Source organism: Schistocerca cancellata, chromosome 5 (genome assembly GCF_023864275.1).
Source record: "Schistocerca cancellata isolate TAMUIC-IGC-003103 chromosome 5, iqSchCanc2.1, whole genome shotgun sequence".
Taxonomy (NCBI): domain Eukaryota; kingdom Metazoa; phylum Arthropoda; class Insecta; order Orthoptera; family Acrididae; genus Schistocerca; species Schistocerca cancellata.
In genome coordinates, this window is record NC_064630.1 from 257129514 (window position 1) to 257201602 (window position 72089).

The 72089-nt window shown below is 40.7% G+C and overlaps 1 protein-coding gene across 2 annotated transcripts; it reads left to right on the forward strand.

The window, feature by feature from the left end:
* The first annotated feature begins 3959 nt into the window (after positions 1-3959).
* LOC126187544 (mitochondrial DNA helicase) lies at positions 3960-57080 on the forward strand. 2 transcript variants are annotated; one of them, XM_049928692.1, is made up of 6 exons: positions 3960-4027; positions 28105-28343; positions 28434-28716; positions 54700-55001; positions 55518-56177; positions 56282-57080. In XM_049928692.1, exons 2-6 carry the CDS (start codon positions 28152-28154, stop codon positions 56390-56392), a joined length of 1548 nt encoding a protein of 515 aa, XP_049784649.1. In that variant the 5' UTR covers positions 3960-4027; positions 28105-28151; the 3' UTR covers positions 56393-57080. The 2 variants fall into 2 exon arrangements, with proteins under 2 accessions (XP_049784649.1, XP_049784648.1); XM_049928691.1 differs by lacking the exon at positions 3960-4027 and adding an exon at positions 4034-4473 and having other exon boundaries at positions 56282-57066.
* The last annotated feature ends 15009 nt before the right edge of the window (positions 57081-72089 follow it).

Sequence of the window (72089 nt, forward strand, 5' to 3'; positions counted from 1 at the left end):
TTGGTGGGATAACGCAATACCAACATCAACATCACGGATAACTCCCCTTTTCTTTGGTAGGAGATTTAGAATGTAAGCTTCCATATTCTTCAGCCGAAAAACGCCAAGCAACTGCAACCTGTTTGTAGATTGCCCTGTTTTGGTTTCAGTTTTATACCTTTTTCTACCAATAGCTGAGATATTAACTATTTCATGACTTAAGTTATTAATTTCTGTAAACAACATTCTTCCAAGAGCCGTCAGATGTAGCTTTCCTACATTACCATTTTCTCCTTCTACAAAGACGACGTAGGGACCTATGTCTGTTGATTGATACGTATTATCTTTACTAGCATATTTTTTGTTACTAGGAAACGTGTTATTTCCTGTAGGAGGTACCGTTGTGCTCACTGAATTGTCCAGGTTTTTACGATTAACAGACTTTTGAGAAGCAGGCTGCTCATTGCAATTCCTGTCTCCTATTTTTACAAAGTTACTGTCTACTCCTGGAACTTCCACAGTGTGTGTAACATTGTCAATATCTACCATATCTACGTCCCCTTCAACATTACTACTGTGCTTTTTACTTGCCTTTGCTTTCTTCGGAACATTTGCGTCAGGAGCTGCTGCCTGTTGGGGTGATGGTGATCAGTGTCTTGCCTTTTGTCGCTGGGTGTTGTTTGTCCGATACTGCGACAAGGCAGCTGAACTTGATGAATGCTGATCCATCTCCATCTGATCATTCTGAGGACAGTGATCTGGAGAGCACATTTCTATGGTACCCAACTGATGCTTATTTGTAATTAACACTGTTTAATGTGGGTGCATCATGACTGCCTCGTTGTTGTGGCTCCTATACAAGCGACAGCCGACCCTTGGCCGCTATCGACTGGGATTTAGTCGTTAGTTTCCATTTTAAAAATAGCCTCTGAGAGAAATCTCCCAGCAACGATGCTTTGACACTTGTTACTAACTACGTGTAGTTAAAATATCCTATAGATTAAACTAAAAAAACTTGACAACAGTTCCACAAAACCCCTGATGTAATCGGTGCCGGCCGCCGCACGAAGCACAAACGACTGCTCAGCGCGGCTGCCGTAACTGGAAGCAACAATTTGCCCTTACCCGCTCGTCGGAAAGTTTTTCACTGCAGACAACACAGTTTAGAGTCGAACTGTTAATAATTAATCACCATTTCTCAATATTCTCGAGAGCGATCGGAAAAACAGCGTTGTTTATTTCATTGCTAACCAAAGATCCCCAGATATTAACCTGATTCCATCTGTGATACTCGTGTCTACAGGGAGACAAGCAATTGCGGCACCGGAACCGAGCGTTCGCGAAAAGAGCCGATGCTGAACGATGCACAACTGCGGCATCGGAGCCGAGCGACAGCGAAAAGAGGAACATGGATTGGAAATTAGTTTTATGAAAGTGAAATGCCCATTGTGCGATATTTCAGTTCTTTCGAAGAAAAACTGTTATGATCACTTGTCAATGAAACATGCTGTGTCGATAGCATCTGAAGAGACTGAATTTGCATCTTTCCAGGAATTCAGTGAGTGGAAGAAGCAGACTGAGAGAAACACGTTGTCACTTTACGTCAAAAAGTGTTTACGTCAAAAAGTGTGGGTCGTATCGTATTTCGGACAATATCACTTGGCATTCCTTTGTATGCTATCGTTCAAGACAATATGTATCTAAGAGTAAAGGTATTCGCCGCATGAAAATCCAAGGCACTAACAAAGCATTGAAGTTACCGAAGCTGGAGATTGGTAGCTGCAAAGTAAAATACGTGGTTACTCATGTGGGTGATCAAAATGGTGTTAGACATTTAGATTTGACAGAAGAAGAAAGAAACATGTTAGCCGTTGACATCGCAAACAAGGTACCATTGCAAGCGATGCTCGACAAAGTAAGAGACACTTTATCTGATTCCATGCTAGAGCGTATCCATCTATTGACAAAAAAAAAAAGATTTCTACAACACTGAGCAGCGTAATAATTTACGCTCCGAAGTCATGAGACATGAAGACGATGGCATCAGCGTAGAAGCGTGGGTAAACGAAATCAATGCTAGCGATAATCCCTGTGTTTTATTCTACAAATCACAATATACAAGCAGTCAAAGTCATCCTTTCCTGAGAAGTGAAGACTTTGTCCTCCTCATTATGAACAATGCTCCATGTGAAATTCTGAAGAAGTACGGCAGTGACTGTATTTGAGTCGATGGAACTCATGGAACTAACGGCTATGGTTTAGAGTTAATTACACTTCTTGTGCTTGACAACATGAGACAAGGTTTTCCTTGTGCTTTTCTGATTTCAAACAGGTCTGATCAAGATGTGCTGTCATTATTTTTTAATGAAATAAAGACTAAAGTAGGAAAAGTACGTCCTCAAGTGTTCATGTCAGATTTAGCTGAGGCTTTTTACGCTTTCACAGATGGAAGAACCTGTGAGAAGACTTTATTGCTCGTAGCATGCTGACAGGGCATGGAGGAAAAATATATGCACTAAAATCAAATCAAAGGAAAGACAGGTTGTAACTTATAAGCTAGTGAGGAGTTTCATGCAGGAAAGAGACGCCATAACATTCGAGCACGTATTTCCTTTAGCTCTGGAGTGCCTGGTTTCAGATCCTGTAACAGCTGAGTTTGGGTTCTATCTACTATCTCCAAGAACATTATGCTAAAAGCACCAGGTGCTGGGCATATTGTTACAGAGCCAACAGTGGTATCAATACAAACATGCATATTGAAAGGATGCATCGAACAATAAAATACATATATATGCGTGGAAAACATGTAAAACTGCTCGACAAATCCATTCATGCGTTAATGAGCTTCGTCAGGGACAAATTACATGACAGGCTCATTATTCTGACCAAGGGAAAACTGACAAGCAAGCTCCAGGATATTCGCTCAAAGCATGACTTAAGTTTTGAGGTGGTTCAGGAACGCATAGTTGAAGGCTGGCTTGTACCATCTATTTCTGAGGCGGGTGTCACTTATTTTGTACAGCAAAATGTGCAAGACTGCAGCTGCAGATTGATTTGTATTGACTGTCAGGCCTGCATACATCAGTATACATGCTCGTGCGTAGATTCGAGTATCAGATGGAACATGTGTAAACATATTCACTCTGTCTGCCTATACAAAACAAGACAGTCATTCGGTTCAGTGAACGTCAGTAATTTTCGTCATGTTAATGATGACGAGGATATATTACATATTTATGAAGAAGGGGAATCAGAAGCAACTGAAAAAGAAAGTATATTGGCCGAACTCAGCAGGGGAAATATTGAATCTTCTGATTTAACGCAAGAGACGGAGAAAATTTGCTGAAGTGATTGACACAATACCTTCTCCAGGGCAACTGGAAGTTTTAAAACGCCAGCTGTCAAGCTTGAAAGCTACATTAGCTGCTGTTGACTCCAATAAAGATCATAAAGGAATTGGTCCCTGCACTGTTTCATCAAGAAGGGAACAAAATATACAGCCTCAGAGAGGGTTGTTCTCTACAAAGAAGAGGAGGAAAATAGTGCACCATTTCGAGAAACCAAGTACAGCTGAGGCACAAGACATTACTGTTTCTCTATTACAAGACAGTCAATAGATATTGACGTTTATACAGTGATAATTTACCTTACCTAATTCCTTTGTTTGTGACGTTTCTCAGTATTTTGCAGTTCACATCTTAATTATGCTGTTGCTATTAAACTTCAGTCAGTGGCATAAGAATGACTATCATCCCTTATTAAATATGAAGAAATTATTTGAAACCAGTGCTTTATGTTTGGCTTTCTTATTTAAAAGTTTTATTTTCTGCCACATTCGTGATTAAAACAGTAAAAATTTATAATACAGTAAGTGAAGTGTCTCCTTTTCGCAAAGTGGCTCGCTTGTCAGCCGCAGTTGCGTGTCATCTGCTACCTCGTACATCTTCCGTTCTTTCCGTGAAAGGTCGCTCGGCTCCAGTGCCAGTGCCGTAGTTGCTTGTCTCTCTGAAGACTCAAGTATCTGTGATATGATGCAATAAAATCGATGGTTTGTTTATATTCCCATGTGGCGCGATAGTGGTGTAGTTAATGTAAACATTAGCTGGGTAATGTTTCGCAGTACGAAGTATAGGCTGTTATTAAAGAAAATTGTTCCAGAATGTCGGGAAATGTTCATAAGAAAGGGGAGGTCTGTAAGAATTACTGGAAGTGGACGTCCCATTTGTTGTTGTATGAATCTTCACTTCTATTCCCCAAAAATAAGGCCTATAACGAGTCAAAGAGTTGAGAACTGTGGCAACGCACGTCATTATAATGCTGTCAACGTCGAAGAAACGCGCGCCGTTACGGTTACAGATATTAAGAAGACCCTCAGGAATCATAATCTTACTTTTGAGGATGGGCATGCTTGTATTTCCGTGAAATGTCCGGTGTGTATGTACTTACAAGAGCCAGACAACAATGCTGGCAGAGCTTACATAAATAAAACTACAGGTAATTATGTTGGTACAGGCTTTTAAGAAAATTGTGCTTTTCGTGGTGTTTTTCGTAATCCCAATGTGGATATGTTTGATTAACTTTTCCGTACCAAAGGATTCAGTCAGTTTTTACCCATTGATTTTTTTCCATATTTTGAAACGTGTAGTAACGCTGTTCTGTCACAGATTGCATTACAGTGAAAGATTGAAGGCAATCAGTTACATGTGGTGGAAAAACTTTAAATTAATCAATGACCGGTCATGATGTATTTACATGTTAGTTCCATGTACTTTGAATTCACTGCAGATGCATAGTGTGCTATAGTCATTCCTTCAATGCCCCTATATCTCTTCTGTACTAATTAAATGGAATGTATTATAGTCAATATAGCCTGATTCGTGTATAACAATGGAGTCAAAAATTACGAACGCTGGAACCAGTTGTAGCAGCAGCGGCTCTGCCACTAGTACAAATAAAGCCCTGTAATTGTCAGGCAAGTGGAGAAACAAATGCGTGACTTGCATAATTTTCAGTTTTCTTTGAGAGATAAACGTGAAATTACATTGACAGTATTTACTAACATACATAAAACAGTTGTCCAAGATTGAAAAAATAAAGGTTTGTTATTTGTAAAGCGACAGTGGAATTAGTCATGAAGTGAGTCTTAAACGATTACAAGAGGCCTCATGTAGCCTATAACTGGTAGCTGACAACTATGAGTTCAAAAAAGTTATATATGTATCATAACAATAGCCAGAACAAGACCCAACTTGCAGTGTGTGTTTGTGTGTGTGTGTGTGGGGGGGGGGGGGGGGGGGATTAGCACACAAAATTTTTCGTATGCCGGTCTTAAAATTTAATGAATTTGTAGCTATATTTTTCTCTACTCATTTGTTTGGTAAAGAATAGTAGTGTTTAAAATTGCACCAAAGTGTATCAAAACTAAATGAAGACTGTTTACAGAAAAAGTGTTCTTTGTGAAATGCCCCAGGACAGTTTTATCTGCTTTACTATAGGAAAAATATCTCTTGTGAGAGAGAATTTCTGGTCAGTACTTCTCTTCAGAAGATGATTTTTTAAGCATCACCAGTACTGTCAATAACCACAAAAGTACACACCATTATCCAAGCTTTCAGAACTATTAGGTCCTAACTTTGAGAGGAATGATGGATAGGTTGGACAAGCTTCAAAAAGAAGGGCAGCGCCTTTGATGAGAGGGATAGACCTGTCATGAGGACCCCTGAAATCGCAGATGTGATGACACTAACTTGTAGCCCAGCTTGAGGTCTAGGTTTGGTTGAAAGGTGGTAATGTGTTTGTTAGTTGGCAAAGCAAACAAATGTGAAAGCCAAATAAACATTGTGGGAGCGAATTTACTGGTTAATGTTTACATCCTCACCATATTGAAACATGCATTGGGGTTGGGGGGTCTAATGTGAATTTTTACCAGACAAGGGATGATTACAAATAAACTGACACCTTGTTGTGACACACATCATTGTCAGTTCTTATTAATCTTCTAGGCATATGCTTTTTCTTGGGAAAGTGTACATCTGTGTGTCAAGTGGTAAGCAGAATACAGATGGCGGTTCAGCTGATTGGACCCTTGGAAATGCCGAATTCTGTTAAAGCCTTTACTGTGTAAAATGTGCCAGATTAGGCTACAAATTTCTGCTTAAAGGTGGAAGAAAGTTCCTCAATACGTTGCACTGTAAACAGGTTAAAATATGTTAGTTACTTATGGACCACAATATCAACAGGACCATCCCACACATTTACTGAGGAGGGAAAAAAATGAAAACTGATGTATGTATATGTGAAACGGACTTTAGGGAGTCCGGCAAGGAGAGCTTCCACTATGTTGGTGCCAAAGCATTTTACTTCATTTACATAGACGATTCATCTCACAATGAAAACAGAGCTATGTATGATGTGTGAAAGCATTATGTATTGTACAACTAAATGAGGAATTTGGTATTGTGAAAACAACTGTTTTTATTTGTGGACAGTGTGTGAGTTCATTGTTAGAAAACTAATAGTAGCCAAAAGGGTAATTGAAAGATAAGTGTTGAGCTACACAAAGATAGGTAAAAAGAAAGCAGTCAGTATCAGGTCAGTGACATAATAGAAAGAGTGAATACCTTGAAATGGCAGTAGGCTGGTTATATCACTCGAAGAAAATATGGCAGGTGGTCAAAACAGGTACTAGATTGGAGACCAACTAGCCCAAAAAGACGAGGGGAAAGACGATTGGACAGATGGGGCAGAGACTTGAGAAAGACAGCTGGATTGAACTGGCAATGGGAAGCTCAAGATCGGCAGAAATGGAAGAATCTGTAGGGCTCTGCTGACTCAAAGGAGTCACATCACCAAATGATTGAACTGTCTTATTTTTAATATAAGATCAGGTCTGCAGATTTTGAGATGTATTGCGGAAGAGCTTTAATTTTTAACAGTACAGATGTTGTATTCACACTTCAAAATTGCTCAGAAAAGTGTTAAAATAACATTTTAAGAACTCTAAATTTCAGTTGAAACGCACTCTCTTGATTGTATGTGCATGGAAAATGAAATATTTCCAGTTCTGAAACTGTTATCATACATGTGTTTAGTGACAATTTTATCATGTTCTCCACAACTTGTCTTTGCATAAGATATTATTTGCTTACATGTTGACCAACAGTATGTAATATTATACAAAGTAATTGCTCTTGTAGAAGCAAAGTATACTCTTCTCATCGTTATCGGGTCACTTGCTCCCTCTGTGTCTCCAGCTCGTGGTCTTGCTTCCCGAGCACGGGGTCCTGTGTTCGATTTCCGGTACGGTCAGGGATTTTGACCTCCCTCGAGATGACTGGGTATTTGTGTTGCCCTCATCATTTCATCATCATTCATGGAAGTGGCAAAATTGGACTGATCAAAGGTTGAGAATTTGTATTGGTGCTGATAACGACACAGTTGAGCACCCCACAAACCAATTATCATCATAATGCTCCCTCTGTAAACACTGCCAAGTTTTTTATACAAATAAAATCTTCATGCTGCATCAGCTCAAATAAAATTCTCTCACATTTAACAGGCGTCTCCCCCTTTGACACTGAGAGTAAAATTGTTAAGTGCCAGGGTTGGCAATCTGTTTGGCTTCTTGATACTTCTAGAGCAGGGCTGAAGTGATGCGTGTGAAGTGAGTTGAGCAGCTCCTGGCTTTGGATATCAAGCAGAAATAAAGATGGATGTTTGACACTTATAAGGAGTGGACTACTTCTTTGCAGTTACAGTTCTTTTTTGCTTATAACTTTGTTGTTTTCTATTATTAATCTGTCATGTAATGCAGGTTACTGTAATTTTTAAATGTTTTTAAACTGTTTGTGAAAGCGAGTGAAACTGAATATATTTGTAGAGATGTTGAAATTTATGAAAAATTATCTGTTCAGATACCATACAAGGAGACATTCGGAACCTAATTTATAAAGAAACTATGAATTTCTGACAAGTACAACATTTTATACAAAGTACAACCCCACTCGCTGTATGCTAGCAAGTTGAACAGAGAATGGATCTGCACCTGCTACAATATTCTTAAGTTGTGTAACCTTGTGGGATAAAATAAGATCAGCTCCAGAGTCCTTTGTACAAAATTGTTCTCGGTGTATGTAGACACAGTGTAGTTTGCTGTGAAGTGAATGACACAGAGTATTCTGCATTGTGCCAATAACATCATGTTAGTTTCATGTTCCATGGATCATTTTGCATGATAAATCTTAATGATATGGAACAAATCATTTTACGTTCATATTGCAGATAAGGCTACATGCTGAACAGTTATAAGTTTTTGTGTAAATTAAAAAAGCATGCAGATGTGAGTTAGTAATTCTTACCCATCTCATTCTACACGTTACAATAACAAAAATTCTTCTAAGAACATGAGTTGTCAAGGAGAAACTTTTTCAGTTTAGTTTCAAATTTTACTTTGCTGTCTGTTGGATATTTAATATCCTTGGGTAAGTGATCAAAAATTTTAGTTGCAGCATTGTGCACCGCTTTTTGTGCTTAAGACAACCTCGGTGTTAAGTAATGAACGTCATTTTTCCCTCTGATATTGTAATTATGTGCATCATTGTTCATTTTTACTATAGTGGATTATTTACTAGCCAGAATTCCCAACTCTTTAAACAGATGTTTACAAGTGATCATGGGTGAGCACCATGTATTATTTTTACAGTATATTTTTGTGCACTGAAGACTTTCTTTCTTAAAGGTTAGTTACCCCAGAAAATTATTCCTTATGGCATTATTGAATGAAAATATGCAAAAATGACAGCTTACTGATCTCTCTCCCCCCAAGATTTACGATGATTCTAAGTGCTGAACTAAGTTGTTTTAGAAGTTCTAAAATGTGGTTTTTTCCCAGTTTCAATTCTCATCAATATGGATCCCTAAGGATTTTGAAGTTTCTGTCCTATTTATTATTTCCTCACATGTGTTAAGCATATCATTGGTGTAGTACCTCTAGATGTGCAGAACTGAATATGTTGTGTTTTTTTAAAATTGAGGATTAGACAACTCACAGAAAACCCGTCAATGATACTTTTAATAACTTTGTGTACCATTTCTTCTGTTTCTGTACATATGCTTAGACTGATAATGATACCATTGTCATCTGCAAAAAGAACTAATTGTGATTGTTGTATACTAGACATAAGATTGTTTACATACATGAGGAACAATAGTGGACCTAAAATTGAGTGTTGGGAAACACATACATGATTTCTTTTCAGTCAGAATAATGTCCCTTGACTGTATTGGTCGGATCACTATGTACATCTTTGTGCATTCTTTTGGTAAAATGATTTATACGAGATACTATGATTCACATGGCAAAATGCCTTAGATAGTCCACAGAAAATACCAGCTGGCATTTTTTGTTACTTAATGCTTGTAAAATTTGGTGATGGAACATATGAATGGCATTCTCAGTAGAGCATCTCTTCTGAAACTCAAACTGTGATTTGCTGAGGATATTGGTGTAGCTCAGGTGAGACGTTATTCTACAGTGCATCACCATCTCAAAAATTTGGGAAAATTTCAGCAGTGTAACTGGTTGGTAGTTACTGACATCTCTCCTATCGTCTTTCTAAAATAGGGGTATGACTATGGCATAGGCCTATTTCAGCCTCTCTGAAAAAATGCATTCAGTTAATGGTGCATTACATATTTCAGATAAGACTGGGCTTATTGTATGGGAACAAATCTTTACTACTCTGTTTGAAACACCATCAAAACCAGATAACTTTTTATTCTTTAGTTCTCGAATGGTGCACGGGAAAAACAGGCACTTAAATTTTTATGTGCGACCCCTGAATTCTCGTATTTTATCATGATGATCATTTCTCCCTATGTAGGTGGGTGCCAACAGAATGTTTTCGCAATTAGAGGAGAAAGCTGGTGATTGAAATTTTATGAGAAGATCCTGTCACAAGGAAAAATGCCTTTGTTTTAATGATTGCCACTCCAATTCACTTATCATGTCTGTGGCACTGTCTCCCCTACTTTGTGATAATACAAAACCAGCTGCTGCCCTTCTTTGTACTTTTTCAATGTCATCCATTAGTCCCATCTCGTGCGGATCCCACACTGCACAGCAATACTCCAGAATAGGGTGGACAAGTGTGGTGTAAGCAGTCTCTTTAGTAGACCAGCTGCACTTTCTCAGTGTTCTGCCAATGAATTGCAGTCTTCGGTTGGCTCTACCCATAACATTATCCCTGTGATCATTCCAATTTAGGGTATTTGTAATTGTAATCCCTAAGTATTTACTTGAATTTAAAGCCTTCAGATTTGTGTGACTTTATGCATAATCAAAATTTAGTAGATTTCATTTAGTACTCATGTGAATAACTTCATACTTTTCTTTATTCAGGTTTAATTGCCACTTTTCGCACCATACAGATATCTTATCTAAATCATTTTGCAACTTGTTTTGGTCATCTGATGACTTTACAAGACACTAAATGACAGCATCATCTGCAACCAATCTAAGACGGCTACTGAGATTGTCTCCTGTGTCATTAATATAGATCAGGAACAATAGAAGGCCTATAACACTTCCTTGGGGAACACCAGATATTATTTCTGTTTTACTCGATGAATTTCCATCAGTTACTACGAACTGTGATATTTCTGACAGGAAATCACGAATAGAGTCACACAACTGAGGCAATATTCCATAGGCACGCAGTTTGGTTAGAAGACGCTTGTGAGGAACGGTGCGAAATCCTTGTGGAAATCTAAAAATATGGAATCAATTTGATATCCCCTGTTGACAGCACTCACCACCTCATGAGTATAAAGAGCTAGTTGTTCGCAAGAATGATACTTTCTGAATCTCTGCTGACTACGTATCAATAAATCATTTTCTTCAAGGTACTTCATAATATTCGAATACAGTATATGTTCCAAAACCCTAATGCAAATCGACATTGTCATATGGGCCTGTAATTCAATGGATTACTCATACTTCCCTTTTTGGGTATTGGTGTGACTTGAGCATTTTTCCAGTCTTTACATACGTATCTTTCTGTATATAAATGCTAAATATGGGGAACTATTGTGTCAGCATACTCGAAGAGAAACCTAACTGGTATACAATCTGGACTGAAGCCTTGCTTTTATTAAGTAATAAGCTGCTTTGTGACACTGAGGATATCTGTTTCTATGTTTCTCATCTTGGCAGTTGTTCCTTATTGGAATTCAGGAATATTTACTTCGTCTTCTTTGGTGAAGGAGTTTCGGAAAATCGTTGTCGCACAGTGAAGGTATTATTTGCGTCTTGCCACTGTGTGCTTTTGGAAATGACCAAAATCTCTTTTGTTTTTCTGCCAGATTTTGAGACTATGTTTTGTTGTGGAAATTATTGATCTCACATTGAAGTACACACTATATTTCGAACTTCTGCAAAACTTTGCCAATCTTGGGGATTTTGCATTCTTTTAAATTTGGCATGCTTTTTTTGCTGCTTCTGCAACAGCGATCTGACCCGTTACGTGTACCATGGGGGATCAGTACCATCTCTTATTAATTTATGTGGTATATACCACTCAATTGCTGTCAATACTATCCTTTTGAAATCATTCCACAACTTTTCTACACTTACATGATCAAATCGGAAGGAGTGCAGACTGTCTCTTAAAAAGGTGTTAAGAGCATTTTTATCAACTTTTTAAAATAGATATACTTTACGTTTCTTTTTGATGGTTGTAGGAGATGTGGTATTCGGCCTAGAAGCTGCTGCCTTGTGGTTGCTAATCCCTGTGTTCGTCTCGATATTCACTATTTGTCCAGGATTATTTGTTGCTAACAAGGGAACATCCCCATCGCACCCCCCTCAGATTTAGTTATAAGTTGGCACAATGGATAGGCCTTGAAAAACTGAACACAGATCAACCGAGAAAACAGGAAGAAGTTGTGTGGAACTATGAAAAAATAAGCAAAATATACAAACCGGGTCGTCCATGGGTAACATAGGCAATATTAAGGGCAATGTGAGGCGAGGAGCTCCGTGGTCCCGTGGTTAGCGTGAACAGCTGCGGAACGAGAGGTACTTGGTTCAAATCTGCCCTCCACTGAAAATTTTGCTTTCTTTATTTTCGCAAAGTTATGATCTGTCCGTTCGTTCATTGACGTCTCTGTTCACTGTAATAAGTTTAGTGTCTGTGTTTTGCGACCGCACCGCAAAACCGTGTGATTAGTTGACGAAAGGACGTGCCCCTCCAATGGGAACCGAAAACATTTGATCGCAAGGTCATAGGTCAACCGATTCCTCCACGGGAAAACACGTCTGATATTTTGTATACGACACTGGTGACAGCATGTGCGTCACATGACAGGAATATGTTGTCGACCCACCTAACTAGTACACTTGGCGAATGGGTGAAAAGTTTCTTCTACCTTGCCCGATTTAGGTTTTCTTGTGGATGTAATAATCACTCCAAAAAAAGTGATGAAAACATAAGAGTTTTTCACATAAACTGAAAATAAAAAGTTAAAATTTTCGGTCGAGGGAAGATTTGAACCAAGGACCTCTCGTTCCGCAGCTGTTCACGCTAACCACGGAACCACAGAGCTCCTCGCCTTACAGTGCTCTTAATATTGCCTATCTTATGCATGGACGACCCAGTTTGTATATTTTGCTTATTTTTTCATAGTTCCACACAACTTCTTCCTGTTTTCTCAATCGATCTGTGTTCAGTTTTTTAAGGCCTATCCACTGTGCCAACTTATAACTAAATCTGAGGGGGGTGCGATGGGGATGTTCCCTTGTAAGAGGTCAAGTATGCTTTCACAATCATTTATGCTTTGAGTGGGCCCATGAACTAATTGTTCAAAATAATTTTCTGAGAAAGCATTTAGTACAGTTTCGGAAGACGTTTTATGCCTGCCGCTGGCTTTAAACGTATAATTTTTCCAGCATATCTACGGTAGATTAAAGTCACCACTGACTATAACTGTATTAGTGGGGTACCTATTTGAAATGAGACTCAAGTTTACTTTGAACTGTTCAGCAACTATATCTTCTGAGTTGGGGGTTGGTAAAACAATCCAATTAATAGTTTAGTCAGATTGTCAGGTATAACCTCTACCCATACTATTTCGCAGGAACTATCTACTTCAGTTTTACTACAAGGCAAACTACTTCCGACAGCAATAAATACTCCACCACCAATTGTATTTAATCTAGCCTTTCTGAATACTGTTAGATTGTTAGAAAAAATTTCTGTGGAGCTTATTTCCGGCTTTAGCCAGCTTTCTGTACCTATAACTATTTGAGCTTCAGTGCTTTCTATTGGGGCTCAGAGCTCTGGTTCTTTCCCAACACAGCTATGACAATTTACAACAACAATACCGATCATTTCTACAACTAACTTACTGTGTTTTACCTGTCCCCTTTTAGATGGACGCCCTTTCTTTGGTTCCCTTAGGCCTTCTAACCTAAAAAACCGCCCAGTCCCTTCCATACAGCCCCCACTACCTGTGTAGCTGCTTCCTGTGTGTAGTGGACTCCTGATCTATTAAGCGGTACCCGGAAACCCACCAACTAATGGTGCAAGTCAAGGAATCTGCAGCCTACAATGTCACAAAACCGCCTGAGCCTCTGATTCAGACCCTCCACTCAGCTCTGCACCAAAGGACCACAGTTGGTTCTATCGACAATGCTGCAGATGGTGAGCTCCACCTTAACCTCGCAAGCAAGGCTGGCAGTCTTTACCATTTCCGCTAGCTGCCCAAAACCAGAGAGAATCTCCTCTGATCCAAAGTGACAAACGTCATTGGTTCTCACATGAGCCACCACCTGCAGTTGGCTGCACCCTGTACTTTTCATGGCATCCAGAAGCAGCCTTTCCACATGTGGAGTGACTCTCCCCGGTATGCACACAGAGTGCACATTGGCTTCCTTCCCCTCCTTGGCTGCCATGTTCCTAAGGGTCCCCATTATGCGCCTAATGTTGGAACTCCCAATTACCAGCAAACCCACCCTTTGTGAATGCCCAGACTTTGTGGGCCGAGAAGCTTCCTCTGGGACAGGGTGGATGACTGCATCCAGCTCAGAGACATCATCAGCCACAGATAACGCCCGAAACCTGTTCGTCAAATGAGCTGGGAAGGCCGTATGATCGGCCCCTTGGAAAGTTTTTCGCTGCCTGCCAGACTTTGGAATGATCTCCCACTTGACCACGGGTGAGGGGTCAACCTCAGTAACCTCAGTGCAGGCAGTACCCAGGACAGCCACAGCAGTGGACCGAATGGGGGACACGTGGGATGTGCTCGTAGTCTCACGCATCCTCGCATCTGGCCCCCAACAGTGATGCCGCTTGGCAGCAGCCTCAAGCTATGTGACGGAAGCCAATGCAGCCTGGAGCTGTGAGCGAAGGGTTGCCAACTCAGCTCACATCTGTACGCAGCAATCACAGTTCCTATCCATTACTGCAGTCACTCACGTTTGTAGCTCGTAAAAATATACAACAAACAAACGGTGTACTTGCCTTCTTAGCAGCAGGAATGTGAAGTGCTCTGTCACTGATGGTCTATCCGACACAGAGCTATACTAACCAAAACAAACAAAAGCCTGTACAATACGAAGGTCGATAGCAACAGCGGTAAGGTACGCTACACTGTTAAAAGCTTGTGCCTAGTAAGCACATGAACACGCAAGAAATTACAAAAATAATCTAGTAACTACATAGGTATCTGTAAGTAAATAAGTCGCTCCTGCTAGAAGCTCATAAAAATATACAACAAACTAACGGTGTACTCGCCTTCTTAGCAACAGGAACGCGAGATGCTCTGTCACTGACTGTCTGTCCGACACTGTTTGTCCATACTTTCTGCTATATTTGTACTGTACTATGAAATTATTATTAAATATATTTGCTACCTGTGACCCATCATTTATACCCCTTTCATTCAGTTCAATAGGGATGTTATCCTAGTCTGTTGCTGGTTGTCCTATCTCTTGTTTCACTATATTCCATGTAGCACTGTATCTGTCATTGAGATTACTGATTCCTGACAGTATGGGCATGTTTCTTTATTTTTTAGTAATGTTTCTGAGTAATTTTGAGTAGTTTTTGTATTGTGTAACTGCAGGAACTATACTTATTATTGCCAACAGATACAGTCCCCATTTGTTTCACAAGATACTTTATAATCCATCGAATGATCCATGGTTTTTTACATGGCTGTGTAATGTCATTTCTGTGTAGCTTATGTGGAAAGGTATTTGGGCCATTCCGTGCCAAGTGGTCTAATATCGAGAAATGTTCCCACATGACCATCATGGATTTTGATGAAATTTTGTATGAACATTCATTCACACATGTTCTCATCGCTGTGAAAGGGCCCAAAGCTATAGCATCTGAAATTGCCAGCTATTTCCTAGATCATGAGCCACAGGAAGTTATTGTGTGTAAGCAATGGATACATACCGATCAGACCACACTGGACACGGAGCAAATGGTAGTGGATGAATTTATTGAAGATGTAAAAAATAAAATATGGAGTCTGTCATGCCATCATTACATTGCCAAGCATCAAAGCTTGCATCTTAAAGGCCTTAAATGTCATCTGAAACACTAAGAGCTTATTGTCCTAATGGATTTTGCAGAAAATTATTCTTTTATCATTTAGGATGCTGTGCAAGGCTTCCACTGGGACAGTAGTCAAGCAACAATTCATCCATTTGTTATATACTTTCGTCAAAATGAGAAAGTAGAATCTTTAAGTTTTTGCATTATCAGTGATTGTTTGCGGCATGACACTATTACAGTTCACGTTTTTATCAAGGAGCTCATCAAATATATAAAAGCACAGTTTGCACAGATATCCCACATTCATTATTTCAGTGATGGCTCCAGTGCTCAATATAAAAATTTCAAGAATTTCCTAAATTTGTGCTATCATTGGGAATATCTGTGAGACCTCCACAGAGCAAAGGGATGCATTAATAAACTTTATGCACCCACATGGTCCAGCAAATTCATTTTATTGGCCACCAAGAAGTGACAAGTGCTGGGTTCCGGAACACCACATTATTGCAGTTATTCCCGCTCCATCATTAAATTCGTCTGGCCGGCAGTACACCATTTTTCTTGATATTCATCAGAAAATTAATGCAGCATATCAAAAATTGAAATAGGTTAGAGGAAACAATCTAAGGAACCCAAGAGTGCCTTCTACTTTTACACAGGGCACTTAAATAATTTTACTCTCAGGCTTGGGAACCTGTGTAAAGAAACCCTTATCAGGCTTGGGATCCTGTGGTAAAGAAACTGACCTGTGGCTGTTGTTGTTAAGCCATCTGGTGTGGTCCCTAAGGCAATGGGAATGTTGGTTTTTCTCAGGTGAAATGAAACCAGCAGTGGTTAAGCCACCATGGACCATAGCAACTCATTTATACACTTCTTCTCCATCAGTAAGCTGGTGTTGTTCATTAAACAGGCAACTAATAATTAGATGATTATGCAAATAAATTTTACGATTTACATTCATTCTTAATAATAATTTTGTGTGTGTGTGTGTGTGTGTGTGTTTGTGTGTGTGTGTGTGTGTGTTTGTGTGTGTGTGTGTGTGTGTGTGAGAGAGAGAGAGAGAGAGAGAGAGAGAGAGAGAGAGAGAGAGAGAGAGAGAGAGAGAGAGAGGGGGGGGGGGAGGAGGTGACAATTAAGAAATAACATTGTTTCTATTTTTATTCTTTTGCTATTCGGACTTGAGCTAGGTCCTATTCATCAGGACTTCTTATTTCACTTATCCCAGACATTAATAAACATGTATAAGGCAAAATAAAAGATTTCAGGTATAATTGGAGTGCCAGAAAGATGTGTTCAAACTTCCAGCATGCCTCTTTGATGATGCTACTTTTTGGGGCCTTATATGCTTGCATTGCAAAACCAAATCCACTTTTCTAGATAGCTTAGAATATGCTCTTTCTAATGACCATAGCTTAGAAGAGTATTGAGAAAACACTTTTTTGAAAAATTTGACTAAAAATACCCATTTTTAGCACTTTTTGAAAAATCGTCAACTTTACCCCAGATTTGTGAAATAGTGGAAAGCAATAGGAGAATGAAATTTTATATTCTAAGACCTTGTGTTGGTGAGCTATGGTGTGCAAAGTTTCATGTACATTCCACCATTACTTTTGGAGATACAAGAAACTAAAGTTCGCATTTTTTTAAACAGCTATTTTTTTGCCCAACTTTGCTTCAAATTATCTATATGAAAATTGCTCAGAAATCCTTTTCTTAATATCTTACTTTAAAGAGCTCTAAAAGTTGTATAAGATGGCCAAGTTTTGTTTCTTTCATGCAAACACTTACAGAGATACCTCATCTCCAAGTTGCTGAAAATTTAAGGACACACTATAGAAAGCTGTGCTATGGTCTTAAACAAGTGACTGTATCTCTGAAAGTATTGAATTTCTGAAACTGAAACTTTACCAGTGTTCATTGAGAACATGTGGGGATGTTCATGCAAAATTTCATCAAAATCCATGAGGGTCATGTGGGAGCCTCTAGACCACTTGCCATGGAATGACCCATTTTCATGTAATGATATGAGTTTATCATAGAATAGATTACATTTCATGTTAGCATTTGGTTTATTATAAGTTTCATCCTAGGTTGTATGTTGTAAAATATTCTTAAAAACTTTTGTGCTGGAGTCCTTAATTACTCTAACTGATTTCTACTGAGGACTATCCGTACCACTATGTTATTTAACCTTACTAACTGTGCATCATGATCATAGAGAGCATTTGTTGCTGGGTAAACAGGCGTTCTCTTGCTTTGAACTTCACCAAGGAAAACATTATTGATTAGAGTCCTATTGCCTCTAACCACCTGTGTAGGAAAGTTAATCACTGAGATCAAATTTTAGGAGCCAGGTAAGGTTTGCAGATCATTTTTCCTTTCAGAATCCTTTAGAAAATCTATGTTGAAGTCACCACAGATTATTAACTTCTTGCTGATGTCAGACAGATAGCATAGCAAGGACTCCAGATTCCTCATAAACATATCGAAATACACTAATGGGGATCTGTACATAGTTACAGCTAAAACTTAATAGTTTTTCAGTATTTATTCACAAGCATAAACTTCTGCATTCTGATCACTACAAAATCTACTTGTCTCAGTCTTTTGAACTTTCGTTCTGCCTAAATCTATGCAGTAACTTCTCCTTTTCCATATTAGTTCTGCATGAGTAAGTTGCTAGAGTGTAATCTTTTATATGCGACTCACTATATAACCGTGTGATTACTCGTTGCTCAGATAGGCACAGGATTCAATCTTTTCCAAACAGATAAGCTCTTCTACCTTATTAATCAGCCTTCTAATGTTTTAATGAAATAATCTAACTTTTATTTTTTTGTGTGTCCTAGGCATTTTTGGGCTCTTCAGTTATTTTGACTTAGTTCAAAACAGTGTTCCTGAATCCTGATTCTCACCTAGTAAAAAGGTATCTCTCTGACATCAGTAACCACAGGATTATGCTTTGTGCGAGGTAGTGCCCCCCCCCCCCCCCCCCCCAATAATTTTCTGCAAGAAGCTCAGCCAGCCTATCTTCCCCTTTCAGGTGTAGGTCTTGTTTAGTACATCCCCATCTCTCAATTGTAGCAACAAGCACTGCACCCGTATGGGATTTCATTTCATTTCAGTCACCATCAGCCTGCTCAACTCAGTGTTCGTCCACCTCACAAATTTTGAATGTTGTTCTCACTATAGAGTGCTAAAAGAAGAAAGGCCAAAAGTGCTATAAACAATCAATTATCTTCTGTGGTTATGCTTGAGTTATTTGTCTATGAATAGGAGGAAGTGTGCAGCAATCATAAAATGCCTTGTCACAATTTTTATGCTCAGACAATACTGCTATGATTTTCAAGAACACTTCTTATTTGTATTGTCCTTCTCTTGTTCAAAAATAAAATGATGACACAGCTATAAAAATATAGCAGCAGACATTGGAAATGAATATCAGTTTAATTTTGGTGGTAATGAATACTAAAAATGTCCCAAAAGAAATAGGATAACTGTGTGGCACACCAATTTGTTTATGAAATACAGCGAAAGAACAGTTTCGTTCATACCAAAAAGTATACTCATACAAATACCTGTGTGTAATACTTTGTAGGGATATGAAATGGAATGATCACTTAGGTTCAGTTAGGGGTAGACTTTCCTCAAGCGTTGGCCAGTTCAGTTCTCTCAATACCCCTGTGACACACTCCCACAGATTAAACAAACTGTGACCATTCGTGCTGCCCTTCTCTGCATACGGTCAGTATCCCCTGTTAGTCGTATCTGATACAGGGCCCACACGCTTCGGTTTATTTATTGGTAGAATACTGGGGCAGTGCAGTCAGTATACAGAAGACATTGGTTACATATCACTTGTGCGACCAGTTCTGGAATATTGCTCAAGTGTGTGGGACCTGTATCAGATATGACTAACAGGGGATATTGACCGTATGCAGAGAAGAGCAGCATGAGTAGTCGCAGTTTGTTTAATCTGTGGGAGTGTGTCACAGGGGTATTGAAAGAACTGAACTGGCCAACTCTTGAGCACAGACGTGAACTATCCTGAGAAAGACTATTGACAAAATTTCAAGAACTGGCTTTAGATCATTACTCTAGGGATATACAACATATCGCTACATATCGCTCACATAGTGATCATGAAGATAAGATTAAAATAATTACTGCACACACAGAGGTATTCAAACAATCATTCGTCCTGCAATTCATATGTGAACGGAAGAATCAAGAAATCCAAATAACTGGTACAATGGGACGTACCCTCTGCCATGCACCTTATGATTGTTTGCAGAGTGTAGATGTAGAAGTTCATTAAAAACTTCCACTCTTATTAATGTTGGTACTCATAAACTGTGATAGAGAATGTGGTTACTTCATTTGTATGGAAAGATGCTGATACATCATATACTGAGCTAGTATCAGTTTTCTGATACATTGATATTGAGCCTGAAGAATATAATCAAAGGAAATGCCAGAATTGAAGTGAAGGTAATACTGCAATCAGTTACTAATTTCCAACTTTCTGGAAAGATTTTAAAATGTTTAAAACAAATATGAGAACACTTTTAGTTAGGGGAGAAATGCTTTTGAATTACAAAAAACAAAAGTTTTCAGCTTTATACAGCAGAAAAAAGTTTTTGAATGGGGGAGAGGTGCACCTAAGAAACCTATGATATTATGTATTATCTGATGTGTCAGTAATTGCTTCATTACGTGAAAAAAGTGTTACACTTGTAATAAATTTTTGAAAGCTGAAAGATATGTGTAAAATTCCAGAAAACTGTAATTATAGATATTGTGTATTTGGAAAAAAAGAATAAGAACTAGATCTTAACAACATTGATATCTGGTGAGAGCACTGAGAACACAGAATTTTTAGATATGTTGCCTTTGGGAATCTTTACAAACAAATGTCTTTTGAAAATTAAAATAAGGGTGCAAGATGTCTATTATTATTCATAATGTATGAATATTTTAGCCAAGATAAATCAGTTCCACAGTTGAAGCTGTGAAATATTTTTCTTGATTCTTCCAAAAAAATGAGTTGTGCTGTAGTTTGGGCACTGGACTCTCATTTGAGTACCAAAATTTCATCTTTAACAAATTCATCATTGATGAGATGTAAAAGCCTGGTTTTCCTTATGCTTATGTTAGTCATATCAACCAAATGCCCATACTGTCAAATAAACAGAAAGAATCAATTTACTTCTATTAGCAAGTGAATACGAGGTGGACTGAGAATATGTGGAAACTACAGGAGCTTCCATGACCTTTCTCTTACTTAATTAACTACAGAAAATGTCAAAGATACAACAATCAGTTCAAAATGAAGGGAAAGGAAAGTGTCTTCCAGAGGAGAAGATACAAATTCTGGTGCATTTTAACTCACACAGTTTCAATCAAGTGGTGAGTGATAATACATTTTTTTATGTTCTTTGACACTTTCACATAACTGTGTTAAGGAAACTTTGGAAAATTGAGATCTGGATGTCAGACATGGGAGCATCAGAAATATAATTGGTTTGATTGTCAAAATAGGTAAAGCCAGTCCTAATTTCTCTGTAGAGGTATACCTATTCACTGCCCAAGCAGTTTAGTTTCGTTGTCCCAGTCTAGATCGTTGTTTTCCACTGTTGGTTATATATGGATGATGTGGCTCTCTGAGGGCTAGATAATCATGTGAGACAGGTGTTTTTGGGCATAACAGGCAACATGATACCACCTCATCTTTTATCTGTAATGAAGCAAAAGGGTAGAGTGAAAGCTGAGAAAAATCATGGCCAACATCTGGCTGTGTTTAATGCAGAGGACTAGCTGTTATTAGGACATAAAGGCACACTATAAGCAATAGAGTGAAATTCTTCACTGTGTTACCCAAAAAGCAAAAACCATTCCCTGTGAAAAAAGGGCAATGTCATGCAATTAATGTGTGTATAAGGATGAAATTGGCAAGGCAAATGATATTCAACTCAATGATGACAATAGCAGTGTGGCAGGCAACGTCAAACTCAAATCATTTATCACTAAATTGAATTAATTCTTTCTTAAAGTACCTGAAAACACAATGTGGAAAAGTGGATCACCAAAAGCGGATCTGTTAAATTTACTTAGGCAGACACTAGAAATCCTTCCAGCAGACATCAATTTTGGCATGTCAGATATTAAAGAAATCATAAAAATAATTAGAATGTCACAAAATTCCAGCCAACTGGCTGCAAATAGAATATAAAATTCTTTAACTAGTTAACTAGGGGTGCTTTCTTCAGAAGAAACTGTTACCTCACATGTGGTAGCAATTTCTTCTGAAGAAGGTGCCCCCTAGTTTGTGTTGTAAACTAATTAAAGAATTTTATATTATATTTGCAACCAGTTGGGTGGAAATTTGTGACATTGTAATTAATTATGGTTGCTGATCACAGCCATGTTCAAAACATTAAAAATAATTAGGTTGTTGAAAAGCATTAACTCTTCTAGTTATGCTGTTATGTCAACCACAGCATTTGACAACATTGTCCTTGAATTACCTTTGTAATTAGTTGATGAGTCAAGGTGAATTTCCAAATACACTGAAATAGGCAATGGCAACACCCATTCACCCATTTATAAGATAAGTGAGTGTTCTTTAATTATAGACCTGTCACCCTCATTCATTTTTTAAGGTAGCATGTAACATTTTATATAGCCACTTTTCTGACAGTAAACTCTTAACAGTAGTTCAGCTTGGGTTGTGAAAAGTGTTCTGTACAGACATATGGGTATATGGTTGGTTGGTTGGTTTGGGGAAGGAGACCAGACAGCGTGGTCATCGGTCTCATCGGATTAGGGAAGGATGGGGAAGGAAGTTGGCCGTGCCCTTTCGGAGGAACCATCCCGGCATTTGCCTGGAGTGAGGGAAATCACGGGAAACCTAAATCAGGATGGCCGGACGCGGGATTGAACCGTCGTCCTTCCGAATGTGATATGGGTATATGATCTCAGAGTTCTGATGGAAGCAAATGAGAAAAAAAATACCGTTTTATTGATCTTTCCAAGGTCTTTCATTGTACAAATCATAAAATTTTACAAGAAAAACAAGTGTTGCTATTCATCTTGCATGGACAGAGACATATCTTGATAACAGAAAAATGAGGACCACATCAACAAAAGATACCACAGGGAGAAATCATTAAATATGGTGTGTGACCTACAAAAATAATTTAGCAAAGACATTGAAAAGCTCTTCAAAAACTATAGTGTTCGCTGATGACACAAGAAAAAAGGAACTCAACCATACCAGACACAGACCGGAGGAAAATGGAGCAGGCTTACAGTGACTTCATGGCAAACTACTTAACCCTCACTTTTAAAAAGACTCAAGATATTCACTTTGAAATTAATGAAAATGAGTTACAGATAATGAGAAAGGAGATTAATGAACACACATTTCATGAAAATTCTGTGTATGAGGTCCTTAGGAATCCAGGTGGATAACAAATTGGGGTGGCACCAGCATGTGAATAAGTTAAACAGAAAGCTCAGCTCTGCTTGTCGTGCACATAGGAATCTCTCATTGCATTGACCTGCTAGTAGGATTGCTAGCATAGTTTATGTACTTTATTTCAATCCTGTCCTATGGCATAATATTTTTGTAATGCAGGTATTTAAGTACTAGTGTCAGAAGAAGAAATTATTAGTGTGAATATATCAGCATTAGTCATACTTTCTTGTTAGTAAACTTTCCAGAAATTTCTTGAGTGGTTACTTCTGTCTTCTAATGTATAGCTTGTTCCACATTCTTGAAGGCTTTATTTAATGTCTACCTGTCCCTGAACTAATTCTGTTAGCTCTGTGTAGCATTCAACACAGTTATTTGTCAGGAGTTTTGTACACCTCAGTCAGTGAAATTGTCTCCACCATAATGAGAGGACACATCCATCAACATTGCAGCTTGTGTCATTCTCAGTCACATAATTTAGGGTGAAATTAAAACCAGTTACACTTAACTCTTACATTCATCACATGATGTCTACTATGATTACTGACTGATCCCTGTATGTCAGTATGCTTATCAAACAATGGAAAATCCAGGATGGAATGTAACAATATTAGACGGGAAAAGGAAAGCTGCTACTCACCATATAGCGGAGATGCTGAGTCACCGATAGGTACAGCAAAAAGACTGTCACTAGCAAGCTTTCGGCCAGCAAGGCCTTTGTCAAAACTAGACGACAGACAGGCGCGCACACACTCATGCAAACGCAACCCACACATACATGACTGCAGTCACTGGCAACTGAAGCTTGGGTATGTGCGCATGTCTGTCGTCTATTTTTGACAAAGGCCTTTCTGGCTGAAAGCTTATTTGTGACAGTCTTTTTGTTGCGACTATCTGCGACTCAGCATCTCTGCTGTAAGTGAGTAGCAACTTTCCTTTTCATAGTGTCGTCACTGTCTCCAATACACTGAATCTAATGGCGATATCAAGACTGCAATATTAAACTTATAGCAGCTCCAGTTTGTGATGTAAATATAAAATGATTTGTTCTACATCATCATCATTTATCGTGCAGATGATACGTGGAACATTAAAGTAACTAACTAGCTCATCAGCGTTTGCCGTTATGTGGTATGTTTGGTTGTCTGATGTAGCCTTAACATTATTACTGCAATCTGCAGTCCCTTTCTGTTCTAATTAGTTATTTGCTTTTGCCATATCTGCTGAGTTAATTATAACAAGTGTCCATTTTCTGAAACTGTTGTGGCAGTTGCAGCTCTGTCGTTACCAAAAATAACCTGCACAAGTCATGCAGTTTGTAGCAGAACATACTCCATCAAAGTGATGCAGGTTTATTGTACTGTTCATTGCCTAAAGACTGTAACATAATTCTCACTTGACCATATATATTTTGGTTATTATTTTATAATTATGTTCCATTGTTTTATTTTTGTTAATTATCCAATGAAAGATACTGTTCTGGTAACATCCAGTGCAATTTCTCTCATTCAAACAGATGTGAATGTGAATCACTAAGCAATGGGTCAGTTTCATATCATTTGTAATACTAATCATCAAGTATAGATAACCAACACAAAAATGCTCCTATCAGAGAATTAAAAAAATGTGAGTACATTTCTGTTTATTTAAAAGACTCTGACTGAGAAATGGGGTACCAGTCCCTCAGTGCCTTTAAAAATTTCCCCAAAAAGTTTGACACACTAAGATATTCGTACTTTTTTAATATGCAACTCACCACAGACTCTCTCAAGTTCTCCTAACTGTAACTCTTACATCCATTAGTCAATTGCTGTAAGCTGCTCACACACCATCCAGTCCGAGTTGCCCCTTCTCAGTCATTCATTCAGCCTGATTCGTTGTCATTATCTCTTTGTGTCTCTGTCATTGTCTTCCGTGTCACAGCCACAGTCCCCTCTGTTCTGACCTACTGCTACAGTCTCCTCTCACTATTATTGTCTCCCTATTGCTCTCTCTTACTCTGACATATCATTCTTTCCTTGCTAATGCTGCTATCTCTTCTCACTGTCACCGTCACACTCTTTATTCTACCCCTCCCCCTCCCCCACCACTGTCTCCTTCAGTCTCTTCCTAGCACCATTAGAACCATTGTGTCACTGTCAACTAAGTTCCACTGTCACTATGACCCTATCTTTCTCTCATACTACTGTTGTCTCCTTTGCTCTTTCTATAATTTAATCATCGTCTACTACCTTCCAGTATATATTACTTTTCCATGTGTTCGCCACTGCCACTCTCTTCTTCTCTTTAAGCATAAAAAGCGTGAATATGTTTGCATGCCAAAATTTTTTTGAAAATTTTGAAAGGTTTTGGCGAATGTAGAATGAAGCAGCTGGTACCCCACTTTTAAATAAGTATGAAAATATTAACATTTTTTTGTGTTCTGATAGGAGCATCTTACTGCTGGTTCCTTTCTTTTCCTTGCTACAGCAGGACATGTCCCTCATATGAAAAGAACTTGATGGATCAGTAAAAATTCTGATAGTTTTCTTTTGTGAAATTGACATATTATAAAACTAATTTTACACCTCGGACCAGATTTTATGTGGACAAAAATTTTGCATTTGTTTCAGTACTACAGTGTGGAGTTCCCAGCATATTTCTCCTTTCTACGTCACATTATGAATGACATTTTCGCCTCTCACTGGATTTTACATTCATATTTTACATGTTTAAGTAAGGTAATTTTGAATGTCTTTATTTCAGAAACTGATAAAGATACGAAGAAAGTTTTCAAGGTTGCTTGAGATTGGGATCTTAGAAACACATTAAAAAAATTACAGCCATTTGCTGAACATAGCCTTCTCAGAATCCATTGCTAGGCTGTGATACCCAAAAAATAAGTCTTTGGGGAGTTTCTTGATAAATGCCTAGAGAATATGCTTCAAAAATTTGAGCAGTTTGCTGCAGTTAATGGTGGTTCAATAAGCCCCTAAAGGCACACCATAGGCCACATCTAACTCAAAACGAAACAACTGATTTGGTCAATTTGCCTAAGGAAGAGCAAGTGTATAGAATAGAGATGGGGGATCCGCTCTTGAACTAATGCATAGAGTTGCATCTTTCAAAGGAGTGAACAATCAGTGATTCAGAAAAAAAGAACGGTAGCTCCAAACGTTTCCCACGGCAGAGAGAGAGAGAGAGAGAGAGAGAGAGAGAGAGAGAGAGCATATCAGCAGTGCCTCTGCTGGTCAGAGCACAGTGCACGCCACACAACACAGCCAGCGCCGGCCTCTGCCCTGCTTCTACCTCGGCTGCCTGCATTGTGCAGTGCCCCATTGGATTTTGTGTTTCACATATGCCGTGCCGTCTCTGTGCGTCGTCTGCCGCCTGCAGTGTCTGGCGCAGCGTAACTTCGCATCGCACTCTGTCGGCGATCGTTTCAGTCGCACGTCCTGCCCTCTGGGCAGTTGATGCGAGCAACAGGACAGAGAGCCACCTAGCGGATAACATAGGAACTACTTGCAACAACCTGCTCGCAAGGGAACGGACGATTTGTCTCGGAGCGGGTGAGTTCACCGCTCCCCCCCACCCTCGGAACTCGCCCGCTCAACGCTCACCCCACCGTCTCGACTCTAGCCAGAGCGTTGAGAAAAGCGACTCAGGTGTCACTCTGGTCTCTGCGGTCTCAGCTCACGCAGTAATACAGCTCGCGGCTCGACCTGCTCGACTCAGCGCCTCTGCATCGGAGTTCGTCTCTACTGGATATTGTTCTTCGTAGTAATACCGCTATGTATATTACATTATTATGTTATGTATACATCAATTGTTTTTATTTTATTTTTCTTTGTTTAAACTGATTAGATTAGGTTCCTGACGACTCCTCTTACTATAGGATTTTTATTATGGACACTCGAATTTACGCTTTAATTACGAGCGAACCGATAAACGTATCGCAAAATGTGATACACCAATATTTTCCTTGTTTTATTCTGCGTAAGGCTATATGCAGCACTTTCATTTTACAGTTAAATTTATATTTTTTTTCTTATTCTGGTACGGATTTTGCGATTTTAGGCGTCTTCGGAAGGAAACGTTCACTTTAAAAATATATGGCTTGCGATGTATTTGTATGAGGTTAATGAAATTTTAATACATTATAGCCAAATATATTGTTAATGTAAATCTCAAGTTACAACATTTTCCGATCACCCAAAAAACCACGATAGTGCAAAATAAATCAATAATCCAAAACTTTGTCATATCGTGGAAATTTCAATAAACAATACAAAATTCTTACTCATTATCTGTGTTACTTCAAAATAGGATCAAATAAGATCAAAATACAGGTATAGTACTGGAATAAACCAAGTTTAAAGGGCAATGTGCCTTCCATTTATTTTCTATTGTAAATGAGTGGTGAGTCATGAAAAAGAGCTAATTCATTTCAGGGAGTGAACAGTTCTGATCCAATCTCTGAAAAGAACAGTTTTGCCCATCTCTAGTATAGAACTCGTACTTTGAGCCTGTACTGTAGGATAGTGACACTAAGATGATCCTTCTGTAGGGTATACAAGTAGTCCCTAGTCTAAGCTCAAAGCAGTTGACCATGTCTTTTTATCATCAATAGCACCTGTGGTATGAGCACTGGAAAATCCAGTTTTTATGTGCAGAATTTTGGAACATATTAGGTACACATGCATTCTGATTTGGCCAACAAAAAAGTTTGGCAAAATACATCAGTTAAAGGGTTTCAAAGTGAAATTTGCTGCATGTAAATAATTTGTTATAATAATTATTCAACAAAAGGTAACATCCATGCAATCTTTTCATAGTTGTCAATATCATTGTTAATTATGAGTATATCCCACATCGTACATGTTTTCTTTAAAGAATTTGAACCAACATTTCCTTATCTTCATTGTCTATTTCTCGTAGACTTTTCTTCTGCTCCCTTATTTTCCTATGTCATCTCATGGAACTGTGTATGAATGCAAGAGCTCAAGGACGTAGGCCCTACAGTTTTTCCTGTTAGTCCTGCAGTTTTGGTGGGAATTAAGCAGATAATCCTAATATAGAGACTAATTTAATTATGTTGTTTTTCAGGGTATTTTGTTTGCTATAAATGTAAGCATGCTGGAACTTGGGATATCATGGAGAAAGTTATACAGCAGCACAAAAAGAAGAAGTCTTTTTCGAAATCTGAAAATGACATTTTAAAACATACCGCTATTTCAAATGACAAAGTGAAACAGTGCTGGAAGAATCTTGAAAATACTACAACAGCTCTTCATGATGTACCAGAATCTCAGCTACTCACTGAATTACGGTTATTTGACATAAATGTAAGTAAAGTAACGAATGAAGCTTCATTATGCATATGTGGTGTTATAAAACACATATGCTGAGGTTTCATGTTATTATAATTTTTTCAGAATGTTCCATTATCAGTTCTTTTGCAATGTGGTGCAAGGATAGACTTGGAGGCCTCAAAATTGTATTTTCCTTTGCACAGTATTGAAGAAGAAATAGCAGGAATTAAAATACTTACGAGAACTGGTGAAGAAACCATTCCACATAGTGGTTGTGGAGGCTTTCTTAATCCACAGGTCACGAAAGGTGCAAAACATCACACAGCTGTTATTGTATCTTCAGTACTAGATGCTCTGGTCCTGCTTTCTCAGAAGCCAGCCTTTCATGTGCTTTGTCTCCCACATGGTAAGTTGCTAATTATTACTCACTTTGTTATGTTTATAATTATTAATACTAATCTTATATATATATATATATATATATATATATATATATATATATATATATATATATATATATATATATATATATATATATAAAAGAAAGATGATGAGACTTACCAAACAAAAGCGCTGGCAGGTCGATAGACACACAAACAAACACAAACATACACACAAAATTCTAGCTTTCGCAACCAACGGTTGCCTCGTCAGGAAAGAGGGAAGGAGAGGGAAAGACAAAAGGATTTGGGTTTTAAGGGAGAGGGTAAGGAGTCATTCCAATCCCGGGAGCGGAAAGACTTACCTTAGGGGGAAAAAAGGACGGGTATACACTCGCACACACACACATATCCATCCGCATATACACAGACACAAGCAGACATATATGGTTATAATAGAAGGAAACATTCCACGTAGGAAAAATATACCTAAAAACAAAGATGATGTGACTTACCAAATGAAAGTGCTGGCAGGTCGACAGACACACAAATGAACACAAACATACACACGAAATTCAAGCTTTCGCAACAAACTGTTGCCTCATCAGGAAAGAGGGAAGGAGAGGGAAAGACGAAAGGATGTGGGTTTTAAGGGAGAGGGTAAGGAGTCATTCCAGTCCCGGGAGCGGAAAGACTTACCTTAGGGGGAAAAAGGGACTGGTATACACTCGCACACACACACATATCCATCCACACATATACAGACACAAGCAGACATATTTAAAGACAAAGAGTTTGGGCAGAGATGTCAGTCGAGGCAGAAGTGCAGAGGCAAAGATGTTGTTGAATGACAGGTGAGGTATGAGTGGCGGCAACTTGAAATTAGCGGAGATTGAGGCCTGGTGGATAACGGGAAGAGAGGATATATTGAAGAGCAAGTTCCCATCTCCGGAGTTCGGATAGGTTGGTGTTAGTGGGAAGTATCCAGATAACCCGGACGGTGTAACACTGCGCCAAGATGTGCTGGCCGTGCACCAAGGCATGTTTAGCCACAGGGTGATCCTCATTACCAACAAACACTGTCTGCCTGTGTCCATTCATGCGAATGGACAGTTTGTTGCTGGTCATTCCAACATAGAATGCATCACAGTGTAGGCACCCACGTGATCTACCAACTGACCTGCCACACCAGGCCTCAATCTCCGCTAATTTCAAGTTGCTGCCACTCATACCTCACCTGTCATTCAACAACATCTTTGCCTCTGCACTTCGGCCTCGACTGACATCTCTGCCCAAACTCTTTGTCTTTAAATATGTCTGCTTGTGTCTATATATATATATATAATAGAGGGAAACATTCCACGTGGGAAAAATATTTCTAAAAAGAAAGATGATGAGACTTACCAAACAAAAGCGCTGGCAGGTCGATAGACACACAAACATACACAAACATACACACAAAATTCTAGCTTTCGCAACCAACGGGAAAGAGGGAAGGAGAGGGAAAGACAAAAGGGTTTGGGTTTTAAGGGAGAGGGTAAGGAGTCATTCCAATCCCGGGAGCGGAAAGACTTACCTTAGGGGGAAAAAAGGACGGGTATACACTCGCGCACACACACACATATCCATCCGCATATACACAGACACAAGCAGACATTTTCATGACTTCTAGGATTTGTAGAGGGGAGTGCATACACAATATTTTAAATAGAAATCCAAGTCTGGAATGCTACAGCTGTTTGGAAACATGTTTTTGCTGGGTAGGCTTGCCACAGAGTATTCATGGGGAGGGGGGGGGGGGAGGTCTTAAGTCAGATTGGTTGGTGTTATTTGACATACATCTTACCTCTCTCACCTGGTTCAGGCCTCATTCACGTGTCTGTGAACAGTACTGGTAGCAACATCTGGTGCAAGGACAATTGCTCATGTACTTGTTGAAGCATTCTCTTCAACATGACACAGTGTGGCCTCTTCCAATTCGGGTGTGCTGTGTCTCTTTGGAGCACCACAGTCATGCCTGCTGACAGTCAAGATACACTTTCTTGAAGCCATTGCATAATTGTGACAAAAAGGGTATGCAGTGGAGTTGGACATCACGGAGAATCATCTTGATGAAGGTGACAAGCAGCTCTTCCATTACAGTTATCTTTGCCATTCAGAAGGATCTTTCCAGTATGTGCTGCAGATGTGTAACTCAAACATGTTGCTCTGACACTCCCGGACACGTGAATGAAACTCAAACCAGGTCAGAGAGGGAGGACATATGCCAAATGATATCAGCTAATCTGTCATAAGCACCCCTCAACATGACTAACTTGTTGCAAACCTACCTAGCAAACACGTTTTCGTACGGATGCAGCATGGAAATGGTGTGTTTTTGGATGTGGGTTCCAATTCAAAATATTACACACTCATTCCCTTCTACAAGTCGTAGAAGTTGTAACGGAAATAGACGATTTGGCATTCTACTAACTAAACTTGGTTTTGTTAGCTGAAAAGCTAGAAGCTGTAGATAATAAAGATTTACAGCAAATTGAATACTTCAAGACTGTCTCCATAACTTTTATTACATAAATTAATATGATTGTGTTTAGATTTTGAAATCAACTTCATTTAACTTCTTCATTTTCACGTACTTTCTTTAACGCTCTTATTTCTGTATCATAACACTGTAAACACAAATAGGAAACTTGCTATTGTTTGCTGTCACTAGCCTGCAGTTTTTTCATTCTTCGTGTTGGCTTTGGGTAAGGCAAGGAATCAATAGTAAACAACATGAAGGCTCTTTATCTGCCTTATATAGTGTAACACAAGTAAAAACTGCTCACCACCTGACAAGTAAATACATTGATGTGTGAGAAGGAAAAGAGGCTGAAGACTTGTATGTATGTATGTATGTATGTATGTATGTATGTGTGTGTGTGTGTGTGTGGGGGGGGGGGGGGGGGGGATCTCCTCCCAGTCCCCATGTTTGATTTCAGTCAAATTTGGCACACAGACACCACATTCCATGAATATAAGCACTGTTGGCTGTGTGATCCCTTGCTCCAGTAGGAGTGGAGCTATGAGCACAAAAGTGTTTTTGCAGCCCCTGTCATATAGGCTCCCTGCATGACAGGTGTGTTGTGTGTGAATAATATTGGTCTCCCTTATCGGCCTGCTTTGCAGGGCAGCCTATCTGTCGGGCAAGAATTGGTTTTGCAGCCCCATTGTGTAGGCTGTACTACACAAGTGAATTGTAGTTGCAATATCACCTGCATTATCAGCCTATTTTGCAGGGCCTACACACATAGATAACCATGACTCGAGGGTGGTTAAGATGGGTGGACAGAGAGAGGAGGCAGGAAGAGATGAATAGGGAAGGGGAGGAGAAGGTACTGGATTGGGAGAAGGGGGCAAAGGATATGGAAGGGGAGAGGGGGGGAGCAGGAGGAGGTGGACAGATAGAGGGGATGGGAGGGGTACATTGGTGGAAGAGGAGGAAATGTACAAAGACAGGTTGGTGGAGAAGTTGTGGTCCATGTATGTGAAATACATGTGTGTGAGCGAAGCCACTGGGAAATGCCTATATGTATATAGAGCAGATCATATGTATGTATTTATGTATGTCTGTCGGTATGTTGGTCCATCCCTCATCTCGTCCCAAACGCCTGTATCAATTTCAACCAAATTTGGCACACAAACAGCAAGCTTAAAAAATATCAGCATTAATATCTTTATAACCTCCTAGACCCAATAGGGGCAGAAATAGGACAAAACATGTTTTTTTTCCAGCCCCTGCCAAGAGGCTGTCAGGATGGGAGATGGGAGGGAGGGACACAGAGATACGGCAGGAAGTGGGATGGAGAGATGAGGAGGAGGAGATTGGTAGGGAAAGGGGGAAGGAGGAGATGAATAGAGTGAGGTGCAGAGGAAAAAGACAGGAAGAGGTGGATAGAGAAATTGGAAGAGGGCGAAATGGACAGAGAGACAGGGAGGAAGAGGAGTTGGAGGGAGAGAGATGGGGAGGAGGAGTAGATTGACAGAGGGGGGAGGGAAGAGGAGGTCGAGAGAGAGGGAGGGAAGAGCACATGGACAGAGAGGGGAGGGAAGAGGACATGGCCAGAAAGAAGGGGAAGAATAGATGGACAGAGAGGGAGGCAGAATGGATGGGCGGAGGGCAGAGAGGGGGGGAGATGGACAGGGATGAAGGATGAAGAGATGAGCAGAGGAGGGGTCGAGGAGGAGGTGGGTCAGAGCTGAGTGAGGAGTAAATGGGTAGAGAAGAGTAGCACATATATAAAGCAGAGTGTGTGTATGCATATCTGGGCTCTCCTCCCAAACACCTGTATCGATTTCAGAAACATTTGTCACACAAACAACAAACTATTCAAGTATCAGTACTGTTTGGTTTGTAACATCCTATCCATTAGAAGTGGAAACATTTAGGGTGCCAGACAAGAGAGGCTTGTTCTTTGGGAATATTATCAGCCTGCCTCATCGACCTGCCTTGCAGGGCAGCATACACGTCGGGCAAGGAACGGTTTATCCGACATGTAAACAGCCCTGCATGATGTGTGTTTTGGTTAGTACAGCCCTACCTGATCAACTTGCTTTGCAGGGAAGCCTATATGTAATGGGAAACAGCAGTTTTCCAGCTGCCAACATTTGGGCTACTGTGCATGATTGGTGTGTTGTGTGGTAGTTGTATGGTCTGATTTATTGACTTGCATTTGTAGATAGGCACAGCTGAGCAGAGAGATGTGGGAGATGGATAGTGAGAAAAGGGGCAGGATGAGGTGGTCAGAGAAAAGGGGAAGGAGGAGATGGACACGGAGAGGGAGGGAGATAGAAACCCATAGGAATATAGACACAGAGAAAGTGATGGGGGCCTGTTGTGGGGGTAGTGTCAGTATGCTTTGCAGGGGCTGCACCTGCGGATGGGCATGGCTGAGCAGAGAAAGGGGGGAGGGAGGAGATGGGTAGTGGGGAAGGGGAGGATGAGCTAGACAGAACAGGCGAAGGAGAAGATTGACTGACAGAGATAGGGAGGAGGTGGTGGATAGTGATGGGAGGAGGAGATGTACAGTGAGAGGAGATGGGCAGAGAGGGGGAGGCAAAAATGTGTGCACTGTGTGTCTCAAACATGAACATGAGCGAAGTTCTGGGAAAAGCCCAACCAAATTTGCCACACGAACAGCAAAGTTCACAAGTATCAGCACTGTGGGGTTTATAACATCCTAGCCCAAATATGAGTGAAGATACCAGCAAACACATTTTTTCAGTCCCTGCTGAATAGGCTGTCCTGCACAAATCTGTGTTGTGTGGCTTTAGTGCTGTAACTTTACCAATCTGTTTTGCAGGGCTATATAAGTGGGTAGGGTGTCCCAAAAATGGAAATGAGCTATCAGATGAATTAGAAGACTATTAAGATCCCATTCAATGAGGCAGAACACAATGGCAAGAGTCTTAAAGCAACATCATTGCCTGGGTATTGATGATGATTAACACCAATTACCTGTCTTTGAAGGTTTACGGATTGTTTTGGCATTTTTGGATGCTGAAATCACTGAATTTGACTGTTGGAGCCTGTTTATTGATGGGAATGTCATTAAAAGAAACATAAAAATTTAAACAAACCATTATGCAGGTGAATGATTTCTAAATTGTGTAGGCAGATTGCTTTGGGCCAGTTGGTTTGTCATGAAGCTAAACAAGATCACTTTTTTGCTATAATTATTCCCATGTGCCTTGTGCACAAACCAAATACATGCTGTTGAAGCAATGAGCTAATGTTTGATTTATCTTTCTACACAAAAAACATGAAGAAAGACAGATTTACGTCATTTTACTTTATGCTGCATGTAAATAACAATTATGATTACATACATGGGGCAATCAAGCCATGATTCTTCGCACAAAATTCGGCCTTATTATGACAGCTTTGTGGTGTAAAGCAAGGGTGGTTTTTTTTTTCCTGACAAGAATCTAATGGTTGTAAAAGGTTTATGTCCTTTTATAGGAAGAATTCAATTTAGAGTATGTATGAAGAATTAGCCAAACAGGTACTGTATAAAGCTTTTCATTCTAAGTGATTTTGCAACAGGCTGTGTTATGAACCATAAAGTGTATAACAGTGTAGGGGAAAAAGATGATAGTGCAAATTCAGTAGTCTGTTATTCTTGCAAAAATTATCTACATTAGGGTCAAACATCATATGTGGACCAGCTTTATACTAGCACAAAATTATTTGAAAGATTGTTTGATAAGTGCATCTGTGTTATTGGCACAGTGATGAGGAATAGTAGAGGGCTGCCACAGGAATTTAAACAAGATAAACTAAGAGGAGGTCAAATGATATCCAAGAGAAAAAAATTTGTGGTAGCACTTCACTGGACAAAGACTAGGGATGCGTTTGACCTGTCTACAAAACACAGCTTGACAAGTAGTATCACAAAAGCAAAAAAAGCTGCAATGGTAGAAAAGTGGAAGCCTGACCTCATACTTGATTATAATAAAAATAAAAATGTTGTTGACCATGGAGATCAGTTGGTGACCGACTATTACGGTATTTTCAACAGTAAACAGCGGAATGGTGGAAGGAGGTTTTTTTTCATGTGTTTGTGATAGTTCATACTTGCTCTTCAAGAAATTTAGGCCTGTGTCTCTCAAACGAACCAATACATTTATACTGAAGCTGAGAAAACTAATTCTCAAGACTGCAGTTGGAGATTTTATCAAAAATGAAAAGCAGTATTCTAGCACACAGGCTAACTGCAAGCCATTTCCTCACTCATGTCCCATTGTTAACAAGCTAAAAGTATGCTTCAAGATACAGCATTGTTTGTTCTGAGAAAGACACATACAGTACAGGCAAATGAGTTAGGAGAGAGACCAGCTGGTGATGTGAATAATGTAAAATGTCTACCTGAGTGCTTCAAGCAACATCACATACAGGCAAAATCTGCTCGATAAAGAAAGTTACACAAGAGAGAGGGGCAGTGGAGATGGACAGAGAGAAGGGTGAGGATGGGAGGGACAAGAGTGGGGCAGAGGTGGCAGGTAGAAAGAGAGGAAGAAGGGGAGATGCATGAGGCACGTGGAAGTTATAATGGGGGAGTGGGCGGGCAGGAAAAAGGGGGAAGGAGTAGCTGGGCAGAGAGAGGGGAGGAGGATATGGGCCGAGGAAGTAAGGAGAAAGATATGGTCACAGATATGGTCTTCTCCGGTAGATGGGCACAGAGAAGATGAGGAGGTGGAGGTGGAGGAGGAGGAGGAGGAGGAGGAGGAGGAGATAGGGAGACAGAGAGAATGGTGTGCAGGAGATGAGAGAGAGAGGGGGGGGGGGTGGACAGAGATGGAGGAGGAAGAGGGTGAAACAGATAGGGGGAGTAGGAGATGAGTGTAATACATGTGTCAAACTAGTACGCGAGTGAAGCCGTGGGAAATAGAGTCCTTGATGTTATCTAACAATTTAAATTAAGTCCATATGTAACTTTACACAGTGCTCTTATCAGCTGTCTAACACTCAGAAACCTAAAGTCTGTGACCAGTATTGTTAACAAATCTCAGTAGGATCGCAGTGGCTGCTGAAATCACCCCAAAGTTGTACTTTTTTTTTTACTTCTTTGTGTGGCACTGATTATGAGATGAAGGAGAAAAGCAAAAGCTTTTTATTGTCAGGTATACCTTCACATTTATTTAAGGTGGGATCAGTTCTGAGCTCTTGACAGGTATACAAAAAAAGAAAGAAAAATTGCTGGCTTTGTTTCCAGCATAAGGAGTCCCCCTCATTCCACAAACAGCAAATGGAAAGAAGACAAGGATTTCTGGTCATGTGAGTATAGGGTAATATCAGCAGAAGCAGAAAATGGTATAATGGGAGTGTGGTTTATTGTCAATAGGAAGGTGGTTTCCATTGCCTTCTACATCCTCATCCTGTTGATCATTGCTGATTCTTTCACCTTTAGGGGCAGTTTTCCACCCCAAGGACAATATAGTGCCTTGAACCTCTGTCCGCACTTCTGCCCTCTTTGACACCATTCTTGAACAGAGTATTACTAGCTAAAATTCATTGCAGAACTCAATTAGTATTTCTCCTCTCTCATTCCTAGTATCAAGCCCATATTCCCCCATAACCCTTTCTTCTACTCCTTCCCCTACAAGCACAGTCCGATTCCCCATGACTGTTAGATTTTTGTCTCCCTTTATGTACTGAATTACATGTTTAATAACCTAATAAAAGAAGGTTGTATACATGGAAGAATCCTGGAGATACTAGAAGGTATCAGATAGATTATATAATGGTAAGACAGAGATTTAGGAACCAGGTTTTAAGTTGTAAGACATTTCCAGGGGCAGATGTGGACTCTGACCACAATGTATTGGTTATGAACTGTAGATTAAAACTGAAGAAACTGCAAAAAGGTGGGAATTTAAGGAGATGGGACATGGATTAACTGACTAAACCAGAGGTTGTACAGAGTTTCAGGGAGAGCATAAGGGAACAATTGACAGGAATGGGGGAAAGAAATACAGTAGAAGAAGAATGAGTAGCTCTGAGGGATGAAGTAGTGAAGGCAGCAGAGGATAAAGTAGGTAAAAAGATGAGGGGTAGTAGAAATCCTTGGGTAACAGAAGAAATATTGAATTTAATTGATGAAAGGAGAAAATATAAAAATGCAGTAAATGAAGCAGGCAAAAAGGAATACAAACGTCTCAAAAATGAGATCGACAGGAAGTGCAAAATGGCTAAGCAGGGATGGCTAGAGGACAAATGTAAGGATGTAGAGGCTTATCTCACTAGGGATAAGATAGATACTGCCTAGAGGAAAATTAAAGAGACCTTTGGAGAAAAGGGAACCACTTGTATGAATATCAAGAGCTCAGATGGAAACCCAGTTCTAAGCAAAGAAGGGAAAGCGGAAAGGTGGAAGGAGTATATAGAGGGTCTGTACAAGGGCGATGTACTTGAGGACAATATTATGGAAATGGAAGAGGATGTAGATGAAGATGAAATGGGAGATACGATACTGCGTGAAGAGTTTGACAGAGCACTGAAAGACCTGAGTCGCAACAAGGCCCCAGGAGTAGACAACATTCCATTAGAACTACTGACGGCCTTGGGAGAGCCAGTCCTGACAAAACTCTACCATCTGGTGAGCAAGATGTATGAGACAGGCGAAATACCCTCAGACTTCAAGAAGAATATAATAATTCCAATCCCAAAGAAAGCAGGTGTTTACAGATGTGAAAATTACCAAACTATCAGTTTAATAAGTCATAGCTGCAAAATACTAACGCAAATTCTTTACAGACGAATGGAAAAACTGGTAGAAGCCGACCTCGGCGAAGATCAGTTTGGATTCTGCAGAAATGTTGGAACATGTGAGACAATATTGACCCTACGACTTATCTTAGAAAATAGGTTAAGGAAAGGCAAACCTACATTTCTGGCATTTGTAGACTTAGAGAAAGCTTTTGACAGTGTTGACTGGAATACTCTCTTTCAAATTCTAAAGGTGGCAGGGGTAAAGTACAGGGAGCAAAAAGCTATTTACAATTTGTACAGAAGCCAGATGGCAGTTATAAGAGTCAAGGGGCATGAAAGGGAAGCAGTGGTTGGGAAGGGAGTGAGACAGGGTTGTAGCCTCTCTCCGATGTCATTCAATCTGTATATTGAGCAAGCAGTAAAGAAAACAAAAGAAAAATTTGGAGTAGGTATTAAAATCCATGGAGAAGAAATAAAAACGTTGAGGTTCGCCGATGACATTGTAATTCTGTCAGAGACAGCAAAGGACTTGGAAGAGCTGTTGAACGGAATGGACAGTGTCTTGAAAGGAGGATATAAGATGAACATCAACAAAAGCAAAATGAGGATAATGGAATGTAGTCGAATTAAGTCGGGTGATGCTGAGGGAATTAGATTAGGAAATGAGACACTTAAAGTAGTAAAGGAGTTTTGCTATTTGGGGTGCAAAATAACTGATGATGGTCGAAGTAGAGAGGATATAAAATGTAGACTGGCAATGGCAAGGAAAGCGTTTCTGAAGAAGAGAAATTTGTTAACATCGAGTATAGATTTAAGTGTGAGGAAGTCGTTTCTGAAAGTATTTGTATAGAGTGTAGCCATGTATGGAAGTGAAACATGGACGATAAATAGTTTGGACAAGAAGAGAATACAAGCTTTTGAAATGTGGTGCTACAGAAGAATGCTGAAAATTAGATGGGTAGATCACATAACTAATGAGGAGGTATTGAATAGAGTTGGGGAGAAGAGGAGTATGTGGCACAACTTGACAAAAAGAAGGGACCGGTTAGTAGGACATGTTCTGAGGCATCAAGGGATCACAAATTTAGCATTGGAGGGCAGCGTGGAGGGTAAAAATCGTAGAGGGAGACCCAAGAGATGAATACACTAAGCAGATTCAGAAGGATGTGGGTTGCAGTAAGTACTGGGAGATGAAGAAGCTTGCACAGGATAGGGTAGCATGGACAGCTGCATCAAACCAGTCTCAGGACTGAAGACAACAACAAAAACAAAATCCTCATATACTCTCTCTGTCTCTTCATCATCAACATGCAGTGTTGGCATGTATACGTGAAAGGCACTTCACTGACCTCACTATATCTAGGCCGAGACTACACCAAAAACATGATCTCTCCATTGGCAAAAGATTCTGGAGTAGATCCTCATTCAGATCTTCGGGAGGAGACTGCCAAGGGGGAGGTTAACATATGAAAAAGTTTCATGAGGGTGACTAAGAAAAAGTTTCATGATGGTGACATGGGGATGTGAATTGAAAGGGGTGATGTTGTGAAGGAAGGGGAAACGGTTGGGTGGAATGTGTGGGGGTAGTGGGTCACTGGACATTGAGGCGTACTCGCTTCCCACCGGTACCAGCATCCTTGCATCACATGCCTAGCCCATACACGTGACACCCCTTCCTCCCCCATTCACACCATCAAACTGGCTGCCTTCCGCCGAACCACTAGCCACCTACCCCAACCCCTCACGTTGGTCCCCCCCCCCCCCCCCCTCTCTCTCCCTCTACCCACCCTACCCAACACAACCCCTCCCTCCCCCGAAGTAGCCAACCTGCTGAAATGCAGCACTAGCATAGTGTGTCCAGCAGGCTCCACAAAGGTGCATAGGCAGGCTTCTTTCTGTTTTGTGGTTGCCTGTCAGTGACTCAATGCTTCTACTTTTTGGTGAGTGGCCTCCTTCCCTTTTAAAGTATTATTAGTAGCTGTTGATAACTTTTGACATTGGTCGCCTTTTACGTGTGTTGTCAGTACTGTTTAGAGAGAGAGAGAGAGAGAGGAGGGGGGAGGGAATGTCTATTATATTTCCACATATGCCCTGAATATTGAGTTTTCAGATTTCCTTACACTGCTCCATCTTGTTGCATTTGCATCTTGAAAGTTGCAGGTTGCACAACTGCCAAAGTATTGTGGGTCATCGAAAATGTCACGTGGCTGCATTCCCATAAGTTATTTGAACATGAATAATCTTGTTTGTATGCAGGTTTCTGTCTATTATGCATTATAGACTGTAAATTTTTTCTGTTTACTTCTATTTGCCGGTTTCAACTGTATAGCTATTAGTTTTGTATCCTTTATTGCAAACGGTTGTGTGCAAATAGCTGGTTGGTGAGTGATGATCCCAGGTTGCTTTTAAGTACACCTTTATTACAGCATCACAACAAAACTGAGCTCAACATAAAACAGAATACACTAAATGATCAAAAGTATCTGGACACCTAGCTGAAAATGTCTTACAAGTTCGTGGCATCCTCCATTGATGATGCTGGAATTCAATATGGTGTTGGTCCACACTTAGCCTTTATGACAGCTTCCACTCTTGCAGGCATACATTCAGTCAGGTGCTGGAAGTTTTCTTGGGAATGGCAGCCCATTCTTCACAGAGTGCTGCACTGAGGAAAGGTATCGATGCCATCCGGTGAGGCCTGACATGAAGTTGGCGTTCCAAAACATCCCAAAGATATTCTATAGGATTCAGGTCAGGACTCTGTGCAGGCCAGTCCGTTACAGGTATATTATTATCGTGTAGCCACTCTGCCACAGGCTGTGCTTTATGAACAGGTTGAGTGCTGTGATAGTGCCATGCAAAACAACAAGAGGTGCAAGCCCCCTCCATGAAAAACACGACCATACCATAACACCACCACCTCCAAATTTTATTGTTGGCACTACACACGCTGGCAGATGACGTTCACCAGGCATTTGCCATACCCATACCCTGCCATCGGATTGCCACATTCTGTACTGTGATTCGCCACTCCACACAACATTTTTCCACTGTTCAATCCTACAACGTTTACGCTCTCCTTACACCAAGCGAGGCATTGTTTGGCATTGGAGTCCGTGAGTTCCGCGGAGTTCCCATTCTGCTGTCTCACAATGTCTAATCACTACTGAGGTTGCTGATATCGAGTACCTGCCAGTAGGTGGCAGCACAATGCACCTAATATGAAAAACATATGTTTTTGGGGGTGTCTGGATACTTTTGGTCACATAGTGTAACAACTGAAATTGTCTGTGGGAGGTTGAGCCATGATTTAAACACACAGGAGGTGGAGGAACATACGTGGGTGCTTGACGAGCATGTGACCTGCAAAAGTAAGCTAGTTCCCTTGATTGCAATGCCGCTGTTGCTGGTGTGCTCGCTGCCTGTGAACGATGATGGTCCCACTGGTGGCAATTACTAGCATTTGGCCTGTCAACAGCTTGTAATCAATACAGTGTCTACACATATGACATCTTAGCAAGGCTTGTAAACAGTCTCCAAAGAAGGAATACCTGCAGGTGTGGAGCAGACTATTTGATGGTCTTAGCGTTGTGCCAAAAGGAGAAGTGGCCAAAGACCAGTGGCCACATACTAGAATTATCAAGCAACAATACAGCTTAAGGATGAATTTGACATGAATTCACTGAAGAACCACACTTTCCATATATGAACCGCAACTTATCTCTCGTTACAGGTGTATGCATTTTAGATGTTACACATGACTGCAGTAAGTAATGTGAAAAACATCCTTCAGTTGCACTGTGCCACTAAGCAAAGTAGTGTGATGGTCAAAATACCAGACTTGCATTAGAGAGGAGTGATTTTCAAATCGCCATCCAGCTTTCCCTAAATCAGTTAAGGCAAGTGCTGTGATAGGCCCTTTGAAAAGGACTTGGCCAATTTCCTTCCCCGTCCTTGTGCTATTCAAGCTTGGTGCATCATGTATGTCAACATTTATAATTACCCCTATGTCAATGGTATGGTAGTTCCCTAATCTTCCTTGCAATATACAGTTAATTTATATTACATGCAGTGATATTTTGGCTAGTAGTCACAGAGGGTTACATCTAGAGGCAAGAATGTCAAACTGTTTCTTAAGAATCCAGTGGCAGCAACTCCCTGCCATTAGCTTATTCATGTGGAGGGTCCTTAATGTGCAGTAAATAACAACAATAGTAATATATTTGAAATGAAATGCGATGCAATGCAAAAAGGTATTGGACTTTAAAAAACTATCTGTTACTAGTGAGAGAAAATGATTCCTTCTGATCACGTGTGTAAAATATTGCTGCTTTTGTAACTGATGTCACTAAAACACACCTGTGGGATTGATCTCAACCTGGAAGTAGCTGGTTTGAACCCTGGTGATAGAAATTTTCACCCTCAGTACTTGGCTGGTAAGGGTAGAATAGGTGGTGCCATGAAGTCCGTGATCACCAGGCTTTGTGGCAGTATTCTGGCTTGAATTCCGAAACCTATTTGCTGTATCTCATGAACTGTGGGCATGTGATATTGTTGATGGTGATATGTCTTTCGTATGATGATGTTAAACCCAATGGTTCCTTTGGTGCTACAATGGGACTGTTGTTGTTGTTGTGGTCTTCAGTCCTGAGACTGGTTTGATGCAGCTGTCCATGCTACCCTATCCTGTGCAAGCTTCTTCATCTCCCAGTACTTACTGCAACCCACATCCTTCTGAATCTGCTTAGTGTATTCATCTCTTGGTCTACCTCTACGATTTTTACCCTCCATGCTGCCCTCCAATGCTAAATTTGTGATCCCTTGATGCCTCAGAACATGTCCTACTAAGCGGCCCTTCTTTTTGTCAAGTTGTGCCACATACTCCTCTTCTCCCCAATTCTATTCAATACTTCATCATTAGTTATGTGATCTACCCATCTGATCTTCAGCATTCTTCTGTAGCACCACATTTCAAAAGCTCCTATTCTCTTCTTGTCCAAACTATTTATCGTCCATGATTCACTTCCATACATGGCTACATTCCATACAAATACTTTCAGAAACGACTTCCTCACACTTAAATCTATACTCGATGTTAACAAATTTCTCTTCTTCAGAAACACTTTCCTTGCCATTGCCAGTCTACATTTTATATCTTCTCTACTTCAACCATCATCAGTTATTTTGCTCCCCAAATAGCCAAACTCCTTTACTACTTTAAGTGTCTGATTTCCTAATCTAATTCCCTCAGCATCACCCGACTTAATTCGACCACATTCCATTATCCTCGTTTTGCTTTTGTTGATGTTCATCTTATATCCTCCTTTCAAGACACTGTCCATTCCATTCATCTGCTCTTCCAAGTCCTTTGCTGTCTCTGATAGAATTACAATGTGATCGGCGAACCTCAAAGTTTTTATTTCTTCTCCATGGATTTTAATACCTACTCCGAATTTTTCTTTTGTTTCCTTTACTGCTTGCTCAATATACAGATTGAATAACATCCTGTCTCACTCCTTTCCCAACCACTGCCTCCTTTTCATGCCCCATGACTCTTATAACTGCCATCTGGTTCCTGTACAAATTGTGAATAGCCTTTCGCTCCCTGTATTTTACCCCTGCCACCTTCAGAATTTGAAAGAGAGTATTCCAGTCAACATTGTCAAAAGCTTTCTCTAAGTCTACAAATGCTAGAAACGTAGGTTTGCCTTTCCTTAATCTTTCTTCTAAGATAAGTCGTAAGGTCAGTATTGCCTCACGTGTTCCAACATTTCTACGGAATCCAAACTGATCTTCCCCGAGGTCAGCTTCCACCAATTTTTCCATTCTTTCTGTAAAGAATTCGCGTTAGTATTTTGCAGCTGTGGCTTATTAAACTGATTGTTCGGTAATTTTCACATCTGTCAACACCTGCTTTCTTTGGGATTGGAATTATTATATTCTTCTTGAAGTCTGAGGGTATTTCGCCTGTTTCATACATCTTGCTCACCAGATGGTAAAGTTTTGTCAGGACTGGCTCTCCCAAGGCCTTCAGTAGTTCTAATGGAATGTTGTCTACTCCTGGGGCCTTGTTTCGACTCAGGTCTTTCAGTGCTCTGTCAAACTCTTCACGCAGTATCGTATCTCCCATTTCATCTTCATCTACTTCCTCTTCCATTTCCATAATATTGTCCTCAATTACATCGCCCTTGTATAGACCCTCTATATACTCCTTCCACCTCTCTGCTTTCCCTTCTTTGCTTAGAACTGGGTTTCCACTTGAGCTCTTGATATTCATACAAGTGGTTCTCTTTTCTCCAAAGGTCTCTTTAATTTTCCTGTAGGCAGTATCTATCTTACCCCTAGTGAGATAAGCCTCTACATCCTTACATTTGTCCTCTAGCCATCCCTGCTTAGCCATTTTGCACTTCCTGTCGATCTCATTTTTGATACGTCTGTATTCCTTTTTGCCTGCTTCATTTACTGCATTTTTATATTTTCTCCTTTCATCAATTAAATTCAATATTTCTTCTGTTACCCAAGGAGTTCTACTAGCCCTCGTCTTTTTACCTACTTGATCCTCTGCTCCCTCAGAGCTACCCATTCTTCTTCTACTGTACTTCTTTTCCCCTTTCCTGTCAATTGTTCAATGGGACTAGCGATGTGCTAGTACTGGATTTCAGCCTCTCCTTTCTCTCATTATCATGCAACACAACTACATTCAGCAGATACACGAAAGACACAGCTTTCATTTTCTTTGTACAAAATATTCTGTGTTGTAATGAAAATAGCTGTACAATGTAACACACCTTATTTATTTGTTCAAAAGCTGTATCTTCATAATAACAATGTGAAATATCAAAAGATGGCTGCCAGTTGTGATACACAGATGTCTTTTACCCACAAAAGTACTTATTTAAATAGTGTTAAATTTAAATTTATTTTGTTTTGCTTATGTGCCTCACTGTCTGTTGTTTTTGCGCAATTGAATATTTAGCGTTCCTATTGTGTTTTTTCTTAAAAACAACCCATATCATCTGAAATTTCAACAATTATGAAATATGCAAAATATTGTGTGACATAAACACTGAAAATTCTGTTCAAGTTTTCTTAATAATACAGCTTTTGTTACAACTAGGTAGCTACATTTTTCGATACTGTAGTGTCCATTCTCATCACAAAAGTGTAATTAAATGTTTCTAAATGGTATTTCTCAACATATTTCTTATTTTTTACTGTAAGGGACATCCCATTGAAAACTGAACACCCACCACAATAGAACCATGGAATGGTTCCATTCAAAAGTAATCACCACACAAATTAAGACATTTATCCCACTGGGAAACAAGATGACCAGTCGCTGTTTCACAGAAAACAGTCGGCCACTGATGGATCCACAGCTGCAGCCAATCTTGCACTTGCTGGTCCAGCTGAAACCGACATCCACACATATCTTTTGTCAGGTTGCCAAAGATGTTAAAATCAAATGCTGAAAGATCCCGTTTGTATGGAGGTTGTTGCAGTGTTTCCCAACCAAATCACTTGAAGCATAGCCTTGTGTATTTGATAGTGTGGAGGTGGGATTATCATGCAAAAAGCAATCCTGGAAATTTTGCCTTTATGGCATATCCCAGTTTCTGCAAAGTGTCCTCATAGCACTGTGCATTGTTTATGGTTCCACACTGGAGGAACTTGATGAGCAGAGGGCCTCTGCAGTCGGGTAGTAGGTCTTTATGAACTTACCAGAATTTTTGTGAACAGCTTTGGGCTTCTTTGGCAGGGGAGACGTGGAATGTTTCGACTGTTTGCTTTACTGTTTGTCCTAGGGCTGTCAGAAGGCTGTTGGAGGGAGTCATCCTTTTGCACGATAACACCTGCCCCCACACTGCCAATCAGACGAAGTCTACACTTCTGCAATTTGTTTGGGAAACAATGCAGCATCCTACGTACAGCCCTGACCTTTCACTAAGTGAGTTGCACATCTTTGGTAACCTGACAAAAGACATGCTGTGAACATTGGTTTCAGTCAGACCAGCAAATGCAAGACTAGCTGCAGTTGTGGATTTGTCAGAGGCCAACTGTGTTCTATGAAGCAGGAAGTGATTATCTTGTTTTCCAGTGGGACAATTGTCTTAACATGTGTGGTGATTACTTTTGAATGGTATTGTTCTATGATCCCATTGAGGTGGGTATTCGGTTTTTATTTGACTGCTTCACATAGATGCAATCTAGGACTAAATTTTCCGAGTTATAACTGTTTGACAACCTTATCAAACACTCTTGGTAACATGAATTCTGTAAAAACAAAGCAATTCATTCTTCTGCCATATCTCTAAATCAGTACCAAAAACAGTGGCAACAGCACACAATACTTTCAGTGTCATTTCTGTTTACATATAGCCAATTTTGTGTCCTTGATGGACTTAATACATTCTTGAAAGTTAATTTAATTCTTCTTTCAAAATTAACTGCGAGTGGGAAATGTAGTGTTTTTATGCTAGTGAGAGAGATTCTCTAAGCATATCTGATTTTACCTGAATTATATCATTCCAGCATGTTGGATTGGAAGAGGAGGAGCAGAAGATGAACTTTATTGCTGGTGGCCTCCCAGGTCTCCAGACCACACACTTTCTGACTTTTAGCTGTGGGATTACATGAAAGAACCCGCTTTTATCCACCCTTTGTCTGATACTCTTGAAAGTCTTCAACATCGCATCATTGAAGCTGTGGATTTGATAACAAGAGACCATCTATTTCGTGTGTGGCAGGAAATGTGGCTCTGTTTTGATATTTGTCATGTAACACATGATGCTCACATTGAATGCATAAAAATTTGAACTTTTCTCTTTCCAGGAACATTGGAATTGTAGTTCTATTTTTTGTAGTTTGGAAGCAATAAATGTTTGGAATCTGTTCCTTCTTTTTGAATAGCCCTGTATATGTGAAAATACATTGAGAATTGATAGCAAAATTCTCAAAAAATTCTGACCGATTTACTTCAAATTTTTACATGATACTCCAATAAAGCTTCAGATGAACAAACATTACATATATTTTTAAATATATGTGGTATATAAATAGATATTTAAGATCTACACTATTATACAAAGAGAAGTTGATGTTACCAAAAATCTCGAAAAGTTTTCGACCGATTTACTTCACATTTTTACCTGATACTCTAACAAAGATTCATATGGACATAGGATATATATATTTTTAAACAACACTGTACAGGTTTTCTGTTAAAACCGAATGCAAAAAAGAAAATGCTGCACTTTGAAAATGTTCTGTTTAGTTTTCTTTCTTGCAATCAGTTTTAAATGTTATAGCAAGGCATTTAAACACTCAGACAGGTTGTTTCTCCCATTTACACTGAAGCACCAAAGAAACTGGTATAGGTGTGTGTATTTGAATACAGAGATGTGTAAACAGGCAGCAACACCTATATAAGACAGCAAGTGTCTGGTGCAGTTGTTAGATCAGTTACTGCTGCTAGAATGGCATGTTATCAATATTTAAGTGAGTTTGAACGTGGTGTTACAGTCAGAGGCGTGAGCGATGGGACGCAGCACCTCCAGGATAGCAATGATGTGTGGATTTTCCCATATGACCATTTCACAAGTGTCCTGTGAATACCAGGGATCTAGTAAAACATCAAATATCTGACATTGCTGTGGCCAGAAAAAGATTTTACAAGAACGGGACCTGTGATGACTGAAGAGAATCGTTCAACGTGACAGAAGTGCAACCCTTCCGCAAATTGCAGCAGACTTCAATGCTGGGCCATCAACAAATGTAGTGTGCAAACCATTCAACAAAACTTAATCGAAATGGGCTTTCAGAGCTGAAGTCCCATTCGTGTACCTTTCATGAATGCATGACACAAAGCTTTACGCCTCACCTGGGCCCATCAATACCAACACTGGACTGTTGACTGGAAATATGTTGCCTGGTCGGATGAGTCTCACTTAAAATTTTATTGAGCAGATGGACATGTACGGGTATGGAGACTACCTCGTGAATCCATGGATCCTGCATGTCAGCAAGGGACTGTTCATGCTGGTGGAGGCTCTGTAATGGTGTGGGACATGTGCAGTTGGAGTGATGTGGGACTCCTGATATGTCTAGATACGACTCTGACAGGTGACATATGTAAGCATACTGTCTGCTCAGCGACCCCACACACATCCAGAATTGTTACAGCAGAGTGGCTACAGGAATACCCTTCTGAGTTTAAACACTTCCGCTGGCCACCAAACTTGCCAGACATCAACATTGTTGAGTATATCTGGGATGCTTTGCAACATGCTGTTCAGAAGATATCTCCACCCTCTTATACTCTTACGGATCTATGGACAGTCCTGCTGGATTCATGGTGTCAGTTCCCTGCAACACTACTTCAGACATTAGTTGAGTCCATGCCACATTATATTACGACACTTTTGTGTGTTCGCAGGGGCCTTACATGATATTAGGCAGGTGTACCAGTTTCTTTGGTTCTTCAGTGTATATTCTTTCTCCTTATTTACAATATCAAACAAAAACTGTCTGCCCAGGGGGTCCACAGCTCTTTTGTGGCTATGTGTGTGGCTCGCATGTCGCCCGGAGGTTTCGCAGCCTCTCATTCCTGCTGGGCTGCTTTTCCATCCCTGTATCCCTTTATGATGACCTGGCTATTCCCTCAGTTCTGCTATTCCTTTACAGCCTTTTCTCACTTTTCCACTCTCCCTGCTTTTGGCTTTTTCTGGTCCCTCTTGGGGTTTGACTTCCCTTTGAAAAATCTTTCTGTAGCATGAGTCATTTGGAAAGAAGTCCCTCCCTAGTGTCTCTAGTGTGGGTTTATCTCCCCTCTCCTTCTTCCCCCCTTCCTTCCCTGCCATAGCCTCCACCTCTCCCAGGTCACCAACATGGTAGCCAGACTGTGTAGAGGGACTGTTATGTACCCATCAGGCTGAGCCCACTGACAACACAGGGATCACACTTCTCCTACCTGAGCTGTCACTGCTTTGTGTATGTCTAGGAGTGGCTGGCTTGGGCCAAAACCCTTTCCCTGTTACTTGGTTTGACCCAGGGCAGATGGGGAGACATTCACCACTGCTAAACCATTCTTTTTTGTTGTTGAACACATTGAATATAATTTTGGTGAAGTTGACTCCCTTAGTAAGATGTGAGGTAGTTCCTGCTCTTCTGCCAGTTAGTCGGCTTCCCTTTGTGCTTGTGAGCTTTTGGGAGACATCCTGGTGAGTATTACTCCTCACCAGTCTTTAAATTGACACAGAGCATTATTTTCACAGGGACCTAATTATCAGTCTGATGAGGAATTCTGTACTAATCTGGCAAGTGCAGAGAGGTCCTAAGACAATTGTGTTGATACTGACTCTTTTATACTGGCCTTCCAGAAAAAGTTAAAGTTATGGTTTACTATTATGACAAGAAGCCCAATACTCCACCTCCCATGGGCTGTTTCTGGTTCTCCACTTTGGTCACATGTCTTCATGATGTGAGGCAAATCCCATTTGCAGTGACTGCAGCTGGCCTCTCTATGTTGGGAGTTCATGCAACCCATCACACAGGTGCATGAAGTGTTCCAGCTCACATTATCCTCACTTGCCAGATTGCCCAATTTATAATAAGGAAAGGAAGATTCAGGAATTCAAAACTCTTGACCATCTGTTCAACCCTGAGGCCCAGTGGAAATTTGACAGTCTCAGCACGGTATCTTCTTTGCTTTTGTTGTGTCCTGTCCTCCTTTTCCTCCTTACCTCGATCCTGTCCCCCTTCTCTGTTCTCCTCCCTGGTGGTCCCCATTCCCTGCCTTCAAGGAACTGCTCCTTCTCCTTGGCCAGAAAACCCTCTTTTCTGGCACCTACTGGGGATGGGGCTCCCTCTAGGAGCTCTCCTCCCTGGCATCTCCAGGACAAGAAGTCTGTTGCTTCAAGTTGGATGTGGGACCCAAACTCTGTGGGCCTCATGGTTGCTCATTCTCTTTTAGGTCTTGATATTGCCGCAACTTGCTTTCTTCCTGACCACACCTGCTCTTGCCCTCCAGAGAAGTCTCAGGGCCAGCCCCTCCCCCCCCCCCCTCTCCCTGACATCCCAAGGCATGTTGCCCCCTCCATCTCAATCTGGGTCCCCTCTCCCATTCATGAATCTCACTCCATCCTTATCTGTGACAGAGATTGTTTAGGAATAATGCTCAATTCTGGCCCATTCAATGCCCATTCAGACTGTAGTACTACCCTCTTCCAATGGAACTGTAATGGTTAGTGTCATCACCTTTGAGAATTGCAGTCTCTTCTTTCTCTCTACTCTGTAGCCTGCGTTGTATTACAGGAGTCTCATTTCATGGACAGTCATTCACTGAATCTTATTGGTTTCCATGCCTTCTGCTGGAACCCGATCAGCTCTTTGCCGTACGTTGGTCTGCACAGGCATTATTAGTTCCTGGGTTCGTCTTCAAACCACAATGGAGGTGGTGCCTGATCTGATCCTTTTAGACTCTGTAGAAACAATATGCAATCTTTGTCACCTCAGACTGGCCTCCTAAGTTTCCTGCTCTTCTTGCCCTCCTTTGACAGTTCCCTCCTCCTGTCTTTCTCCTTCTAGATTTTAATGGCCATGATCCTCTGTGGAGTGGTACTACAGCCACTGACTGGGGTAGGATTGTTGAAGATCTGCTGGCAGGGTTTGATCTCAGCCTCCGCAATACTGGAGCACCCACACAATGTAGTGTAGCGCACAGCATTTTTTTAATCATTGATCTTTCCATCTGTAGCCCTGGATTCCTCCCCTCCATTCAGTGGAGAGTTCACGGCGATTTGTGTGACAGTGATCATTTTCCAATTGTCTTACTTCTTCTTCAGCATCATTCACCTGCATGCCCTTTCAGGTGGACATTTACTAATGCAAATTGGGATGCCTTTCCCACATGATGGCATTGATGGGTCCATACAGAGTTTGACCAGTGCCATCCTTTTGGCAACTGATTCAGTAATTCCCTCTTCCTTGGGTTCTCCTGAATGGAAGACTGTCCCTTGGTGGATCAATGGAATTGCTGTGACTATTAAAGACTGCTATCATGCTGTCCAATGCTAGAAATAGCATCCATCTCTCGACAACCTCCTGGCTTTTAAATGGCCTCATGCTTGGGGCTGTCATCTAATTAAATGCAAGAAATGGATTTGTTGTGAATGATATGTCACTGCTATAGGGCTGCATACTCCTCCTTCACAGGTATGGGCAAAGATCAGGTGCATTTTTGACCCATGTCCTCCTATAGGTGTCTTGGGAATTTCCCTGAATGGTGTCATCCTCACCAGGCCGGACTGTATCGCTTAGCATTTTGCTCAGAATTTCGCCCAGGCCTCAGTATTGGTCCACTATCTGCTGGTGTTCAATCTTCTCAAACACCATCTGGAATTACTCCCTTTGTCTTTTGTTCTCCATTACCTGGAGCCTTATAATGCCCCATTTAGCAAGTCAGACTTGTCAGCATCCGCCGCTCGTGGTCTCGCGGTACGTGCTCGCTTCCCGAACACGGGGTCCTGGGTTCGATTCCCGGCGGGGTCAGGGATTTTCACCTGCCTCGAGATGACTGGGTGTTTGTGTTGTCCTCATCATTTCATCATCATCCAGGAAGTGGCGAAATTGGACTGAGCAAAGGTTGGGAAATTGTACGGGCGCTGATAACCACGCAGTTGAGCGCCCCACAAACCAAACATCATCATCATCAGACTTGTCAGCGCCCTTGCTTTCTGCCCCGACATGGCTCTTTGACCAGACTGGGTGCACAACCAAATGCTTCAACACTTACTGATGGCTAGGCAATGTCATATACTTATTCATTTTAATTGTCGCTGGAGTGAGGGGATATTCCCTTTCCAGTGATAAGGAAGTGTCATTATTCTAGTTTTGAAACTGGGTAAACTGCCTCTTCAGATGGACAGCTGTTTGTCCAATCAGTTTAACCAATGCCCTCTGTAAGTTCCTTGAATGTATGGTGTGTTGTTGGCTGTATTGGATCCTTGAATCCCAGAACCTAATGGCTGAACCTAATGGCTGTGTCCCATGGCGGATTTTGCTGAGGCCGTTCTGCTGCAGATAATTTAGTCCACTTTATTGGCGTATGATTAGAAACTACCACAGAATTTGAATTAACAGAAACTTTGTAATCCTACACATATGCAGATAAAAACTATTTCCTCGCAGATCCAGCAGTAGGAGAGGTCTCTCTTATCCTGTATCAGCAGGAGAGATCTCTCATACCCTGTGTGCCAATAATCCCAACCAATTTACCCACTTATTTTAAACAACTTCAGTTCACTATCGAGATTTTGTTGGCAATAACAGTAGAGAAGGCTCAACGTCAGCAAATGGTGGGAAGAGGAGATGGAGTGGGGGGGGGGGGGGGGAAGGAAGAGGGAAGAGGGGTAAAGGCATAGGAGGAGGAGGAGGAGGAGGAGGAGGAGGTGATGGACAGAGGGGGAGAGGAAGTGACGGGCAGAGAGAGAAAGAGGGCAAAGGAGATGGACAAACAGAGAGGAGATGGACAGAGAGAGGGGTGAGGAGTAGTTTAGGATGTAGGTCCAGTTCCCATACACATTTGGCATTTTTGAAGCATTGCCGATTTTGCTATTGTCTGTATATCAGAATTATTTTATTTTTGCTGTTCTTCAATTGTAATACCAAGACATGTCCAATATCCCTGTAAAAGATATCTGTGGGGGAATTAAACTTCTACTACTATTACTACCACCACCACCACCACCACCACCACCACCACCACCACTATAAAAGTAGAGTATGACAAGGAGCTCACATGTAAAGCTTATTACTGTTTCGGGAGGGTACAAATCAGGAGAGGTATAGCCTGAGCTTGTAAATGTATATGTTCCCATTGATCCAAAAACAGTCATCTTGTTATTTTTTAGACCTGATATTGGGTGCCACTTACATGTTTAAATTACTCTGTGGCTCTGATGAAATAGTTAATAGCTAGTGGCTGTCCACTAATGCAAAATCAGTGTGTGTGTCTATATATATATATATATATATATATATATATATATATATATATATATATATATATATATATATATATAGGGAAACATTCCACGTGGGAAAAATATATTTAAAAAGAAAGATGATGAGACTTACCAAACAAAAGCGCTGGCAGGTCGATAGACACACAAACAAACACAAACATACACACAAAAATCTAGCTTTCGCAACCAACGGTTGCCTCGTCAGGAAAGAGGGAAGGAGAAGGGAAGACAAAAGGATATGGGTTTTAAGGGAGAGGGTAAGGAGTCATTCCAATCCCGGGAGCGGAAAGACTTACCTTAGGGGGAAAAAGGACAGGTATACACTCGCACACACACACATATCCATCCACACATACACAGACACAAGCAGACATTTATAAAGGCAAAGAGTTTGGGCAGGCAAAGAGTTTGGACATCTCTGCCCAAACTCTTTGCCTTTATAAATGTCTGCTTGTGTCTGTGTATGTGTGGATGGATATGTGTGTGTGTGTGCGAGTGTATACCTGTCCTTTTTCCCCCTAAGGTAAGTCTTTCCGCTCCCGGGATTGGAATGACTCCTTACCCTCTCCCTTAAAACCCATATCCTTTTGTCTTTCCTTCTCCTTCCCTCTTTCCTGACGAGGCAACCGTTGGTTGCGAAAGCTAGATTTTGTGTGTATGTTTGTGTTTGTTTGTGTTTCTATCGACCTGCCAGCGCTTTTGTTTGGTAAGTCTCATCATCTTTCTTTTTAAATATATTTTTCCCACGTGGAATGTTTCCCTCTATTATATATATATATATATATATATATATATATATATATATATATATATATATATATATATATATATATATATATATATAATAGAGGGAAACATTCCACACTGTGTATGTGTGGATGGATGTGTGTGTGTGTGTGCGGGTGTGTGCCTGTCCTTTTTTCCCCCTAGGGTGGGTCTTTCCGCTCCCGGGATTGGGGTGGCTCCTTGCCCTCTCCCTTGAATCCCATATCCTTTTGTCTTTCCTTCTCCTTCCCTCTTTCCTGACGGGTCGGCCGTTGGTTGCGAGAGCTGGAATTTTGTGTGTGTGTTTGCGTTTGTTTGTGTGTCTGTCGGCCTGCCAGCGCTTTTGTTTGGTGAGTCTCATCATCTTTCTTTTTAAATATATATATATATATATATAACTCTTTGCCTTTACAAATGTCTGCTTGTGTCTGTGTATGTGTGGATGGATATGTGTGTGTGTGCAAGTGTATACCTGTCCTTTTTTCCCCCTAAGGTAAGTCTTTCCGCTCCCGGGATTGGAATGACTCCTTACCCTCTCCCTTAAAACCCATATCCTTTTGTCTTTCCTTCTCCTTCCCTCTTTCCTGACGAGGCAACCGTTGGTTGCGAAAGCTAGAATTTTGTGTGTATGTTTGTGTTTGTTTGTGTGTCTATCGACCTGCCAGCGCTTTTGTTCGGTAAGTCTCATCATCTTTCTTTTTAAATATATTTTTCCCACGTGGAATGTTTCCCTCTATTATATTCATATATATATATATATATAATGTTTGACCTTCTGCTGCTGACCACTGAATGTTGAATAGTAGAAGCTTGTCATCTCTTGTAATAGATTAGAGGACACCCAATAAGCCCCCTATCAAGCGATTTAAATTACTGGAATTATACACTGTACTTTGATTCTTAATGATGTGCTGTGCCTTCCCATCCCCTTTTTTTTCATTTGACTACTAAAGTGTGTTTTTACTCTGTAGGTATTACAAGTTTACCACAGCTCCTGTTACCGTTTCTTGAACGTTACAATAAGATTGTACTGTGGCTTGGAAATGAGGTTGGAGCTTGGGATGCTGCAAGGATGTTTGCTAAAAAGATGAGTGAGCGGAGGTGCTATTTTGTCAGACCAACGGAGAAACAAATTTCTGCTGCTGTTGCTTCAAACCTAGGTCAGGATTTGAAGGGAATTGTAAATACTGCCCAGCCTGTTTGGCACCAAGCGATTACAACCTTCTCTTCGCTACGAGAAGATGTTCTGTCAGAGTTGCAGAACATAGATAAAGTAATAACCATTAATTATATGTATGAATAAAGTAAATTATGTACATTATGGTAAACTGCATCTTTGTTGTTGTCATAGCTACAAATATTTTTGTTATTTATCAGTAAACTGCAAATTTCCGGCCAATTATCACATCAAAATTTTTACCTACATCTCATGTTCCTTGTCTTCGAGGGTTTTGCCCTTTATCTGTATGCTTTAAGATAACTTTTTCCTGTTTTCTGTCTTATTTTTCATAAACAGAGCTATTATGAAAGCCTGAAGATTCACTCATTCCTTAATTTTTTTACCTGACTATCATTGTGTGCCTCTCCTGGTTTGAGCAGTTGCTGAGTAAATGTTTCTCTTGTGTCTTGCATAATGTCATTGTGAGTTTCACCTTTCATATTTTGTATTTAGATGTGCAGTATGTGACTGCTTTTTCTAATTTTATGTCTTTATTTTTGTTTGTTGTGTTTGATAATATATTATAATTTTGTGGCAGACTTTGTTTTTGTAGCATCTCACATTTTTTAGGTCCAAGGTGTGAAGTGGAAGAGGTTCCCAACACTCACAAAAATATTGAAAGGTCACCGACGTGGTGAATTCACTGTCCTGACAGGTCCTACCGGTAGTGGTAAAACTACCTTTGTGAGTGAGTATTCTTTGGATCTAGCCATGCAAGGTGTAAATACTCTTTGGGGGAGTTTTGAAATACGTAATGCCCGTTTAGCAAGGACAATGCTTCAGCAAATGGCAACAGTACCATTAGATACACACTTGGAACAGTTTGATTACTGGGCCGATGTTTTTGAAAAATTGCCAATTTATTTCATGACTTTTCATGGGCAACAACCAGTACGTGTTGTAATGGAAGCCGTAGAACATGCAGCTTATGTTCATGATATTGCCCATGTAATTATTGATAATGTCCAATTTATGATGGGAATTTCTGAAGAGCCACGAAACAGTGACAGATTTTGGAAACAAGATGCCATAATTGCATCATTCCGCTCATTTGCCACAAAGAAGAACTGTCATGTTACTTTGGTTATTCATCCTAGAAAAGAGAGAGATGCTGATGACTTAACAACAAATTCTATTTTTGGTAGTGCAAAAGCTGCCCAGGAGGCAGATAATGTGCTTATAATACAAGACAAAAGGCTGACTTCTGTCAGAGGCAAAAAGTACTTACAGGTGAGATTGTAACTAGTGTATATAACTTCACATAAATATGTTAAGTGGGTTTAATAACTTTTGAAACTGGACTAAATTATTCTATCTGTTTATTTGAATTCTAGGTGGCCAAAAACAGATATACTGGTGATCTTGGTATGATGCCCTTGGAGTTTGACAAAGACAGTTTAAGTTATGGACATCACAAGAAAAAGAGCAAAGATAAAGAACAGTAATGGAAGAACCATGGTGTATAACACATTAGATTTACTGTTGTGTCAAAATTGATACTTTTTAGCAGGCTATGTCATTGCTTGAAACAACCAGTACTTTTAGCAATAATTCCTGCAGTAATATTTATAACTTCCTACAAAAATAAAAAAAGACCTTACACACAAATGCAAAGTTCTGCATGGTAAGCTTTGTTTCATACACATGACTAAAAAGATTCATCATTAGAGTGGCATTGCACAGAGCTAAAATATTGATGTTGTACTTACAAGGAACAATGTTGAAACCATAATTCAACCAGTCTAAAATTGTTATCCATGATTTCTTGAAATTACTCTATTTTGTTCTACAAGTCTATTATCAATAGTCTTACTCAGTCTCTAGCAACATTGCTATGAGTAACAGATTAGCCCATAGCTCACTGCAGTACAGATTTAGATGTCAACGAACAAAGCTTTATTCCAAATGAGCACCACATTTAAAAGGAAAGCACACATCACTTTGGTATAATAATTTACAGTTGGTATTGAGATCTTAGTAGTGGTATACCAGTAAACCATGGTTCTGTAGCCAGGATTGAAGCAGGAAATTAAAAATGAGTTATAACGAATTAACCATTTTAAGTGAATTTTGTGTTATTCAGGCAAATCTGTTCTGGGTGAGGGAAACAGTTTTATTACCCAAGTGTAACTATACATTCATAATTACAGGTTTTAGAGCAAGTTGAATGATTGTTTCTCCAATATTGTATGATGCAAATCCTGGAAAGCCTAAGTGTAACTAAAACAATAAAAGAGAGAGAGAGAGAGAGAGATAAAAGTCCAGAAAAAAGACAGCACAGACAAGATGTTAAAGTATCAGTCAACACAAGGCATTAAAATCGAGAAACAAAACAAAGAATAAAGAAAATAAAAAAAATGGGAAGGATAGAGGCTAGGCTGGACCACCGAGCCAGGACCGCCAACGGGGCAGGGGGGGGAGGGGAGACAGGAGCAGGAGCAGGATGAGGAAAGGGAGAGGGGTGCCCAACCAAACTGTCAGGTGGTCAATGATGCTATAAAACCCTAAGGGATGAATAGAAACCACCTTAGAAGGCAAACTTAACACCAGGTCAGCCGCTTTGGCATCATCTGCTAGCACCAGAGGTAGTGTGTCAGGAAGATTAAGATGCCTCCTCACTGCAGCCGAATTAGGGCAGTGTTGAGTAAGTGGTCCACCATGAGGCGGGTTCCGCATCAGCAGTGAGGGGGGGAATCCTCACATCAGTGAACGCGGCCATGGGGCAGCCAAGTGTGGCCGATGTGGAGTCGACAGAGGCTGTGGATTCCGTGTGAGAAGCACACAGGAAAGACTGCTACATGGTCATCGTCTCCTTAATTGTCCTCAGTTTGTTTAGGGAGATCAGGACAGACCATTCTGAGCTCCAGACTTCAGCAGTCAATGGCATATAAACAACCAAAGGTCTAGGTCTGGGACCCCATTTTCAGAATCGGAACCCTGGTGTCCAGCTTGGCCAACTGGTCAGCTTGTTTATTTATTGAAATCCCAACATGACTAGGGGTCCAAACGAAAATGACTGGCTATCTGGCTTGATGAAAGTCAGAGATTAGATACAAGATAGCTGTAACCATTGGGTGAGGAGAGTAGTCCTGGTCTAAAGCATGGAGGCATTACAGATTAGAATACTATTGCCAGTGCAAGAGCAAACATGGATAAGGGCTAGCTTAAGGGTAATCAATTCAGCAGTGAAGATACTGCAGCCATTTGCACTGTAACGTGCATGTGTGTATGCAAAACCTGTTCATCCGTCGACTGTTGTGCCATCGGTGAATACCACTTCCGAACAGTGATACATATCAAGGACAGCCAAGAACAAACGATGAAAAATCGTGACGTGAACGGAATATTTTGGACCAAAGGAGACTTCAAGACAAATGCAAGGTTGGAACATAAGCTATGGTGGCAGATGCAATGTCTCCCTGACCAGAGGCAACAGTGGAGGAAGTTGCAGTTGTGAACACACTGGAGGCATGCAACAATTGCTGTTGTGAGAAGTGGAGCTCCCTTCCCGGGAAAAGGAGATGGTAATTGGGATGTTCAGGGAAGCTATGGATGCTGTCACCTACAGAAGGCTGCCTCTGATAGGTAATCAAGGGACTCCATCCTTGAGTAGTAGGCTGTTCACAGGGCTAGTTAGGATGGCTCCTGTTGCAAGTCAGACCCCACTATGATGAATCGGGTCCAGTATCTCCAGTGCTGAGGGTGATGCTGAACAATATGCAAAACTCCCATAATAAAGACAGGACAGAATCAGGGCTTTGTGGAGCAAAATAGTAGAGCGATCTGCACTCCAGCTAGTGTTGCTGATGCAGCGAGGTGTATTGAGGTGTCGCCGGCACTTTTGCTTAAGTTGGAAAAGGCGGGGAAGCCACATCAGTCAGGAATTGAAGACCAGTCCCAAAAATGGTGTATTTCTGAACTACAAGAAGTGATTGATCGTCTAGGTAAAGCTCTCTGGGTGATGGTGGGCAGTACGATGATGACAGAAGTGCACAACATGAGTCTTGGTGGCTGAAAACCAAAATCCATTAGTGACAGCCCATGACTGCGCCTTTTGTATGATGCCCTGTAGGTGACGCGCAGTGACACCTGTACTAGAGGAGCAATAATAAAAGGAAAAATCATCGACATATAAGGAGGGCGATACTGAAGACCTCACAGGTGCCGCTAGACCATTGGTGGTCACTAGAAAGAAGGGGACAATCAGAATAGAATATAGAATCAACCAGACTCCATTCTCTTGGATATGGGGGAGGGGGGGGGGGGGTACTGAGTGAACCACCCTCTTGAACTTGTAACGTAAGGTGCGACAAGAAGTTCTTGACAAAAATTGGGTGTGGACCGCAGAAACGCCACTCATGTAATGTAGTAAGAATGTGGTGGTGCCATATCGTGTTGTCAGCCTTCTGCAGGTCAAAAAATGTAGTGACGAGATGCTGACGAGGTGCAAAGAACATCCAGATAATGGACTCCAGGTGAACCAAATTATCAGCCTTTGCGAAAACCGCCCTGAGATGCAGTCAAAAAGGCTGAGAGACTCAAGGAGTCCCACAACCACTTTCTCACCATGCGTTTTTTGAGGTTTTAGGGCGCACAACTTCAATGGTCATTAGCGCCCAGACTACCTTAGGAATGCACCGCGAGGCACAAGTTTAAAACAGCAACTAAAAGGGAAAACACGATAAAAGACAGACTGACAGGCATAGGATTAAAAAAAACAGCATAATCAAATGTCCTTAGAGAGGTTGGTCAAGTTGATGAAGAAACATACAGAGGACATTGATAAGGCTGATTGGGTGATAACTATCCATTGCTAGAGGGTTCTTATCCGCTTTCAGAATTGGGATTATTGTGCTTTCTCATCACTGAGGTGGGAATTCACCATTGTTCCAGATCTGACTAAAGAGGGCAAGGATGTGACACTGGCAATCCACTGAGAGATGTTTCAGTATTTGGTTGTGGATGTGGTCTGGCTGTTGGGCTGTGTCAGGGCAATGGGCTAGGGCACTGGAGAGTTCCCATTCACTGAATGAAGGATTATCTGGCTTCAGATGGCGGCTAATAAAAGAATAGTGCATTTGCTCCACCTGTTTTATGAGCCAAAAGGCACTGTGGTAGTTCACAGATGCAGATGCGTGAGTATAATGCTCAGCAAAATGTTCGGCGACTGTGTCTGGATTAGTATAAATGGCACCATCTGAGGAAATAATTGGTACCTTTACAGAGGACTGGAAGTATAGGCATCTGGTCTTTGCCCATACCTATGATGGAGAGGTATGTGATCCAATGGTGGGAATTTACTGTTCCCAGGACTAAGGCTTTTATGATTTTATGAGGTAGCTGACATGGGCACGGAGCTGTTTAAAGGCAGTGAGGTGCTCCAATGCAGTCTATTATCTGTAATGGCCGTAGCAGTCTGTGGAGTCCACCAGGGTACCATCTTCCAATGGGGGGATCCAGAGGAAGAAGGGTCAGCTTGGTCGGCTGCCAAACAGCTGCTGTTGATTGCTGAACAGCCGCATTGATACTGCCTTGTGATGGGGAGCTAAGGATGTCAGCAGAGGTGAACCCACCCCAGTCAGCGTTATGGAGAACCCATCTGGGAGGGCAACCAGGGGAGCAACACTGAGGGAGAGACAGGAAAATGGGCAGCTGGTCACTAACAAACAGGTCATTGATGACTCCCCAGTGGATGGATGGTAGAAGACCAGGGTTACAAAAGGAGGCATCAATGGTTGAATAAGTTGTGTGTGCCACACTGAAGTATGTGGGAGCACCAGAGTTCAAGTGGCAGAAGTTGAGCTGTGCCAGTAGTTTTGATATCTTTACCATGGCCAGTGATCATTGTACCACCCCACAAAGGTTTATGGGCATTGAAATCACCCAAGACTAGAAAAGGTGGGGGGGGGGGGAGCTGAGAGAGTAATGCAGACAATACATTCTGGGACACGGCATCAGGAGGGAGATAAACATTACAGATAGAAAAATCCTTATGTGCCCTTACCCGAACAGCCACAGCCTTCTAAGGTGTATCATGAGGGACAAGGTCAATATATATAGAGCCCAGCACATATATAAAAACTCCACCCAATACCCTCCCACAGTTGGTACAATTCTTAAAATAAACTCAGTAACCACAAAGGACAGGGGTCTGAGTTGTTGGAAACCACTTTTCTTGGATTGCAGTACAGAATGCAGGGTAAGTGCTTAAAAGCTGCTGTGGCTTGGCCAGGTGGTAGCAAAATCCTTTACAATTCCACTGGAGGATCAGACTGTCTGAATAATGTGGTAGCATGAAGCGACCAAGGTAGGGGCGGCAGGTTATGACCCAATGATTTGCTGCCACCGATAGGGGATCCATTGACATTGGTTGTGTGGCACGTTACCTGGGGAGATCTGGTGCCTCATGGGTCACCGGAATCTACACCTGGGACACAGAAGGAGTACATGAGTAGTCCGGTAGTGTGGGGGCCACTAGAATTTCCCTTGTCTTAGAGGACTTCCTTTCATCCTCATCCGTAGAAGACGAGGACTGGGAAAGTTTCCCTGAATTGGTTGCAGGAACAGAGGAAGAATGGGAAGTCCGAAAGCCAGCAACCTGTGCTTCCTTCAGCCACCGGCTGGCATGTGGCTGTGAACCAGCAGGAACTGTGGAAGGAAGAGCCCCAAGTGACCTCTTTTTAGCTAGAGAAGGATGAGGTGCCTCTGGCTGGGGAATGGGGATCGGTGTCCCCAGCAGGCAGGGAGCCAGTGCTCCCAAAGTGGGTGCGGTAGAAGGACCAGAAGGGGCCCCTAACTGCCTAGGGGCGGGGCAGGTGTTGGTGGGTGGCTCTTGAGGGCCGACTGTAAGACGTGTTGTGGCTGTAATGTAAGATGTGTCGTTTGTATGAGATTAAATTGCTCATGCTTTTTTCTGGACTCTTGTCCATGGTCTTACATTCCTAAATTTTCTTCTTAGGCTTAAAAATGGAGCAGTCTGGTAAGAAGAGAAAGTGGAGTTCTTCACAGTTTACAAAGCTGTGGGGAGAGGCACAGTGGATGTTCACATGGAATGGAAGTCCACAATCCCTGCCAATAGGGGTAGCAGTGAAATGGAAAGACATGTGCCCGAACTTCATACACCTGAGGCATCTCATTGGAGGAGGAATATACAGTTTCATGTCACACCAGTAGACCATCACCTTGACCTTCTCAGGCAATGTATCACCCTTGAAAGCCAAGATGAAGATCCCAGCAGCAACTCTGTTTTCACTCGGTCTACTATGAAGACAACAGATGAAGTGCACACCTAGCCACTCTTAGTTGACGCCCAGCTCGTCATCCAATTGCAAGAGAAAATTGCAGTGAAAGATGATGCCTTGGACCGTATTGATACTCTTGTGGGGAGTACAGTCAGAGGAATGTCCCCCAACCTTTGACAAGAGAGCAGCACCTGTGACTGGGCAGCAGATGATGTTTTAATCTGGAGGGAACCATGTTCTATCCTAGAGATGGCTGCAACTTCTCCATATTTGTCTTCAGTGTGTTTGACAAAAAATAAAGGCTTTGTGCCCAAAAAGGAGTCCCTGCTAGTCCTGATACAGGCCAAGTATTGGGGGGAGGACGTTTCTCCTTGTTGTCTAGTCCTGCATTCCTCCAATTATATGGCCACAGAAGGGAAAACGTTGGGATTGTACTTTGTTGCATCATTTGAGGCCTGTGACCACCAGCAGGAGAAAGTTTAAATTGTTTCATGTTGGAACTATCCGCCATGGCGAACAGGGGCTCTCCCCGTGGGTGCCAACCAAACACAGCAATGGTGACCTGGCCAGTAATCCACTGCTGGGAAGACTGTGTCCCAGTCATGATGGGCACATACTCCATGGCATACATAGGGAGTGTGCAGTACAGGCACAACAGAGTGATCCCTGTGCGGTCAAGGGTCTATCACTGTGCAAGTACTTAACAACGCCCCCCACAATGGGATGGCTACCGTGCTGGGTTTTGGGTGTACTACGACAACTGCAAGGAAGGGTGCCAGTTTGGAAGGGCACAGAGGAAGAGCATACATCACAGTGGGCAATCTTCCCTGCATGATGTGCACTTCAGTAAAATTTGGAAAAGATGGCTTGTCAAACCCAATAATGGGGACTATATAATTGTCACTGGAATGTGGAGATAGTGCTTGAAGTGAAACTAGAAATCAAGACCAAAATCATGAAACAAGTCCAGGCATGGTCTGCACCAAAAGGACCATCCAACAGAAAGTCAGAGGAGGTAGGTCTGCAGTACGGAAAGAGGAAGTAGTGCTGCAAAGGCTGGGGCCCTGTGGTAGCCAGGCATATTACACAAGGGATTGAAATATTTTCACTGTATTTTAATCAATATATTGCATAGAGAGAAGATTGAATATTTAATACAGTTATGACTCATGGCCAAGTAAGATGGTGGTTCATTTTGCTCACCAAGAAATACATTAACAGAGGAGAGAAAATCAGTTGACTCCTCATGTTTTTGTTCACTTGCTTGTCAGCATCTACTCATAATAACACTAAAACCTGTGTACAGAAAAAGTATTACTTTGAGAAATAAAAGAAATTAAAATGGATTGCTACTCTGTGTATGCAGAAAGTAGTAGGCCTGCCGTGGCAATAACCCTTTTCACCAGGGATGTTGTTAATGCCTTTTGATTGTAACTCTGCATTTTGATGTGGTAGTGATCACTTGTACAAGAACTCCTTTCTTCTTTCATTCATATTTGCAAATTTTTCACTCACTCTTCGATTGAAGCCAGTAATTCCCAAGATGAGGTCTCATTCAACATAGAGCATTGAGAGTACTGGTAGTCTTTCTTGGTCCACAGTATTCTGTAAGTAGGTTTTGGTGCGTTTCAGTGATGAAAAACAACAATCATTGGAGTAATAATTATTGCTTTCAAGAGGTTCACAGTTTTGTTCAGTGTATCACCAAGTTTATTATCTGTTGTTTAGTCCTGCAAGCTGAGACCTCCACACTTTTGAACCTCACTCTTCCATAAATAAAAAGAGAGTTCTGTTTGAAGTTTCTTTGCTTCCAAAAAAGAATAGTATTCAGTAGCAGCTCTGAAAGAAATTTGTGGAAGACTGGAAGAGTAAGTGGTGAATTTCCTGGGTAGAAAAAGAGGGGCCACTGTTAGATGTCCAGTGAATTTGAATGTTTCTTTCACCTCATAACATCACATACTTCTTTTATTTTCCACAACAGATCATGCATCACCCATCCATCTTAATTTCTCCCTCTTTTATGACACTCATTCAATTTTGTTTGAATTTTTGCTCACTCCTCCCTAATTTTTGTAATTTCACACAAAGGCTGTCAGCTGATTTTGTATGTAAGTTGGTTCAATCTCCCTTTGCTGTTGCTCATTATGCAAAATATCCATAAGCATCAAAATTTTGTAAAAAAAAAAAACAAGAGCCAGAAAATCAGCCTTTCATCCATGAAATTCTTTGCCACAGGCTTGTAGATTGGTGTTTTTATTACACAGTTTTTCTCCATTGCTCATACCATTATGTACTTTATAATAGCTTCCTTACATTTGAAAACAGTATTGACACTACTTGACTGGAAATTTCATTGAGTAGGCACTGAGCATGACAGTCGTTTTTGTACTATTTTGATGAGAATTGGTGTTCTTTGTGGAGATACTGAAAAGAAGCTGCAAAGTTCTTGAAGTTTAGTGAAAAATATTCAAACATTTTTATTAATCGAAGTGGTTTTAAGCATACTGAGATTCAGCTAGTGGGCTTAACATGAATGTATGAAGCATTGGAAAACTTTTCCGATCAGTAGCCTACACTCCATGTGATGAACCACTCATGATTGCTGCACCGTCATATGCACTGAGTCGGCCAGATACAGTGATTTTTGTGTGTGTGTTTGTGTTTTGTGTGTGTGTGTGTGTGTGTGTGTGTGTGTGTGTGTGTGCAGTTACCTTGCTCACAGCTACATGTGAATTGGTAAGGAAGTGTGAGAATCTCACTTTGTTTGAAGATTGAACCACTTTGGTTCTCTTCAGAAGAGTTCAGGCCAGGTTTCTGTGGCTGGCAGCCACCCTCACCCCCTCAAGACACTGTAGTCCATGTTTGCAATTGCAGTACAAACCTTAGGCGCTGTTGGCACATTTTCGTCCCACTTGGCTGTGTTTGGCACTTGGAGCCTGGAATTTCAAAAGAGATAAATGGTGCAATACCTCTCCACTTGTATTGAAAGCTCAAAAATCAAATATAATTGAACAAAATTATTTCCGGGGATAACATAAACCAGCGAACCTATGCAGGAGCTGCGCTTGATTTAATATTATTTGTGAAAGATTATTATGAAGCACAATGTGGAAACCCCACTTCCAATGCAAGCTTCCTTTATTATTACACTAATTGATGTGAAACAAAAAGAATTAATTAAACAATGGAAAATCCAGAATGGAATGTAACAGTATTATGAGAAGGGAAGTTGCTACTCACCGAGTAGCGGAGATGCTGAGTCACAGATAGGCACATCGAAAAGGCTCTCACAATTATAGCTTTTGGCTGTTATGGCCTCCATCAATAATACACACACACACACACACACACACACACACACACACACAAATACAACTCACACACATGACTGCAGTCTCAGGCACTGTGAGCAACAGTACCAGTCTTGCCAGTCTTAATTCGTATAAAAGAAAAAAAAACATTCAATTTTAGGTTTGTGATTTTAGAAATACCAAGTGTACCGGTATGAAATGAGAATTTTTTTGTGAAAATGAAACACTAATTTTGAATTGAAAAGTAAAAACATTTTATTCAAAGTACTGACCATGGCTTTCTATACGTTTTGACCACCTTTCTGGCAATTTGTGGACACCATGCCAATAAAAATGTTCGTCTTTTGAAGCAAACCAATCAGACACCCAATTTTCGACTTCTTCGTAGGAATCAAAGTGTTCCTCAGCCAATGCATCTCCCATTGATGAAAAAAATGGTAGTTGGAAGGGGCCAAGCCTGGTGAATATGGCGGGTGGGGTAGCAGCTCCTAGCCAAGTGTTTTGATTGTATCCTGAACCAGTTTTACTTTGTGTGCAGGTGCATTGTCATGTAAAAAAAATTACTTTTCTTCTGGCCCATTCAGGTCTTTCTTTGATCAATGCATAGTTCAAATTGATCATTTGTTGTTTGTAGTGATTAGTATTCACAGTTTCACCGTGTTTTAGAAGCTCATGATACACCACACCTTTCTGATCCCACCAAACACCGAGCATTGTCTTCTTGCCGAATCGATCTGGTTTTGCAGTCGATGTTGATGGTTGTCCCAGATTAACCCATGATTTTTCCCGTTTAGGATTCTTAAAATAAATCCATTTTTCATCGCCAGTAACAATTTGATGCAAAATTGATTTTCTTTCATGTCTTTGAAGCAAAATTTGACAAATGGTTTTTTTGTTTTCCATCTGTCTTTCATTCAATTCATGTGGCACCCATTTTCCACACATTTGGATCTTTCCCATAGCTTTCAAACGGTCAGAAATTGTTTGTTGTGCAACATTTAGCATTGCTGCCATTTGCTTCTGACTCAAAGTATCATCTTCATCCATTATTGCTTGCAATTTGGCATCTTCGAACTTTTTTGGTGGTCTTCCACGTTCTTCATTTCTTACATCAAAATCATTATTTCTGAACCATTGAAACCATCTTTTGCATGTTGCTTCTGATAGAGCATGATCACCATATGCCTCGACAAGCATTCGATGCGACTCTGCAGCACTTTTTTTCAAATGAAAACAAAAAATTAATGCTTTCCGCAAATCATCACTTTCTGGTACAAAATTCGACATTGTTAACACGATGAAAACATATGATGTTGTTTGTTCCGTGAGCTGATGTATACTAAATGTCTTTGACAGATGTCATACCAACCAAACAAAAAAAATAAAAAAGAGTTAAGGCTCGTTCACAACAAATGTTCCCTATCGACACATTTGTATCTTAACGCTCATTTCGTACCGGTACACCTGGTAACAGGTAGTGATTGACATTTTATTGCAGAGGTGGTGAAACCGGGCACTCCATTTGAACATTGTGATTGTACACACAAGACAAATCAGTTTAAATATATATGGAATCAGACATATTATGAAAATTACAGGTATTAACAAAGCTGCATAAAAATATAAACATTGTCTGACAATTTTAAAATCGAGTGCTGATACCACAATTATGATGATATTTTCATAGTGAGAGGCTCTCCTTAAGTTAGGTCTGATATCAGATAAATTAAGCATCTGTTCTGTTCAAATAAAAATAATAGTTATGGTAAGTTGCTCTGCATCACTCTCAGTAACATGGTTGCGGCTGTAATCCATGGAAAGTAAGGAAGAAGAAAGGTAGCCACCACTTTCAGACAGTGAATTTCTTATGAGCTAACTAGTACAAAACTAATCCTCTCCACCCCCTCCCCCCCCTCCCTACATGGGAAAAATATATCAAAAAACAAAGATGATGTAACTTACCAAACGAAAGTGTTGGTATGTTGATAGAGACACCAACAAATACAAACACACACACAAAATTCAAGCTTTCGCAACCCACGGTTGCTTCGTCAGGAAAGAGGGAAGGAGAGGGAAAGACGAAAGGATGTGGTTTTTAAGGGAGAGGGTAAGGAGTCATTCCAATCCCGGGAGCAGAAAGACTTACCTTAGGGGGAAAAAGGGAAACAGAGGTGTGGTAACTACTTAATTTTATTCATAGTGCAGAACCACTGAAAATAATTGGTAGTAAACTTTTGACTATGATTGGTAACAAAAATTTGTGAAGCTCCTTAAGTTGTGAAAAAAAAGTTATCTTTAGCATTTTTGTTGTGTGTGGGGAATAACAAAACACGTTTCTGAAAACAAGCATATGGCGCAATGGAATGAGCTGACAAAATTCATGTGCAGTCGATGCCACAATTGCATAGACATAGGCCACAGCTCATAGGTTTTGGGGTGGTGCAGGTTGCTGCAGCTGATAAGACATATTTTTGAGCTGCAAATGTAATATCCTCATCCAAATGTGGCCAATATACATACAGTTGGGCAAGCTTCTTCATTCTGAACTGCCACAGTGGGACTGGTGCAGGGGTTGCAATATTCTTGAGTGCAGAACCTCCGAATCACTGCTCGACACTGGTAGTTGTCCTGATTCAACACTAGAACACTTTTGAAAATGTGAAGGGCATGGTGTTGGGAGGAGGGAACACTAAGCTCCACAGATGCAACTGAAGGAAGGGCAAGCAGTCAGCTCATTTGTACAAAGTGGCAAATCTGGCGCAAGAGTGAATTCTTATGCAAGTTTGCTCCAACATTTCTGGAAGGGATGGGATGCTCTTTTGAAGCCTGTCTTTTGTTTGTAAAATTCTCACCAAGGCCTGTATGGATTCTGATTCTTGATAGCACATCAGCATTTGTGTGCTGGGCTGATGTATGAAAATGAATGGAATATTGGTAATTTGATAAGAAAAGAGCTCTGCATTGTAACCTTTGGCAACTTTCATTTAAGGCATGCAGATTTGGGGTGTTTGCATCGATAACATTCCTTAAGTTAATTGTTCCCCTAGGTAATGTTAAAGTACAATCACTTTGGGGCACTACTTAAGAGCCAGAAGTCAAAGCAACCAGAACACTTGTTGATTTTCCTGGTTTTCACAACTGGATGTTGAGAGGTTTAGGGGCTTGGTAGTTCTAAGAGTCAGTTTCTTTCAAAATTTTAATGAAAACTCATATTCTTCATGAAATGCACATAAACAATGAAGAGCAACAGAAGTCCAGAGGCAGGGTCATGTTGGGAGCTGTGTCATAGACAGTACAGAGTCACAATCTATGTGAGGAGCAATATTGAAAATGCATCCCTGGTCACACTGTCAACGGACTGGTTCCCGCACGTAGTCACAAAAATTGGTGAAGTAACAGTGGTAAACATGTACAAGCCCCTACAGACAGCATGGCCACAGAACATTATGAGCACTCATCCCTCCCTACAATATACACTGTGGATTTCAATAGTCACTGTGCCAACTGGAGATATTGTACAACCAATGAAAATGGAGAAAAATTATCAAACTAGGCCAAAGAAAACCACTTGCATCTGGTCTTTGACACAAAAGATAAAAATACCTTCCAGTCTGTCAACCACAGCACAGAAATGAACCTTGACCTGAACTTTACTACCAGGAATTGACGGTTACATCCTGTCCCCAGAAACAATGAAGTTAAGGACAGTTTACCACATTTCAACACCACCACATCCTTATGGAAACTGGAATGAATATCTGCCTTATCTGTTCCTTCCCAATTCCCAAGACCCAGGAGGAATCTACAAAAAGAAAACTGGGTTCATAAATTTGTAAAGATAATAATGTCAGCTGCTAAACGATGTGTTCCCTGGGGCTTTCACAGGAAATACATCCCGAGATGAAATGAAGAGACTGAGGCATTGTACTATAGGTTCTCGCAGGAGAACAAAGTGAAAATTGATACAAGCTCCTACAAAACTAGGATGCAGCTCAAAGGCGGAAATGAGAAGAAACTGCTGAGACATTAAATTTAACAAAATCAAACAGGAAGCCATGGAAACTTCTAAGGAAACTTGGGAGGCACTAGTGGACCCCAGCACTAAATACCAAGTGTGTCTCCTGATCTGATTGCCTCACGAATTGTATCCTTGTCAAGAGATCATAGACACACAAAACACACCATATTCATAAAGTGCCATCTGAAATTATTCCATCAGTCAGAAGGAGTTCCAAATAATATTTCCCACTTGTTCGCAATTGATGAAGTAAGTATTGCCACTGATAAAGTGAAAACAGCAAGGACCTCAGAATTTGAATGTGTTCACTGTAATCGCTAATACATAGCACCTAGTCAGTTTTTTTCACATTCACATCAATCTGATGTCATGTAATGGCTCAAGATACAAGAGTAGGTATCAGGTTGTGTACTGACCATCAATGTACCACACTCAAGTGCCTGAGGTGCTGGGGTTCCCTGGCAGAGAGGAGGTTGGGGGTGACCTTGAAGCTAACAAGCCCAATTGCATCAGGTATAACTTGATAACCCAGAAATGTTATCTTGAGAAGAGTATCCTTCAAAATATAGAACGTGCCTCCAACCTCAGTCATGCTATACATGCTCACAGTAACTTACAATACGTATGATATTGGTTCAACAGAATTCTAGGTCCACAAAAAATCAACTAGTAAGAAGTTCCATGAAAGCCCACAACTAGAAATCCTGACTGCGTTGATGCTCAGAAAGTACATAACATCCACCCCCACCATTTGTCAGAGAACTGATGATTTTTGTTTATATACAGCTTTTCTTACAATAAGGTTATAATAGAAGGAAACATTCCATGTAGGAAAAATATACCTAAAAACAAAGATGATGTGACTTACCAAATGAAAGTGCTGGCAGGTCGACAGACACACAAACGAACACAAACATACACACAAAATTCAAGCTTTCGCAACAAACTGTTGCCTCATCAGGAAAGAGGGAAGGAGAGGGAAAGACGAAAGGATGTGGGTTTTAAGGGAGAGGGTAAGGAGTCATTGCAGTCCCGGGAGCGGAAAGACTTACCTTAGGGGGAAAAAGGGACGGGTATACACTCGCGCGCACACACACACATATCCATCCACACATATACACATATACAGACACAAGCAGTCTGCTTGTGTCCGTCTTCAAGCTTTCGCAACAAACTGTTGCCTCATCAGGAAAGAGGGAAGGAGAGGGAAAGACGAAAGGATGTGGGTTTTAAGGGAGAGGGTAAGGAGTCATTCCAGTCCCGGGAGCAGAAAGACTTACCTTAGGGGGAAAAAGGGACGGGTATACACTCGCTCACACACACGTATCCATCCACACATATACACATATACAGACACAAGCAGTCTGCTTGTGTCTGTCTTCAAGCTTGTGTCTGTATATGTGTGGATGGATATGTGTGTGTGTGTGCGCGTGTATACCCGTCCCTTTTTCCCCCTAAGGTAAGTCTTTCTGCTCCCGGGACTGGAATGACTCCTTACCCTCTCCCTTAAAACCCACATCCTTTCGTCTTTCCCTCTCCTTCCCTCTTTCCTGATGAGGCAACAGTTTGTTGCGAAAGCTTGAATTTTGTGTGTATGTTTGTGTTCGTTTGTGTGTCTGTCGACCTGCCAGCACTTTCATTTGGTAAGTCACATCATCTTTGTTTTTAGGTATATTTTTCTTACAATAATTAAGACATATAGAAAAACCAGAGCTATCAAAAGATTCACATTGGTTTGCTGATTCCAATGACCACAAACAATTAATTTCCAACATATTTTTATTAATATTTACTATCAAAAACAATCTTGATCACAAATTATTTATTCTGGTGACCGGTTTTGACCACAACTGTGGTCATCTTCAGACCAATGAGCAAGAACCTGCTTCTGGTGGTGGAGTAGTGGTTTACCACCAGGAGGTGGTTTTTGCTCATTGGTCTGAAGATGACCACAGTTGTGGTTGAAACCGGTCACTGGAATAAATAATTTGTGGTCAAGACTGTTTTTGATAGTAAATATTAGTAATAACATTGATCACTGTTTGCTCCCACAATATATTCAAAAGTAATACATGTTTATTGCATATTTGATTGTTTTAATTTTCTTTCTACCATCAAATAGCATTGACAAAAGAAATCTCTAATTATCATGATGACATGAATGTACAAGGTCTCTCTCTTACAGCTACTGCTCAAAGAATCATTGAAACTCTCATCATTTATTGATCATGCGCACCAATTACGATTTTCTGTTTCTCACAATCATAATCACAATAAAAACATATAAATCTGTTCATAGGAACGTACTATTATCTATAAATTAGTCATTAAGAGTTACTATTAGAAATTTATACCTAGCTACTAATTAATAATATACACACATATATCATTATTATAGTACTGCACACTCATAAATTTTTCTGTAGTGTAGGCAGAGTTGGTCAACAGATACAACCTACACACAACAACGATATTACAGAGTAATCAACATTTCATCTGCCGTGTCAAAGCATTAACAGTGGGGGAGAGTACTGTACCTAGAGGATAGTGTACCTACTAACATGTGATGTTT

Bases quoted from the DNA above. Each gene is read 5' to 3' on its own strand.
- LOC126187544 (XM_049928691.1), top strand. From the start codon at position 4,044: ATGTGGCGCGATAGTGGTGTAGTTAATGTAAACATTAGCTGGGTAATG. The intron at 28,717-54,699 runs GTAAGTTGCTAA...TTTACTCTGTAG, and splicing joins TGTGCTTTGTCTCCCACATG to GTATTACAAGTTTACCACAG. The intron at 56,178-56,281 runs GTGAGATTGTAA...TTTGAATTCTAG, and splicing joins GAGGCAAAAAGTACTTACAG to GTGGCCAAAAACAGATATAC.